Source organism: Argopecten irradians, chromosome 14 (genome assembly GCF_041381155.1).
Source record: "Argopecten irradians isolate NY chromosome 14, Ai_NY, whole genome shotgun sequence".
NCBI classification, from domain to species: Eukaryota; Metazoa; Mollusca; class Bivalvia; order Pectinida; family Pectinidae; genus Argopecten; species Argopecten irradians.
In genome coordinates, this window is record NC_091147.1 from 19894899 (window position 1) to 19966987 (window position 72089).

The window sequence follows — 72089 nt, forward strand, 5'->3', positions numbered from 1 at the left end:
ATATACATGTACAAGCAGATTTTAATTTTGTTCCAGATCAACTTTAGGTAAATCACTACTGTAAAGGCCAGCTGCAGCAGAGTCTATTTATATAAGTACATATGTTTATTGATTTCGACCCTGGCCATGAGTTATTTTCAATTTTCATTAAGCTATCTTTACAAACCCCAGTGGTCAAACCGATAGTTCAAGGTCTGCAACTAACTAAACTAATGTGATCATGTGAACAGATGCAGACGAAAAATAATTATTGTATAAAGAGCTTATAAATACCGTTAACGTCCTACTCTTGAGTTCATTTGCAAAGAGACCGTTTAAATGTCACATTGTCCGTGCACTAAACGATATGAGTGCGAAATACAGCTGAAATATAGATATAGACCGGCCTGTCCACAAGTGTGTGTATTTTTAGAAAAATTATGCAAGCATGTGTATTCATTTGTTTTGTTTAAAACGTCACTAGTTTCGTACCGGAAGTCAAAATTTGATGACGTAAAACACATGTGCACAACCGGAAACGAGACGCTGGAAAGAGAGGTGTTGGCAGAGAAATGTAAAGCGACGACATAAATTACAGGGTTTGATTTTTTCAAACGCTGAATAATTATTTTAATCAAAGGAGAAGTTAGTCCAATAAACGAAAATGGTAAGTTGCCTACTAGAGGAACAATTAGAGCACCACTTACATCAACTATCGGTAACCGGTAAATTGTATGTTGCACAATATCTGAAGACTGACACCTGCCTTTTTATATCGTGGGACAACAGCATGTATCCTCATTACAAAAGTGATGTAATGTAGCCTAGATCAAGATTAGCTGAAATATCACAACGCGCTGTAGTTTACAAATGGTAGCTAGGCCTAAATATGCATGCTGCAGAGCATCAAATCTGATTGAAATAACGGATCGTTTTCTCATTTTGTTTCCTAGAGGATCAGACATAAATGTACAACACTCTGTCACGTTTAGTGATCACCTTTATTGTGCTCCCTGTACTTAGTTCAAACGCAATTTCTCCATCTGTCTACGTATACATACACTAAAAAGGACATTTTGTCACAGCAATTATATCCATGTGTGTATATAACTATATTTGGGCGAAAAGACTAGATACACGAAAACTATTCTGATAAGTCTGCAAACATTTTCGTCCCCATCAAGATATTTGGAAGTAGCAATTTGATTGACCAATTAGAAAGTAAAGGTCAACAGATTTTGCATATGACTGCTAATGGGATGATATGATGATGTCTGATTTAATTTGGTGCTTAGGCCAAGACCAAACATGTTTCAATTGACATGATTAGGCTGGAGGGGGTGCCAAGACCTTGATCATTAAATCTAACATAGGAAAAGGCTTTAAAGGTATAGAATAAAAAACAAATATTCAATTGATGTTGAGCTGATGATTGATCTCTTTTGCAACCATGCAGTTTCATGTAGCATATCATGATCATCTGTCTAGTGTTCATGTTAAAAAATAAACTAGATCTTGCAGGGTTTTTTTCTCCACCCATTTAAGTATACAGTGTAATACTACATAAAGAATTAACACTGTCCCTTTGGAAATATCTGCATACATGTGCTAACAAGCATACAAAGAGGATTTCTTCAACATTATACAGATAATTTCTAATTTTAACAAAAAGATTTCATTAGTTCTTTAATGATAAAGTAGCTCAAAATTGCAATCTCCTCAATCCCGCTTATACCATTTTCACATTTTTGAATTTTTGCTTCATTTTGCTTTACAATATGTAAGCATCTGGACAATAATAGCTACTTAAAGAAACTTTTCATCACAGGCACATTTTTGAAAAAATATATCTACTAAAATATGATACAACAATGGATTTATATTTATATTCAGAATATTCAGAATTTCTGTTAATCTTAATAATTTTGCTAAACCTAATTAAGAGTGCTTGGGATAATTGTGTTTACTAAATGATTTATATATATATTTTTGATTGTTGGTGGCTATATAAAAATTCAAATAAATACAACAAATTCAACAAATTCTTTTGTATGTTTTTTATCCTAATCCTGTCTCCCATGTATATACATAGCCTTCCTTAATCAAGAAAACCTCTCTTAATTGTATTTTTTGTATTTTTCTTTTCTTGTCCAGTATTAAAGACTTTTCAGAAAGAGAGACTACAATCAGATTTGGTGGAATAGTGCTACATCTTAGATTATCGTTGAGACACTTTATGTGCAACAAATGTAGGTTGATTGTTTTAGAATTAGACTTTTTGTTGTTTTGGTAGTAGAAATATGAATATGTTATTAACATTACTAATAAACTAACCGAAGTTGTCTGAATACTTCTATATTTATAAGTTATAATCATTAACTGTTGTATTTTTGTAGAAATTGTTTGTTTTAACCCAGACAGATACATACAATATTAGACTTACAATTCATTTCATTACAAGTATATATATAATCTTAACCTTCTTATCTGCTCAGTGCTTGTCCTTTTTGCTTATTTTCAAGACTCTACAATGAAATCTACAGTTGCTCTTCAGATCTTGTAACGGGCTATAAATTATCCCATATTGAAGTAACAATTCTAGCTTTCACTGGCGCATCAAAAGGACTCATTGACTCCAATTACCCAAATATTTTGTATCCGATCACTAAGGCTGGCATCTGAAATACAAGTTAATTATCATTTATTACAATGTTCAACATGTCCTGAAATTATGTATTATCATAAGATGGTTAGACCCTTACAATCTTTATAACTGAATCATCATTGGATGATTTTAATTAATATTTAAAACCTTAATAAATCATTAATTGATCATCTATTACATTTTCATTGTAGATGCAGTTTATGCTCTTATTTAGTCGGCAAGGGAAGCTGCGCTTGCAGAAATGGTACACAGCCCACACCGACAAAGCTAAGAAGAAGATCACAAGAGAGCTTATCACTTTGGTGTTGGCACGGAAACCTAAAATGTGCAGCTTTCTAGAGTGGAAAGATCTGAAAATTGTCTATAAAAGGTATAAATACAAATTCAAGCTGTGTAACTCTTCAGCAATGCATCATAATGAGGTTTCTATATTCAGGGGATATGTGAAGAGTCAAGCACCTTTTTGTTTGATGAACTTAAACTTTAAAGCAAATTGATAATGTTGACAAATGCATCATTAATTTCTTTATTTTTAATGCTGTAAAAGACCTTAATATGTTTTTAAAATCTACATTTCTCTATTCATTCATTCATTCATTCATTCATTCATTCATTCATTAATAAATTCATTTATTAATTAATTCATTTCTGTTTTTCCAGATATGCTAGTTTATACTTTTGCTGTGCTATTGAGCCTGGAGACAATGAACTCCTCACTCTAGAAGTTATCCACCGATATGTTGAGTTACTTGATAAATACTTTGGAAGTGTAAGTATGTAATTGGATCTAAGTAAAAAGGAGTGATATCATGATCAGAGGTTAGTTTTCTAAAAGGTCATTTAGGCTTATTTGTCAACTTTAACATACATCATGAAAATTTACAAAATTGTACATCTTTGTCTTATGTTCCTTTTTGAATATTATAAGGTTTTGCAGGAAATGAAAAAATTTAAAGTTTTTACTCATCCAATATCAAGTTAATTAATTTGAAGGACTGGTATTGGATCCATATGAATTATCTGTAAGTTGAATAAATTTTGACTTAGTCAATAAGCTTGCAAAGAGTTTTAAAATGGATTTTGATTTCTGTCACTGAGCCATTAAAATTTAATTTTCATTAATAAACTGACTCAATCTTTAAACTGGTTCTTTTACAGGTGTGTGAACTAGATATCATATTTAATTTTGAGAAAGCCTATTTCATGTTGGACGAGTTACTATTAGGAGGAGAAGTTCAGGATACTAGTAAGAAGAACGTTCTGAAGGCGATAGCAGCACAAGATCTACTTCAGGAGGTAAATACTCTTCTTATACTTATATACAGGCATTCTAACAAAGAAAATCAGCACAGACAATCAAAAAATTATACAGTGTATGATCTAATGAGGACAAGATGATTTACTTCAGGTTACTTTTATGATTCTTCTTCTTTATTAGACAACCAGTTGGTCAAATATTGACAATTTGTAGTTGTTTGGGGTGGGGCGCAGTGATTCTGACACTTTATAAAATAGACATTTACAGACACTAGATACTGTAAGTGTACATATTTTAGTGGTAATTATTTTTCAATATGTTTCGAATTCGCTCTTGAAACTTTCAGCCAAAAATATAATTGTGCTAATTGTCTTTGATAGAGAATTTATTTTGAATGCATGATTTCGTCTTTGCACTAACTTGTTCAAAATTAATTTTGCACTAAACAATTTGATTACAACTTCTACTGCTGGAGTTGGATTATGAATATATATGCAAATGTTAGTACATGTATGATAAATTGATGAAAGTGACTTTTCATGTGGAATTAAAAGAGTAACTTGAAAATATGCAAAACCCTCATTAGGCCATATACTGTATGTCAAGACATAATTTATTTCTAAACTTTGAATGCCTACATAACCACAAATATAAGGTACATGCACATACATGTATGAAACCAATTATGTGGCGTAAGATAGTTTCTAGAGAATCAGAATTATTCCAATAAGTGTGTAGCTTTCTCAGAAATGTCCACCATAATCAAATCAACTGCGAGGAAAGAGATGATCTAGGCCTTCTATAATGAAATAAGGAGAATTTTTTTGGAACTTGATACCATCTGTGTTACCCTGGCATGGTTTCACAGTATTACATAATAGTAAACTTGATCTAAAGGTGACCAGAGCGTTTGAGGACATTTAACTTTTCAATGTGTATTGATTTAGAGAGATATTATGTTTCCAGGTGAATGTTACATATCTTCTGTGTAAGGTTTTTCAAACAATATTTTGAAAAAAAAATGAGGGAGAAAATTACCTGTCGTTACATGTAAAAGAAGATAATTTCACAATCACTTAACAACATATTGCTTCAATCTTTACTAATACAGATAATCGTTGTGAAAATGAAAATGAATTATTCTTTTACACGAAATACCATGCGCATTATGGTTTTAACTTAAGATAAACAGTTAAACACTACATTGATGTATTTTCGTACACATGCACACATGTAAACACAATTCTTTATTATAGCTGCACACCATCAGTTTGCATGTAGAGTGTGATAATTGTAATTGTATGCATGTACCAGTTAAGATGTAAGAGTTCTATGTGTGTTCAGTTTTAACATTATTAGTGGTGGGATGTCCTTATTCTCCTCAGCATTGACTGAAATGTACATGTAGGTTGGAGCAAATTTTAATCCAACGTCAATAGTGAATATATATTTTCAGACAATTGAAAAAATGGTCTATGAATCTATTTTAGGACAAATATAGAAAACAGTGTTCATTAACAATATGATTAAACAACGTTTTGAGAAAAACAGGAAATAAGGTTTTTAAAAAAATTGAATAAAAGACAAATGTAATAAAAAAATTAAATGAAAATAAAGAGAAAAGTAATGTTATGTTTTGTCAAATAAAGTTACACAAAATCACAGTGCTTTTAACCATATTCTCTGACAAAGTACATTTCGTATCGTTTCCAATAGAGAACTATTCTCCAGTGATGATTGACATGTCAATTTCTCTCACAGCTCTCACCACTGATAATAGTTTTAATGAGTTTGGTTCTTTATATAACCACTTTTCATTTGTAGTCAGTTTTTACACAATGTATAGCTTTAGTACTTCAGCTTAAATATATTTATATAGTTATAGATATAGGGATGGCAACTACTACTGCTATGAAATCCACAGTGAGAATATCCTAATCTAATATTTATGTTAAGTACTTAGTATTTTAGAAGTGGGACAGCTGTTTCACTTGAAGCATTTCCAATGTAAATGATTGAAAATCCTATTGGAGGGTTCACTCGGCATTATGATTCAGTAAGATAACACTTTAATATTGGTGAGAGGTTACAGCTATAAAACTTAAAACACAAATATACCGTTACCTCATAAAACATGTATACTTTCACCTCATACAGTTGTTCCCAGTATGGAAATCTTTAAGCTGATTGATCTTTGTATGTGGTGCCAATTAGCCAACTATGAACTAGTGCTGCAACGATACGCTTCTCCCCCGATTTAATACATAATGATCACGATATTTATTAACTAATTATTCGGTCAAAAAGTGAAATATTTTATTCTTTCACTATTGATTTTACCCCTTCTTCAATAATTCGGAATACAAAATGCTTCCATATTTGTGATTTTAAAGTTGCTGGATGTTCTTTTAATTCTATAGTGTTTCGGGGCGTAAGCACCGCCATGTTTGTAGGAAAATACTCGTAACCGCTGAAAAATTACAGATTTCGCCCGATCCAGAAATTGGTGGGGCGCACTGTGAAATAAGAAAAAAAATGCTGTGAACCGAACCGTGTAGTTTATACCATAATATATTGTCCTACGGTTTATCGTTGCAGCACTACTATGAATAAAAAAGATTAATGAAGAAACAAAAAGACAGTGGTGTGTCTATTACATCAGTTCAATACATATACCTATATACACTGTTAGTTAGGTTCAGAGACATAGTCAATTATGTTCTGTTGTATTATAGAAGGCAATGCTAGATTAGTTAACCATGAAAACTTCCCTTTGACATTATTACAACACTTTTCTAGATGTTTTGAGTCTTTTGATGGGAATGAAATATTTTTCAGCATGCAATCACATCACTAATTGGTATAAACGATTATATTTCATTGTCATACATCTTAATTCATTTAGAAATCTATGTCACCTTCACAGCGGCAATCATGATTTATAGGTGGTCACACGTTTAAGATGTCTTCCATTCTAGCACATGCCTTTTAGAAATGGGTCATTCAAATATAGGGGACTGTTGACTGGTAATGATTCTAGGTTGATGGGTTTTTTTTCTCTTGGAACTCTACACACTCCATCACAAATCTGGCACAAACTTAAAAGGTCATAGCTGATATATAGCAGACATGAAGTAAAATTAATCTGTTTGATTAATTCTGCTCTGTCAATGAACAAATCACAAAAAAGATTGGCTGACTTTGGGATATTCTAACTATTTTCTTTTGAATCAGGATGAGGCACTTGAAAACGCTCTTCAAGAGTATGGATTATGTTAGCGGATGAGGAAGGGGAGAGCACTCCTGGGTAGCTACAGTACTTCATTGTGATTGGTTGTTAATTTGTTTCTAACTCTCTCTCCAGACATTGTCTGTCCACGGAAACACACTGACCAGGTGACCAATCCTGGGGTTGCCATTAGAAAATATTGTCACGATCTTTCATAACTAATTTCAAGGAATTTTTTAAAGCAGACAGATAGGTCAGTAAAAATCTTTTACCAGATCAAAGTATTGAATTGATGAGAGATTTGTTATAACTACAAAAAACTGTTTGTTTATAAAGGCATATTAAATGTAACCGTCTTTACGATAGAAAAAAATGTAAGAATTGTAGATTTTGATAGAAAAATGTAAGAATTATAGATTTTGAAAGAAATAATGTTGCACATACATGTAGGTACATAATTATAATGTTGTTTTGATGCATGTGTAGTGATTTTGTTGCCTGGTTGTAATAAGTGATGTTACGACAGTGTTGGTCAGTCCCTGGTCAGTCCCTGGTCAGTTTGTAGCCTGGACACTGGATGTTGACCTTGTCTGGTGCATGTTCCTGTGTCCAAGAATAATGTGATGATAACCGCTGTAGTACACGGATACACCTCTTCATTGTATTCAGTTTTGGTGACATGTGGTTCTGTTATCACAATATGCATTGTTCATCATACTTGCCTGATTGTCCATCCGGCCATGGCTGGTACAAATGAATGTTAATGTTATCAAATCTACTGTATTGGTGAATGACAGTCTTAAACAAATTATCTGCTTTATTAGCTCACCTGGCCCAAAGGGCCGGTGAGCTTATGTCATGGCGCGGCGTCCGTCGTCCGTCCGTCCGTCCGTCTGTCCGTCCGTCAACATTTCCTTTAAATCGCTACTAGTCATAGAGTTCTGCATGGAATGTAACCAGATTTGGCCAGAAACATCCTTGGGTGAGGGGGAACAGAACTTGTACAAATTTTGGCTCTGGTCCCGCGGGGGCAGGAGGGGCGGGGCCCAATAGGGGAAATAGAGGTAAATCCTTTAAATCGCTACTAGTCATAGAGTTCTACATGAATTGTAACCAAATTTGGCCCACAAACATCCTTGGGGGAAGGGGAACAGAACTTGTATAAATTTTGGCTCTGACCCCCCGGGGGCAGGAGGGGCGGGCCCAATAGGGGAAATAGAGGTAAATCCTTTAAATTGCTACTAGTCATAGAGATCTACATGGATTGTAACCAAATTTGGCCACAAACATCCTTGGGGGAAGGGGAACAGGACTTGTATAAATTTTGGCTCTGATCCCCCAGGGGCAGGAGGGGCAGGGCCCAATAGGGGAAATGGAGGTAAATCCTTTAAATCGCTACTTGTCCTAGAGTTCTGAATGGAATGTAACCAAATTGGCCACAAACATCCTTGGGGAAAAGGGAACAGAACTTGTACAAATTTTGGCTCTGGTCCCACGGGGGCAGGAGGGGTGGGGCCCAATAGGGGAAATATAGGTAAATCCTTTAAATCGCTACTAGTCATAGTGTTCTGCATGGAATGTAACCAAATTTGACCAGAAATATCCTTGGGAGAATAAGAACTGAGTTTGTATAAATATTGGCTCTGGTCCTGGGGGCAGGAGGGGCAGGGCCCAATAGGGGAAATATAGATAAATCCTTTAAATCGCTACTAGTCATAGAGTTCTGCATGGAATGTAACCAAAGTTGGCCACAACTTCTATAAATGTTGGCTCAGACCCCCCGGGGCAGGAGGGGTGGGGCCCAATAGGGGAAATATAGGTAAATCCTTTAAATCGCTACTAGTCATAGTGCTCTGCATGGAATGTAACCAAATTTGGCCAGAAATATCCTTGGGAGAATAAGAACTGAGTTTGTATACATTTTGGCTCTGGTCCTGGGGGGCAGGAGGGGCGGGGCCCAATAGGGGAAATAGAGGTAAATCCTTTAAATTGCTACTAGTCATAGAGTTCTGCATGGAATGTAACCAAATTTGGCCACAACTTCTATAAATGTTGGCTCAGACCCCCCGGGGGCAGGAGGGGTGGGCCAATAGGGGATTTAGAGGTTAATATTAAAGTCCTTCAGAAAAGAAACAATGAACCTGTATTTCAGAACATAACTTGGCATTACAAACCAGGTGAGCGATACAGGCCCTCTGGGCCTCTTGTTATAACTTGCGATGCTGACTTAATAAATATAAAAGTTTGCCCTCATATATTGATATTTAGTAATCTGTTCAATTTAACTACATTGCCTATTATACAGTACATCAGGTTTCATAACATATATAAAAGGTAGTATAATGGAAATAAGAAATTTAATCGAAAAATGTTGAAACATGATTATTGCAATGTTTGATCCTATTGTCTATCACATGACTTTGTTGATATAATATTGTACACCACATGACTTAATCGAGATAAACCATTGGTTTCTACGTACTGTACTTTGCATGACTCAATCAAGATTATCCATATAATTGGGCAATTGGCTCCCTTTATCATGTCTTACACTTATTTAGCAAAGATCATCAATTTTCTGACATGGACATCACATGAAATAACAAAGGATTAAAAAGAATAAATTGGTCTAATAATGGATGGTCTAAAGATTGATGCATAAACCGTAAACCAAATTGCACTTCACAAAACCAATTTTATGAGTGAGTGCACATTGGGTTTTGGTCTGGTACAGCAATTGAGTAAATTATTATCATCTTCAATCCTTATAATTTAAATTCTCAAAATTTCATCATACAAATCTGTATAAAAAAAATCTCAAAAATAAGATTTACATAGAAAAAGAATAGTTTTGTATGGCGCAATGATTTTGACGTCGACCATATCTGAGACATACAGAATATCTGTTAAAAATTAACCTTCGCATCATTTTCACATTTTCTACTCCTAACACCTTATCATTATATCATTTCATACCATTTTCATGGTTTTGGCTTGTGAAATTGTTCAGTGGATATAATTAGATATTAGTTATGAGAAGCACTTTGTGGGGACCTGGCCATTTTTTTTATGACATAATCAAAACGTGCATTTTTTTTGGTGTATGAAAAAAGATTTAACCAATTAAAAGCATGCTTCAACCAAATTTAATTATTCAAGAATATCTATTGATGTCAATGAGTCAAGTTCCTTCTACCTTGCATCACATGACTCAGTTTAGGTCATCCATTGGCAATATATGGGAATATACAATCTAGGTAGTTTATTGGCTACTGGTTGTCAAATGATCCAATGATATTTACATATACATGTATTTGTATGTTATCCTTTGAAAATTATTGTCCTGTATGTCACATGAAGAAAAATGGTTTAAAATGGTGGACTCTCTAAAGAGAAATGATTTTGAATTCATGAGACACAGCAATTTTCATAATTCTGTATTGACTTGTTATAGTGTATAATTATATCCCTACATAAATTAATGTCGTCATAGCTTATGATGTTAACTCTGTAACCTATTTACCTGTGGAATTGTACCATAGTAATATTCCACAATATTTTATTAGGAAAAGCAAAAAAAAAAAAAAAAAAAAAATTGGATACTTGAAATACTACTTCAAAATAAACATGTGTTACCTGGTATTATAAACCGTTCTCATTTTTCTACTGTTTGGAGTGGAAGCTTAAGGGATCTACACTTGTTTAGATAACAATGAAATCATCTTAAATCTGTTTTCAATATCTCAAGGAAAGCTAATCTGCTTTGTGGTTTTTGAAAATGTCATGTTATGAATGCACAGATAATTAAGAACATATAGATAAATAGTAATTTTCCGATTGGTAGCTAGTACTTATCAATTTATAGCTGACGGTTTTGGGCACATCATATTCAGTTCTGAGAACTGTTATGTTATTTTTGTTTTAACATTTGATTGCCTTGTTTAAACATAAGATTTTTCTTTTCACAGTAACTGGATTCTTATGTTATAGCTGTATTTGACTCAACAAGTGCCCCGGTCTTTTCTGACTCAACAAGTGCCCCGGTCTTTTCTGCACATCTTTAGTCCTGTAACTCCTTTTATTTTAGCCATCACAGGGCCAAGTTCCTGTACTGTTGACTAGACACTTTAGGACATCATTTTCACATGATAATATTTTCATGACTTTGACCAACGTCCAGCCAATCTTTATTTCTGTTTTGTTTATACAGCCCAGGACACTTATTAAGTCAAATGCAATTTTTATTTGTGATAAGAAAAGCACTTTTATTTTGTTGTCAGTTCTATGTTGCATGGTGTACATGGATGTCGATGATGATTTACATTGTCAGTGATTTATTGTAGCTTAAATTTATTGTCATGTGCATGCCTTATTGTAGTTATCCTAGATTAGTTTTAAAATATCTTTATCATATTAGATTGAGCTTTGATGATTTTAGTCTAATTTGCTTTATGAATATTGACATGAAATAATCTGTATTTTACTTTTTATTAGAGATTGCATGCACTGTTTTAAATGTTTTGTTAATTTTACACTTCCTTCTGAATTAATCACACAGTTATGTAATCTTAAGTAGAGAAGTACTGTATAATTTAGAGGGAGTGAGGGATTTCACAATCTCCTCTTTGATAATTATTTATGAGCAGAAAAGTTTGTGCAATTTTCAATTCCTTAGTAATAAGCCATACAGGTTATCTTGCTTATCATTCTTTCCATTTTGTTCATGTTATTTTAAGTTTACAGAAATTAACTTTAAAACTTTAGTTTGCAAAATTGAATCCCCCATGAATAATAGCAACTATATGTACAGTGTTTATCTATTTTGAAGCCTGCACTTATATTCAGAAGCTCATTTTATGCAAATCTGTAACAACAGCACTATTCTTTTTTGGGATTTATTCATTATTTTTTTTATGTTTTTTCTTCACTTACGAACAGATATTATTTTTACATCATTAGGTTGCATGAGATAATTACTTTTCTAACCAATCCATGACCTACTTAAATTTCCCAAACTAATATAGATGCATAAATAGTGGTATAATACTGCAATATGAAAAAAAATATATTGGCTTTGATTCCTTTAGGAAAATACATTTTTGCCAATTATAAGTAGCAGCATACATAGCTGCAACCTTACCTTATTTTAGATAAAATGCCAATCAATGCTTAAGCAATAAAAAAATTTCGTAAAGTTTTCAGAGGACTTCCTCAATTTGCCTATATCAGATATAGGCAAATTAAGAAAATAATGTAACATTTTGACCTTTGAAGGCAATACTTTTACACAGACTTTTCTCGTTCTTCTTATTTTTCCAGTTCTTCTTATTTTTCCAACAGAACTTTGTCATTTGAATTGTTATTTAAGCATAGATGTCACTATTTTTAACTTCATCAGGGTTTGAAAGAAATTTTGTTTGCAAACTGTGAATCCGCATAACTCACAAAAATTTGCAAAAAATTTTTATTTCATAACCCGATGAAGTTAAAAAATAGTGACATCAATGCTTATAATTAATTTTCCAGACTACTTGATAACAAAAAACATGTTTAAACGTACGATACCATTGTTTATCCAAAGGATTTTTTTCTAAATCAATACGCAACGTCGACATCTCTATTGTGACATCATGATAACGTCGGGTTTTTGTGCCATTCTCAGATTTTTTTCTTCATAGTATATGAAGGAAAAGAATCTGACTATCAGAAAATCGGATTTAGTATGAAAACAAATGAAAATTAATTATATATATCATATATTAAATTTTGTTCTAAATCAATACGCAACGTCGACATCTCTATTGTGACGTCATGATAACGTCGGGTTTTCGTGCCATTCTCAGATTTTTTTCTTCATAGTATATGAAGGAAAAGAATCTGACTATCAGAAAGTGGATTTAGTATGAAAACAAATGAAAATTAATTATATATATCATATTTTAAAGTTCCTATGAAAATGTTTATGCTTGGCTGTCAAGGTCAATCTCACTATAAATTTTTCATGCTAGGTTGCCATAGGTCAAGGTCACAATAAGTTTTCATGCTTGACTGCCATAGGTGAAGATCACAGTGATTTTTTATGCTTGACTGCCATAGGTCAATGTCACAATAAGTTTTATTGCTGGACTGCCATAGGTTAAGGTCACAATGATTTTTCATGCTTGACTGCCATAAGTTAAGGTCACAGTATCATCACTATGACAACGTTATAGCCTTTACCACCTACCATCATGCTAATGACGACTGAAGACTAATTCAAGAAAGGTTGTCAAATTCAAGAGCATTGCATGCATGTGTACCTATATATGTTGAAGCACAGTACTGGTAATGATTGTTTATTTTCCATCACAGTATAAGCACCTGTCTATAGACACACATCATTGGACTCTGTCGGTACTGGTTATATTTTGTAAATCTTTATATATTAAAACACATATATTTTTTCTGCTCACACAGTTAATGTCATATACAACCTGCTAAATTCTCTCTCAAAAGCTCAACTTATTCATAATTCAATATAGTTATATCGAGAAGATACTGTTAAGCATGATAAAGATTGGTGTGCTGTTCATTGGTTTCAGAGGCTACTTATATATAACTTATATATTTCTATGAACTTATGAAAATATTGATAACTTAAGCAGTGTATTCAATCCCCATTTCTGAAATCATAAACGTTTCTTCTAATCTGAAGGAAAAATCAATCTTATTAATTCTCTATTAATTAAAAGCTGTATTTTAAACCCATTATACGCAATTTGCTTGTTGATTACGACGGTAAACTAGCCAATGTTGAGTAATATCAAATATGTGATCTTCTTCATGTAAACTCACCAAATGCTAAAACAATTCTGAGACCACCTGCAATGCAATAGAGATACATAACCGCTGATAAAATTCTGGTTGGACAAGCTGTTACATAACTGATATGGCTTAAGGCGATAATTAGCAACAGGTGCAGAATTATGTGACTTATATCCCAACAGGGTAACAGATGTCTGTACATTACATAATGACCGCAATATACCTTCATTTTACAATTGATGGTGTTAACAACAGACCAAGTACTATAAACAGAAAAATATCTCTGATCAGTCGAAATAAAGATTTATTTCAACTGTTCAGCTGTATTACATGTGTACATGAAATGTCTGTTAAAACTCTCATTGTTGTTGAACAGTGAATATAGAAACAACAAATGATTTTTTTAATGTTCCTGAAATCACTATCCCATAGGTTAACCATGGATATCTCTACACACGAAGCACTTTGGAAACTCCAAACAACGAAAGTACTTCGGTCACATTATTACTCCACACACGGAAATTTTCAGTGATAGTTAAATATTAAAATTTTGGTGACACTTTTTTTTTCCGCAGATGTAGGTGTATCTTTAACATGTGATAAACAAGGTCATGACATAAGATTTGAAAAACGTCCTTATGACCTTGATATTGTAGGACACTGATACTTACGGTCTAAGAATTTGTGCTTCCTCAGATATAAGTAACATTTGTACCTATTTTTAACACCACTGAGTCAAAAAGCACACAAATTTGATTATTAATATGAGCAATTAACCATTTTGTCTCATATGAAAGAGAGTTACGATGTAAATCCAAAGGAAAAATCGCTAAAAGTAGATACAAAATTTACTTATCATGTAAAACCATATCAAAATATAAGTCTTAATCTTGATTCTCATACCATCGACAATTTTTTTTGTTTTTGTTTTTTTTTGCGCATTATCAAAAAATCGGGTACCCTTCCAAGCGGGTGGTGGGGCAAGTTGGCATGATTTGCTAGAAGTATGAATTATCAACCTGTAAATAAGCTATAACATAAGAACTGATGTAGCATGTTGCATGAAGACAATATACCATGATATGATAATTAATACAATGTTATGCCTCGTTTTCTTTTTCCATAGGAGGAGACCCCACAAGGATTTTTCGAGGACCATGGCCTTGGATGAATGCGCATGGGCATGTTTCAATAGCCAAAAGAGCTACATCCATAAGAACAAATATGACTTATTATTCAGTAATATTGTTTTTTATGTCTTCGTGGTTGTCAATGGGAATGATTTTTTTCTTTAGGTTTTAGTCAGAATTGATAAATAGCAGCTTTTGTAATAATATTATCATTTTCTTCTTTTTAACTGTAATGAGAGGAAAACAACAATATTTGATTTTGAAAAAAAACATGAGCTTATTAAGCAGAGGAATCACTACATATTCATGCCATACTTAAATTACCATATAAGAAAAATGTATCGGCAGTGATAATATAAATAATGAATTTTTTACCAATAATATGGATTTTTTTCCACTTTTGAAAAAGATATTTTAAAAGTTCCTCTATGAATTTATAAAAAATAAAGTAGACCTTCTTGTTTTTGTAGGTTATACAAAAGAATATTCTTAACATCCAGATTAGTGTTTGGTGTTTTCTTTTGATAATCTTTAACTACATTTGTTTGTGAAACTCAAATGAAAATGAAGAAAATTAATATGCACGTGTTCAAGAACCAAAGAAATGTTAAAGAAGAATATCTTCCAAGAATTTAAATTTTTGTTTATAATTTACTTTGTATGGGTTTTTTCTGACATACACTACGCTACACATTCCTTAAGACATTTTTTTTGACATTCCGGATAGTGTGTAACAATTGATATTTGTTGGTAAAAACTTTATAGATGCCATGATGAATGTAGTTCACAGGATCATCAGACATTCTCACTTCTGATATTATCCAAATTCATCTTAAACAATGAAGATATTCTTGCTTATACAGTGATACGGATTGAGCTAAATTTAGGCCGTTTTGCAAGTACTTTTCCAAAATGTCCTAAATGTTTTGAAAATCCTTAATCATTCAAATATTCCAAAACAATTCAAATTCATAAAAAAAAATTGTAAAAAAACAACAACTCCAAAATGTCGCATAGGTCAGTGTAAAACACTTCATATAAGGCAAGCATTGGAGAGCGAGTTGGTATATTTCGGAAAGATGGGAATAAAACAAAATTAAAATCATAAAATAGTGTTTCTTGAGGAACATCAACCATAACAAAGTTTTATCAAAGATTTCAATTGTGCTTATTGTATGATGCTTAAATGGCTTATTTATTTTATTCATTTTGTCAGACATTCCAGGGCAATTGTTACTGTATTTAACTAGTTATCAAAATTACTGTATGGTAACTGGTGTTTTCTTGCATATTTCTGCTTTGAACAATACAACTTTTCAATCAACATTTTTCCTCGACCGTATGATTATACCGGTTAAAACAAATGAATGATGTTAATATTCTCTGCGTTTATTCCCAAAAAATGTAGGATACATTTCAGTTGTATAATTTTCTATTTTTGAATTAGTATAAAAAATTCATTAGATATACCGTAAACCAACTTTTTTTCTTTTGCGTCTTTATTTTCATACCTAATGGTTTTTCAATGACGATTTTATTTTGCGACAGTTTAAAGTTCTCATGTTCTGACTTGTAGTTGGCACGTTTTCACGATGATTCATTTTCGTGAATTCTTATCGATCGCGAAATACGCAAAATTAATCGCACTCGAAAATAAGTTGGTTTACAGTATTTTCAAATTAAATAATGATTTTTCTCTTTTGGAAATATCCTTATAGATACGCCATACAAACGTATTGTGCTTCATGAACATTTTTGTTTCAAATGTATTAGTTTGACGTAGTAACAAGAGTGTGTGCTTAGTGATGAAAGCTGTTGTATTTAAGTAATAACTCTCTATGAGGAATATGTGATAGGTTTGATGTGTTTCAAAACTAATGAGATTACGATTTAATGGGATTGCATCGGACTTTAATGGTCTGTCGGTATTGGTTATAAATGTGCTATGTGTGGGTTTTTATCGTGAACTATCCATATCCTGATGTATACATGTAATTAGGAATTTTTTTGGTGTTTCGAATTGCGATTTAAATTGCGATTTTCTTGATGTTTTTTTTTTAACAAACTTTCAGATCAACGATTTTGTAAGATTTTCAAAGACAACTACAAAATACTGATTGACACATTTTAAACCTGTTGTAACAGAGATAGTGGCTTCTCAAAATTATGATGAGTTCCAAATTCAAAATTGAATCGCGAAAATCGCAGTAATTACTATACCATAAGTAATGTAATTTATCATTAGTAATTTTACTATATGTTAATGTGTTGTTGTAAAGACTAATGCTTCTGACATTTGTTATCGATGGCGATAAGCCATGTGTAGTCTTTATGTGACATACAGTACAACAATGGATAATATATACATGTAAATATGTAACTGTTTTGGTAGTGTGAAATCAGATAAAACGACTATAGAGATTAAAATGTAAGCACCTCTACCATTAATTACTGTATATATTTGCTTTAATTCGCGTGGTGGTAAATTTCGCTATACATGTATACGTATTATAATTAGCGGTCAAGTTTATTTCCGCAAACTTTAAGACTCGCGAATAAATTATAACGATCGTACAGATATGAGACCTTGTGTCGCATATTTCTGTCAGATATTGACCTATGAAATCAAATAACTATATTGAAACGCCTTCACATTCTAGTGGACTGAAAAGCACGTTACAACAGTGATGTATTTACTTCTAATATTATAATATATGTATATATATATATCAGCTTGACTCGTTATGAATTCCAACACAAACATGCAAAATTACCTTCCTATATCCGTCTGTAAAGATCGTGTTTCTATCGCTGTTGATATCCCTCTAAAAGTGCTAGAAGTAACGTTGTATTTATCAATAGCTTTAATTAACCCTGTAAGAATAAGTTTGCTTATTTATAACTCGTGCTGTTGAATTTTCTTGTGGTAAGAAATCTTATCAATAAATATGTGGAGATGTATTTAACCCTTGGCTTGTTTTTGGATGGTTTCAAGTTTTCAAATGGGAAATATATATCGGTACAAAGCAACCTATCATGGTTTGCTGACTAAGTCAGCATTTCGAAGACATTGTCAAACCGAATGGCTATGTCACTCTCGCACCAATGACTGATTTGAAAATAACATCAAAATATTAATAAACTCTAATGCAAAATTTACCTAGCGCGGTTGACATGTCATCAGATTACTGTAGGGAATATTCTCTTCAGTGTCTCCAACCAAAAGCTGAAATAGAAATGAAGTGAAATATAACTCAAACGTCATTTGACAAACTTTTACCAGTCTTCACATTCAAATAGCACAGTTTCCTCAAGGAAAAAAAAAACAAGATTATATTATATTTGGTTTGTTATTTTCACACTTCGCATCTATAGATTGGAGTTTTTATTTCTGATTTTCTCACTGAGAGAAATAGTCTGTAAAAGTGGTAGTGTATGCTCCTGCTGAGCGCTCAGCAAATAGGGAGTGGGACGACCAGTTTGCTCTTTGACGGTTGTCAGTATAATGTGATCGGGTGAGATGTACTTGTTCTGTACATGGTAGGATGCTTCAGCGGGATAGCACTATAAAAAGACAAATATTCCACTGTTGCAAAGATTCACATCACGAACATACCGTAGTCTCCCTAACATCCGTACGCACTTAACACACTGTATATATGGGAGTCAGTGCATGAACTACACTAACTGTTAATAGGACGTTAATCTAATCAAAAAAAAACTAACCAATTAACATTTCGCACTGTCCACCTTTTTGTCTACCGTAAGTTTGCACTGTTACCAAGAGACAGTCGAATACCACACGCAAAACATTAATTTCATATCTTGTACTTTGTCCTTATATGACATTCTTAATTAATTAAGCCTCAACAACGAGCCAGAGAGATTAGATATTAGATATTGGAAGTAGAGTTAACAATAATATACAAAATTATCCACCGCCGACAGATCATAAACAATACTCATTATTTGAGCAATAATTGCTGTTTACTTGTGTAAATATATGTCTACGTAACACAAAAAAAATAGTGCAGAATAATTTATTTTGCCTTTGGTACAAGCGAAATTGGTACTGAATTATATAAAGGGCATAGTGTCGGGGCTGCTTTTTCGGACCACAATTTATGATATTTTTATCGTGAAGTAGAATAAGCTCAAACTTTTCAATGGTAGTAATTCAAGAACATTACTACAGTAATTCGTTTACTCCTGTTTATTCATAGAGTAAAATAATGTCATTCGTCAGTGGTGAAGAAAGAGTTATCTGATCTTGTTATTATAAAGATACACCCGACAGATCATAAACAATACTCATTATTTTGAGCAATAATTGCTGTTTACTTGTGTAAATATATGTTACGTAACAAAAAAAAAATAGTGCAGAATAATTTATTTTGCCTTTGGTACAAGCGAAATTGGTACTGAATTATATAAAGGGCATAGTGTCGGGGCTGCTTTTTCGGACCACAATTTATGATATTTTTATCGTGAAGTAGAATAAGCTCAAACTTTTCAATGGTAGTAATTCAAGAACATTACTACAGTAATTCGTTTACTCCTGTTTATTCATAGAGTAAAATAATGTCATTCGTCAGTGGTGAAGAAAGAGTTATCTGATCTTGTTATTATAAAGTATATCAGTAAGGAAATTACGTAGTTTTATCACAATTTACAATTTTCACTATTAACTTGGTTAACAACAAGTAATACCTATCCTTACTTTCATAACAAAATAAGAAAAGAAAAATATTGCCCTACAACTATTCGACACATTTTGAAGTAGTTTTCTTACAAACATACCAATACAATGACAAAGAGTAATTTTATTTTATTTATTTTGGCGGAAAGTATATTCGAATTATAGGTTGCATAGAAACCACACTAATTTAAGTCCTGATGAACGTTATATTCGAATAAATGATTTCATAGGAAAAAAAACATTAATTAAAACTATTGGAATTATTTTGAGAAACATTTTATTCGAACTAATGATTTCCTATACACTATAACAGATTTATGCCACACAAACTGATACTACCGGTGAGTATTTCTGTGTTAATCTATATAGCCAGTTGACGTTCTCATATCGACCACTAATGCATGTTACTACAGTAGTGACGCTAGACAAACTGAAGGGACGATATCCAAAATAACCCCAGGTTAACTGTGACTGGAAACACTTCACACATCTGTATAAGAGTTTTAAGTTGTTTCACGAAAATCACTCTTAAAACAGTTGTATTTTTTTACTAAAATGTTTCTTTCTAGAGTTAAGATAGACGACTACTTTGTCTTGGTATAAAATCTTCTACTCTTACATTCTGTCTTCAATTCTTTCTTCAATTTTATAGTATTTTCCCAACTCTCCTGATGGTTTCATATTATCATTACTGGTCGACCGTTCATGGCGTTTGTCGTCGTAGAAATGATATCTAGCATTAATTGAAGATGCAGTGATAATTTCATTAACTACCTGTTCACAAAAATCAAAAACAATTACTCCCATTCTTTTGTCCTCTACGTTTTGTTACACGAACTGTAAAGTGGTTAGGTCGTGTATGATAATTGATAGATAAAGCCTATCCGTGTAACAAAAAATGCATCAGCAATTTAAACTCTTTATAAATATCATAAATGACACTTTTGTCAACTAGGAAATAACTTTTCTATTCTATATTCTATTCTACATTGCAATCCATGAAAGTCTCTCGCTTTTTCAATAACACGGTAACAGACTTCATCGAAAATGTGCATAGGTCAGCTGTTGGAAACGCAATTGCCACACTTCTTTATTCAACCCACACCTGAATGATTTTGTGAAATATCAGGTGCAGTGATGGGTGACACTTGATGGAATAGGAAAATCACATATACAGGCTAATTAGTCTGTTGCAGAGGATTTAAAACCAGAACCATGATTTTTATGCCTAACAACTTACGATTCACGCTGATGACGCTTTTCACTATGCATTTAGCATTGTTCATGATCCGACATTTGCTCCGACAACGAATGCGAACATATTTGTGCGCGCACGAACACGATTGTAAATATCGTAATTGAAGTGGTTAATATGGGGCAAAGACATAACAACACTGGGGACAAAGCTACTGTCAAGTGTTCGAGGTAATATATCCTATTTATCAGAAGTAGGACACAAAGAGAACAAACAAAATAACATGGCATGGACGGTCACACAATTATAGAACAAAAAGACTACGGATAATATCGAAAGGTATTTCTGGATGATCTCCTCAGTCGGTCTCTATCTATATCAAAACTGAATAGTCCGCCCATCCATTACTAATTTTTCCTTATTTAGACCATTTCGACAAAATTTGAACTCATGGTCTTCCAGTGAAAAATTACTGAATGGTTGCTGTGACATTTTTAAACCATAGGGAAACGCCATAGCCATACATAAAGAAACAATTTCTTACTATAAGATATTAAAACACTGTTAATTGGAGTGTGTTGGTTGCACCAAAACTCGTCCGTTAGACGAATGATATTCAGTACTTATAATTCTAACATTAATTTCAGAATTAATATAGAAACTATGTGTGGAAGGTAGACTATCTTCTAATACATAGTAAATGGGCGTTAGAATAAATGTATATGATTTTTGGAACAAGGATGTATTAAAGTAAATATATGTATGAAAAAGAAAATCTCGAAAAGAATATTTTAATTTCGTAAAACTTATATATAATTAAAACGTTTTTGTATTATGCTATTAATTCTATCATATTTTGCTAATACTTCCTTGCTCCATGTTTAAACATGCATACTGTGTACGTATCATACTCTGCTTTGGTGATGCCCAACTCTATTATCGTCAGGCTTTTTGCTCATACATGTACATAATCAACTCACTATCTTATGTTTGACTCACTCTCTCATAATCTCTGTGTCTGTTCGTCTTTCCGTATTGCATCATTGTTAACCTAATGTGAGGTATCCCTTCTCTACGTATATCTATTTATAAGTGCAGCGATCTCTGCCTTACATAAAGATAAAGTTAAAGTTAACTCCGTTGTAAATAACCTGTTTTGGTTCTCCACGTTTATTCTTTGTTCCAGGATATTTTGCCAGGTTCATCATTACAATTAGCGTTAATCTGTTTGACATTCCTTTATTTGATTTTCCTTTGAATCACCAAAAAAGTATTCAATACATTAATCACCATTTCTAACAATAAAAAATTTCATTTTGATGAGCATTGTGGGTAACAAATGATACCATTTGGTAGCACATACTTAAATTACAAATAAAGGAAGAAAATGTGTAGAATTTTATAGATTTTACTTTATAAATGAGTCTTTTTTGTCATATAATGTTCTTTAAAACTATAATAGGCTTTACATTTTAAATAGCGTTACAACATTTGTTATTCCTGGAGGATCAGTTATCTCCTGAAATTCAATTTCGCTGTACTTTCAATATTTTACTATGATTATCTGAACAATTCACATAATGCATATGTGTTTACAAAACAAAATAATCCCATGGACACTTTAAAGATATGGATTTATGTATCGTAATTACATGCACCTTAGAAAATGCCTTCATTCTATTATGAAACATAATCACCAATGCATATTTTAAATCGCTTTTGTTGGCATGACTACATTTGTTTTATTCAATGATGTTTGTCTACCAGTATGCTATCTTACTGTTAATGTTACTACCGCATTCTGTGATTACATGAAATATGTTACTATGGCAATATAAAGGACTAAACATTTGTTTTATTCTGCTGCAGGAATCTGAGGAGCCAAAAGGCATTCTGGAAGAGATGGGATTTACCAGCTCCAGTTAATACGGGACCAACCTGCTGATGTCAGAACATGTGCCTCACCTTGATATGACACCTGATCTTTAAATTTGCACTCAACCCCTGGACATGATAATATAATTATAGTGCCTTACTCTGTATGCATTCGATGAGAGAAGAAATGGTATGCATAAAATCCATGGTGGAATATAATAGACCTGTGAATGTTTATGCATATAGTACAAAATTGGCATGGTCGCCAGCAATCAACAAAATAATTGTTATGATTGTACATGTATGCTGTAATTAACAAATTTTAATATTTTTATACGGAAGTTTATGCTCATTTTCATGGAAAATAATATTTACAATTTTATATGAAAAAATATTCTCGTTTTTAAGTTAAAATTATGCTGAGTGTCTTTAGTATTTCATATACACGGTGTTTCTATCTATCAAACAAAGTTTTCAAATACATATGTATATCACATACTTGAGTCCAATATATTGTTCACATTTCCAAAATATCTCCCGTCCATTTTAATTGCGTTGTGATTTCGTTCCCGTCTCGTTATTTTTCCTGTTCACTTTGAAATACGCACAAAGTCATCTCCGTCGTACCGAGGTTTTTGAAAAATTCCTCAGTTTAAAATTCTCCTTAAAAAAGCATTACAGAAGTTAAGGAAAGTTTCTTTTTTTTTTGACTTATTAACTTCTGTAATGCTTTTCTAAGGATAATTTTAAGTTAATGAATCGCTTGAAGTTAGGAAGGTTGATATAACTTGGCCTTTGTTATGATAAGACTACTTATATGGTTTTGAATGACATTCAAATCTCGGTAACTCGAAGTCTATAAAGTCATCGTGAGGTTTTAAAGTAAAGTCTGCAATATTAAGTTCATTACTTTTAGCACAATATCATGAAGTACATTTTTTGTATGAGCAAACGATATTGATATATTTTCCCTTTTACGATAACATTTCCACTTTATGAAAATTACTATACCAATCCCCGCCACAATCCACCCGGCGCAGAAGGCCATTCAGATCTATCAGTGTTACCTACCTTCATTTTACTCCGTCAGATAGATCAGCAATCGCGACATCTCGGAGTAATTTCCGTGAATCTTCGGAAATATATATTTCCGAAGATTACCGGACATTTCTCCGAGGGGATCCGATTGATAGATCAGATACCGAATACATCAATAAGTATTTTGTCATTGTATTCCTCGTTTCGTACATGGCTCATTGACATTTTGCAGAAAAAGAAAATATTCTTATCTGGAATAAATCGGAATCGTGTCCTCAATCATCTAGTTATTCTTGTTATTTCATGGAGAGAAGATCTAGACAAGTCAGATTTGAAATAATGTCGTTAATAGGTCCTATGACCATCAGCTATAGAGTAATTGCTTACATACTTAACTTTTGTTATTTAGATTATGTTAGCATAGACGCACCAACATCCCAACATCATAGAATGGTTGGCACATTTAACCGAAATTGTCTAGCTTAAACATAGTTTGAGAGGACTATAGTTAATTAATGATTAATTATATGTCAAATAATTAGAGGGCTTCCATATTGTAACATTCACCGAAAGTTTGTAAAATGACATGGTTTCCATGCTTCTCAGGATGCCATTAATGATTATAATATACATGTATGTCTATGTTTAAACATAAAAAATGCATTTATTTGGTATATTTTTTAAGGATCTCCTTTATTATTTGGAAGTAAATACATTATTTTGGTAATCGCCAGTCTTTCTGATAACCAGAGCTACTTTCATTTGGTTAAGGAAAATACTACTAATATAACATGACTGGTTTATGCTAAGTTTCCTGGATTTTAGAACCGAATTTTTCATAGTTAATTCGTATTACGAACATACAACATCACCATGGCTTGTATTTTGTTATTGATAGTCGATATAATTTCTAGTATTTTTTTTTTAATTTGTTTCACAAGAGCAGCATTATACAAATTATATTTAATTATTGTTAATCGCATGATAATACGTGAGTAAAATGATACAATGTATATAGTAAACAATGAATTTCTAATAATTATGATATCTTTAACAATTTGTGATATGATTGAAAGAACATGTAATTTACATTTTTACTCGGTTATGGGTACAGAGTAAATTTGATATTAAAACATGAGCATTGATTCTTTCTTCTGTTTTATATTCAACATGCTTTAGTATAGTGGATGTTCAGTTCAGATTGAGGTGAACTTTATTTTTTGAAAGCTGTGTCGGACATCTCAGAAAGTCCCTTAATATCACATAACAAACTACACTGCATTTGATGTTCTGGACGATATATAGTCAAACCTGTCTATAAAGACCACCCGTTGGACAAAGTAAAATGTTTTTTATTACCAAATGATCTTCATACACAGGGCAAAATGCGATGCAACTAACTACTTGGCGTTTTGAGAAAGTGAGCATATTAGGCAGGCGGCTTTATAGCAATGGATAAAAAAACGAAACGGGGATCTGGATAGCTACATGTACTACAATCACAAAGTATGATTAAAGTAATGTTAATGTTTACTATGCATTAGCCATCGAAAGGATCACATAAGACAACAAAAATATTAATTTCTTGTACGAGCATTTTGAAAACAGGTTACTTAATGAATAATTTATCCAGTCAACTTTCAAGAAAACCAAACAAAGATTTATTGATTTAAAGATAAGTACATCTGCATATTGTATATACATATATATATATTTATCTATTTTTGACAGCTAGATGCGTATATCAGGGTCCTAACCTTTAAAGCTACATACTGAATCATTAAACCGTACACTGTATTGTATACCTTTAATTATATATTATATGCGTTTGGTTAAATCTTAAAAATTATACATGTATTCATCTTAATCTCATTCATTTCAGTGGTGACATTGTTTAAGCAGTTACTGTAGAATCACAAAAGAGTGCGAAAAGTTTAAGATTGTGCAAGTCAAATCATCCTCAAGCCAAGCATATGTAACAACGAACACATTGGAAAGGAGAAAGGTAATTAGCAAGGTGTACGGAAACAACGACTTATTGAACAATCGTGTGAATCAAATTACCATGTCAAATAAACTGCGTCAGCTGAGCGGATGGAAACAAAAATATTGAAAATAACAGGACTTTAGAGGAGTGTTTTATCGCCACATTTGTTATGCTAATATCTCAAGCCGTTGGTATATCACAATCTTATATAAATATCACATTAATGCAACGAAAGTAGCAATATAAAAATGGAGATCAATCAGTTAACATTCTGAAACATATTCATCAGTTTGAAAAGGATAGGTATGTAAATGGTGACAATACAGATAATAAAGATGATTTGTATTTCATACTTTTATGTGATACATTTCTAAAATTAAAAAGAAAGCGATTTTTTAAGACAAACTATTTTGTAAAGTCTTGTATGTTCAAATTGTTAGTTCTTAAGACATAAAGGGAAAAAACACTCTAAAACTTATCAAAATAGCATGCTTTAGTAACTTAAACTGATAAGTCAAAGTACATGTAATATTGAATTGAATTGAAATGGTTAATTAAAAAAATCAATTAGTACTTGTGCCAGGGGTTTCTATGACGACAGCTACATACTCATCAGACCTGTGTTAATGTCGACCAGTCGATGGTATTGCGCAACGATATGTTTTAAACACATGTGTTGACAGATAAGGACTAAAGACCGGGCAACAGTTTGATGTACTCAAAATCTGAAAATTGCTCACAGCTCCAAAGCCATATTATTGACACAAACTTGTTTAACACTCATTAAAACATAGTTGTGATGTCATCTGTTGTTGTTTTTGCACTATACCCCCGGATTATCGGACCATTACTTGTAACTGTCCTGTATGTTACCTTTTACTGTCTTATATGTGACTCTACCATCAGACAGTCACTTATAAAAGAATAAAAGTTAACTTGTGGGAGAATTACACAATACGGGTGAGTATATGTCTCCGGGCATAATCCCATTATTATGTTTACACACAACACACAACCTGCCGGAATATTTTCATATTTTCCGTTATTTTTCAATCCAAACTGCGAATAAATTCCACACAATGAATATGAAGATAAATTAATCCTCTAATGATACATAATCAAACACATCCACAGAATTTCTGTATATATCCCAGATCGAGGATTTTCCTCCTTATTATGAATTCAACCTTCAACACTTTTCTACAGCATTAACTCCAATTTCTGCTTTCTCAAACCATTTTGTTTTTGTAGACCATCTTTGCCTTTTTCCCAAATCATCTGCACTGTAGTTTTATAACTATTTTAATATTGCTTCAACAATATTTTAGAATTTCATCTAAATCCAATTGCCATGTTGAATGAGATTACTCATGGTATGAAGATACATGTGTTCATAATGATTTAGTATTTTCCCAATAAATCAAAGATTGTTCTTAGAGAGGTCAAAATTTTCAAATCCTTCAAAGTCAATGAAAGTTCTGGGGGCACCCACTGTTTTGAACAGGCCTGGAAATCACTGTTATATTTTAGCAAGACGCTTTCAAAAGAATGCCTAAATTGCAAGTCTAATTTCATATACCATTTCTTTACCACATCAGAAAATGGAAAGAAATATCTTTTTAGTAATAAAAGTCACTAAAACCACCTTATTACATAGTTTGAATTGAGAAAGTAATATCACTCCATCACTGTCGGTGGACATGGTGAAGGTGAATTCAAAGATATTTGTCTAACCCAAAAGCATGCTTCATGCATTCCGTTCATGAAGACTTTTTCGAATTTTCAAATTTTCAATGATAGATATTTTTTTAATAATGTAACTGCGTAGGTTTTTATTCCAGATATTACCAAAATACTTTAGAAGTACAACTTATATGAATGTGTCTTATATGATGATGGATCTTTTCCTTCTAGATATTGTTGGTACCAGTCCACAAATCTGTTGCTATGTATGAAACAAATGCCCAGAAATTGATAATGACGCAGAATTCACACGATCTTATCATCACTTTACATAATTGTCTAAAACCCCATTACCTTTGGAAACCAGCTCTACGTCATCCAAATTGCCTTGAAAATGTCAGATATTTTATTAAAATGATTGTCTCTGTACGTTTAGAAAATTCTGTAATATTATGTCACTTTTGTGGACACTTTTACACTGATATTGTTAGTCACATTGTTTTAAACTGTTCATTAACTGAACAAATAAGAGATGATTTCATATGTGCAATTGTGTTAGTCACAAATATAGATTTTATTTCATATTTATTCTCCCTCTCCAATATTGAGCTAATACATGTATTATTAAGAGGTTTCTTGGGTTGTACTTTGGAAAGGTATGATATGTAACAATTAATAACTGCTCTTACGGGCCTCGACACAGTTCTCTCTCTCAAATATTGTACAGTTTTCGGCTTATCTCCATCACTTAAATTAACAAATTCAAAACTGAATATAGTAAACGCAACGAAGTGGTCACCTGCAAAAATATCTATACCTTAATACCAAAAAGGTTGTTCTCGATTCTTCACCGTTTTGCTTGATACCAAACTCCAGAGTAATGAACGAATCTTCAACTTTAATTTCGGTTTAGCCAATGATTACTGCCGTAACCTTTTGTAACGTCATATTTTATTGGTTAAAAAAATGTAAGTCTAAACTTCGAGAAGTTTGGACTCCAGACTGCATGATAAGAGGCCTAGACGAGCGAAAGCGTAGTATAGGTCTGGTAATATCATGGGTGAGAACTCAAATGACAGCGACACCTAGCGATGACGTTTACTGCTTTTTAACACTATTAGTGCGTATACACGTATATTCTAATCCTTAAGGTCACAGACAGTATCATCCACTGAAATGTCATCACAGTCTGAGATTTATAACACAACCAGCTAATGTTTCGTATGTAACTTTTCGATAACTTTTATGATGTATACGGTCATCAGAAAGTACCAAAGAGAGGAAGGTTTATTTTTTCTTCTTTCTTTTACTCTTTTGAGTTAAAAGAACTACTTACTCGAGGTAATAAAACTAATTTGAAAATGTTAAAATTGTATATTTTTCCATTTCACTATTAACTATTCATAAAAATCGAAATTTCGAAGCTATACAAACGGGCAATTGATTAAGTGAGGCTTACATTTAACACACTACTGTAAAAGCGATTTGAGTTGTTCTAAACAAAAGTTTCTTTACCCCAATAGCAAGGGCCAGACTTCGCTATACAAAGTCCACAATGTGCAATGGCGGGCAGCGAGTGAATTTGAACATTTCACACACATTTCACCACAGTGGGTTTTTCTGGCATATCACAGTAAAACCAACTAAGGTAAAGCTATCCAAATTGGTACGCTACCCAAATCGGTACACTTTTAATATATATCATATGGAGCAGAATTTTCATATTCAACCAAAACTGACAATAATTGTCCTGAACAAAAATCAAAGTGTTTAACAGTAACTGTGGCAATTTTAACATGTCATATTATTTTTTTCTGTTGCTTATTATCTCTTTTTAAACATGAAAATATTGAAATTGTGATAAAATCCGGGAAATGACGTCATGTAACAACCCTAAAACACCATATATTTTAAAACACAGAAATCAATTGCTGAATGAGATATTTTTGGCAGGTATATGACTTAAATAAAATAAAAAAATGTTTGAACTTTCCTTAAATGAATTTAAGCATTTTTTATCATGTCTAGACATTTAGTAACCAAATCAAACAAATAACACGTAAACAAATCATAAAATTGAACGTGGAGGCATCTATTTGTGGAATGATGAAAGAAAAATCTGGATTCAACATACGTTCGAAAAATCTCAACGATTTTCTTTAAAAAGTTTACCAATTTGGGTAGAGTCACGTTCATCTCATTTTTATTTTCAGATTTTCAGCAGCTTTTTGTCCGGTAAATGTGCAAATTCTTATGTATTCTTTGTCTAAATTGTCCCTTTAAGTGATAGATAAATAGCTTTTTATGAGAAGTGGGTTTTTTCTGAGATGACTTCAGACTCTTTTATTATCATTATTCATTAAAAATTAAAAATGAGATGCCTACTTCTTTGACAATAATTCCTTACTTAAAGGTGACGATTCATATTAAAAGCATTTATTTCAGAAATATTATGATACGCTTATGCTTTTACATTCACATATTTTTTTGATTTTTTCAAATACAATAACTAACCATTAATTTCCGTTTCTAGTTAAACCTGTCACCATGTTTTCATTGTTATATGATTACACACTGTATAGAGACGTATGTCTAATCTGATATTAATAATGATGTTTAATGTCCTATAAATGACCAAGGTCTTTTAAGGACGTGTCATGCATAGGAGGTCGTCGGAAACGAAAACAAGAGATCCCAGAGGGATCTTGGTACTCACAAAAGAATATATGTTTGAAAATAAAAAGAGGGATCTTTTGTCTGTTTTTCAAACTTCAGTAATCAAAATCCGAGATGGCGGCCTGTCGGCCATCTTTGTTGACAGATCGGTCCCAAAATACAACTTTCAAATCGAAGGCCATAGAGAAACCTATTTATGATGTTTGAAACAGAATTAGTGCAGTCACTACCTAACGGCTGCTCCAGATGGGTTTTGAACTCGCAAAAACTAGTGAAAACATTTTGGACCTAAACCACTGCGCCACCGAATAATTTGACACTCTCCTCTCAATAGTGCCCACATCCGAATTCACATAAACTAATCATCATGTCCATATTCATGTTCATGCATACAGACACGTACGTTAAACATGCTTTTATCAGAACGAGGAAGTACAGGGGTCAGAGGTCAGGGTCAGGGGTCAGACACTTTACACAGGCCTTGATGTACTCATCTTAACAAACAACACTGCCTTTGAAGTTCGCTATGATATACATGTATAGACATTCTGCGATTGAACAAATAAAGAGTTTGTTATTCGCATGCGGATCTAGTCAGCTACTCAGAACATGATTGTGTTTTTATGTTGACAATGAATTCAGACGTCGTTCGTTCTCATTCAGTGTTACTGTATAACGTTACATATTCGCGAGTACTTTCTTTCATGGTTTGAAACTTGAATATGATTTCTTTCGTGGGTAGAAATATTCATGTATATCTGATGATTCAACTCGCTTTCAATTATGTATAAAATAAATCATTTGGTTATACAAATGTAATAGCCATGGTTCATTAATTAGCAACAACGAAAAGAAGTTCTAATCGGTAATTCCAAATACGAAGTCACTCGTCAAAATGTTTTGTTTTTATTGAAATATTTATTAATTCTTAAATCTATTTTTTATTTATCTATTTTTTCTCTTTCGAACAAATTCAGCAAAACGAAACTAAAAGCAAATGTTGCCTAACCGGGATGTTCAAAACAGTTTGATAACTGTAGTTTTTATGTCGTGCAAAGCTTTATACTGTAAACAATCAACAATATAGAACTATGCATGGGGAACGCATGGTCTTTTTGAAATGGGATCCTGCTTGTTTACACTGAAATCTTGTTTAAGTAACATGCAGGTTAATTTTTTAATCACTGAAACTTCATAATGGACTGGTCTAGTCAGTGGATTAGAAGAACCTCAATGTGCATTTTGTGGAGAATGAATGAAGTAAAACTACTCATTGATTATTTTGAATTCATTTATATATTGGAATAACTTGACGCTACACGATAATCGTTGCATAAACGCAAAGCCCATTACTTATACAACTCAACGAAAGTACAAATACAGTTAAATGTGTTTTGCGGAAAATGAAAAATGAGCGCAAAAAACGAGATATTTAAGTTTGGCCCTGTCTTCAAATAAATTGGACTGTAACTTTGAAGTATTTTCGCTATTCGGCATATTAAATGATTTAATGTAACTTTGATAAATATATACATATATATTACAAATATAAATGTAAAGTGACGCTACCCAATTTGGAACGCTACCCAAAATGGAACACTTTTAAAATATATGATACATTTTTTCAATCTAAACTAACAATAACAGTCCAGAACAAAAATTGAGGTTGACTAATAACTGTGAAAATTTTAATATGTCATTTTCTTTCCAGTTGCTAATTAACTGTATTTAAAAATGAAAATAATGAAATTTCGAAGAAAAAAAACCCTCCGAGAAACGACGTCGTGCGACAACCCTAAAACCACCATACATTTTAAAATAAGAAAAACAATTGCTGAATGAAATATATTTAAAGATATGTGATTTGAATAAACTAAAAATGTTTTAACTTTCTTTCAATGTACATGTATTCAAACATTTTTCATCATGCCTGGGCAATTATTAATCAACTTTATTTAGGAGGTGTTCCATTTTGGGTACTCAAACCTGCTGAAACACAGGACTGGACTGAGCATGCATCAAAGCTCTGTATTTATAAATATATGCAATGCTGTTAAGTAAAGAAATCATGAAACTTAAAATAAAGGCATCTATTTGAAAAAAAAATATGGATTCAAGCACAAGTAAGAATTTTTTTATAATTATTTTCAAAATGTGTTCCTATTTGGGAAGCGTCACGTGAGCTAAAATAACAGATTACAAAACATTAGAGTGACTCTCGTCATACACCAATTCGAAAGGCGTTTTTTTCAATGAAAGTATGCTTAAAATGTTCATTATCGATTTTATATATAGCTCTATTACACGAAAATATCTATTAATCCTTATATTCAATTTACTCAACACTATCTCAATAAATGTCTAGATTTATTTCAATTTAATTTTTTTTTCAATACGAAATTAAATTATGGCACTTTTTCACATACCTAACTAAAACAACGTTTGAATACACCAATTCAACGTGTTGATTAAATTGGTATCACGCATTTTAACCTACGTCATGATCATTGACAAATATAATGGTAAAGACGTTTAAGAACATGGCTGTGGCGTCACTTGTTGTTATTGCTTGAGGTGTACAAAGTCTATCATTATCACCTACTACTGTGGGATAGTTACCTTTTCCTGTGTAATATAGTTACTGTCTATCTCACAGCTAATCTAAAAGACTATTCCACAGTTCTACGTAACACTACAGTAACATTGATCAAGTAAAAGAATGGGAGAGAAAGAGATCAACAAAATAGTTTTAACTTTAACACCAGAATGTTCAAATGATAAATGCATTTGGTATTACCAACAGTACTGTTGAATAAGTCTGTATGGCGTATCTAATACTTAAAGATGCCCCGCCGCTGACAAATGATATTTTTTTCTCTATCAAAAACAGGAGCAGACGATTTAGTATTTTTCTTCTTACTTTTCTTCAGTTACAAAACTTACTTCATTCACACCATTACCACAATTGAAAAGTTTGAGCTTTTAATTTATTTCAAGTTAAAAATATTTTTTTAAATTGCATCCCGTACTGATTAAATTATTTTTTTGTGTGTGTTAATTAGACATATATATACACGATTAAACACCAATTATTGTTCAAATGCTGAATATCATTTATGCTTTGTCGCCGGTGGAGCATCTTTAATGCTGCAAATCAAAGTATCATCTTATAGTCTTTGAGATTGTATTTCAAATCTAATAAACCGAAAGGAAAAAGTCTTGTATGTTGGAGGGAATAAAACACATCGGAAAGCCGAAATGGTCAGGCAGATTATTCCGGAGTTAAAATAGAGGACGATTCATAGAGACAATAAAGAACTAAATAATGCTGCCTAAATGATATACATGTAGTTATAGAGATGCGTATTGGTTTGTTGCCTTTATATATACTATAGAATTAACACTTGTAAAATAAATGTTAATTCAATGTATGATGGGATCATTAAGGAAAAACTGTTTTTTGATTTGCATCCAATTACTGTTTGAGGTAGACTAACTATAATCTGAAATCAATAAAACCAATTGAATGAAACATTATCAATTTATCAAAATTGACGATGATTTGTTATTTGACACAACATTGGCCTTTGTCATTTTCAAATGTAGAAAAAGAAATGGAAAGTTTAAAATTATAGATAATTTAAGCAGGTTTTTTTTGTGTACACCAAATGAAGTTAGGTTTGCGCTGACCTAACCTATACGTTTAATTGCAGCCATCCTAACTAATAGTGTTTTAAAGCTAACAATGCGATTAAAAAAGTATTTAATGGAGTTTTAATTAAAAATAAAATTTACGATATATAATTTATTAAGAAATATGATCCTTTATTTGATGTTCCTCAATTGAGTACGGCCATTTTTGTTTTTAGCAGAATGATCAGATTTAAGTAATGAAGCATAGTATTACATAGAAAATAAGTTAATTAATTGTGTATAATGTTTGACGACATACGTAAATGATTGCAAGCAAAAGCTGACCAATCACGCAATCTGAGATTTACATCAGTCCAAAATAACCAATTGTTGTTTAAATAATCATAAATATATAAATACATTCCCATTCAAAAATAAAATAAATGGTTAAGGCGATTGTTTCAAAATTTAAATCCTATTTATATAGCCGTTGTATACACAGCATGTTAGCAATCCTTAATGTGATTTAATTTGCCTTATGCTCACCACTTTTCGGAAGTCTGTGTTTAACATGTTTTTTTACAGAAACGTCAAAAGTCCAACATAGACTTATTCAATACTGGAAAAGAAAATTAGTGTATAGCGATTTCCTTTACTATCAAGTATAATATAGGGGTTATTATCACTGACATTACTATCACCACTAACTATCTCATAGTAAAATTTGAGGCCGCAGACACAGATAGTTTCATCATTTGATGTACATGTACGTACGTCAAAGAATTGTAAAACGTGTTGCTTTGAAGTTGGGCACCACACTTTCTGTTATTTTTAAATAAAGTCTCTGCAGATCTAGACCTGTGATTGGTCAGTGTATTTCTTCTGGACCATTCAGTTTTACAATGAGAAAGTCCAGGGGTAGTTATAACGTCAGTGATAATAACTCCTGGAGTATCGAAGACGACCTAACAAGAGTTTTAACCAAACCAATCTTGTATTATCTGTTTACCGAATGTATCTGAGATGGTGTAGTTCGATGAGAAATGTCCCTTCAGATTTGATTTTGTCCATTACATAACTAAGCTATAGGGTTAGTACGAGTCTCTCCATTTTTGGTCCTTCCGTAAACAAATACCGGGCGGTCTCCACCATGCACTTAAACTCTCCACAACAACGCTAGGTTTATCGGGGTCATTCAGTAAGGCACATAGTCTACACCAAAATTTAGTGTCAATAAAAGATCCCGTTCCTTTCCATTGAAAATATTCGTTGTAAAGGTCATCATTTTTATCTAATTTATGTAAATAGTTTGCTAAATCTTGAGGTGAGTTGAAATCCTCCACGTGTATAAAGGACTGTGGTGGGGCTACGGCCCTATAGTCGTCCGGATGTGCTCCCATGACAACCGGGATGACGTCAGATCTGAAAAATATAAACAAACACTTGTAATTATCAAAAACCACTGCCATCCGGTACTTATGTCAAAAATTCTTTAAATCTCTATTTTCAAAGATTTTTAAATTCGCTGTAAAAACACTTACATGACGTTTAACGAGTACTTGACCTTCACAAAACTCCAATGTGTACGACTATTGTATACTAGTACTTATCATATATAGACCTAGATCCACCCAATGTCAGCAGACAAATACTAGTACTGTAAAACAGTTTCAAAACGTGTGTCCTAATTAAGCCAGTTTCTGACTTTTTTCATGATAAGACCTAGACCCATCCCATAGCAACAGACAAATACTACGTGTAATAGGTTAAGCACCCTCAGTCGGCTGACATCTATTTGTTTCCATACGAATTTCTAGATCCACCACATGTCCACATACATGTACTGTGAAATAATTTTCACAACGTGCCCCTCAGTCGACTGACTTCTATTTGTTTCCATACGAATTTCTAGATCCACCACATGTCCACATACATGTACTGTGAAATAATTTTCACAACGTGCCCCTCAGTCGACTGACTTCTATTTGTTTCCATACCATTGTGCTTATCAGAACAGGTAGCAGAAACAAGGCCCTTCAGTTTTACCTAAGCTAAGGTACATTGACGACATGTTATCTTTAAATGACAAAGTCTTTATTGACAATGTCGATCGGATATACTCTCCGATATAACAAGCAGTAGGACAGACAACTCACAAACGTGCTGATGATAAGCGGCGGGATTTTAATTCCCCATATCAGACAGCTCACAATCGTTACTAGAGGAGTTAAGATTTTACAACAACCTTTTAATCTTTTATCTTTCATCTCAGAAAAAAAACTATATAATACTAATTAATTGTAAGAAAACCAAAAAATACGATAATGCTGCCCTCATTCCATTCAGTTAAAAATACATCATTTCCTAATTTGTAAATGAAGGACCCATCAAGAATATTTGTTTATTTAAGTTAACACATATCGATAGTCAGATTCATTTTGGACCAAACATTAAAATGTCAAAACAAAACTATTATAACTAAACAAAACAAAAAAACAAATTGTGGTTTTTTATTCTAGGTCAAATAATTGACATATAATATACACTGACGTGTTAAACGATGTTTAAATCGTGACAGATGGCATGGTAAGTGCTATCTATATTTACAGCCTCATATATCATGTTCACTACGGATGGGAAAAGCCATCAGGTGAGGATTTCAGTGGGTTCGTTTTGTGTCATACGTATAAAAATGGTGATTGTAATGATAAGATTTAATTATATTGATCGGTCACGTTGAATAATATTGAGTGAGTATATTTCAATATTGGTCAAGGGCCTAAATATTGTAAACCTAATGGGATAAATTATATTTTGAATAAGTTTCATAGCTAAAAGTAGCGGAGCCTCATATCATTTTCTCTGCCGATGGTCAAAACCATATGGTGATAATTGTAGTGGGTCCGTTTTGTAACATATGTATAAAATAGTGATTGAAATGATACCAATGTGATATTGATCGTTCATGGTTAATGATACTGAGTAAGTATATTTCAGTATCTGTCTATTCATTCATAAAACTGATGGGGAAATGATATTGTAAATATGTTTTATAGTTAAAAGCAGCGAAGCATTATATCAGATTCTTCACTTAAAAGCCATAAGGTGACGAGGGTTTCAGCGGGTTCGTTTTGCATATACGTATTTAATGATATTGATCGTTCATGGAGAATGATATTGAGCGAGTCTATTTTGATATTGATTGTTTACGGTGAATGATAGTGAGAGAGTCTATTTTGATATTGATCGTTTACGGTGAATGATAGTGAGAGAGTCTATTTTGATATTGATCGTTTACGGTGAATCATAGTGAGCGAGTCTATTTTGATATTGATCGTTGACGATGAATGATATTGAGCGAGTTTATTTTGATATTGATCGTTGACGGTGAATGATAGTGAGCGAGTCTATTTTGATATTCAACATTAATGGTGAATGATATTGAGCGAGTCTATTTTGATATTGATCGTTTACGGTGAATGATAGTGAGCGAGTCTATTTTGATATTGATCGTTTACGGTGAATGATAGTGAGCGAGTCTATTTTGATATTGATCGTTTACGGTGAATGATAGTGAGCGAGTCTATTTTGATATTGATCGTTTACGGTGAATGATAGTGAGCGAGTCTATTTTGATATTCAACATTAATGGTGAATGATATTGAGCGAGTCTATTTTGATATTGATCGTTTACGGTGAATGATAGTGAGCGAGTCTATTTTGATATTCAACATTAATGGTGAATGATATTGAGCGAGTCTATTTTGATATTGATCGTTTACGGTGAATGATAGTGAGCGAGTCTATTTTGATATTGATCGTTTACGGTGAATGATAGTGAGCGAGTCTATTTTGATATTGATCGTTTACGGTGAATGATAGTGAGCGAGTCTATTTTGATATTGATCGTTTACGGTGAATGATAGTGAGCGAGTCTATTTTGATATTGATCGTTTACGGTGAATGATAGTGAGCGAGTCTATTTTGATATTGATCGTTTACGGTGAATGATAGTGAGCGAGTCTATTTTGATATTGATCGTTTACGGTGAATGATAGTGAGCGAGTCTATTTTGATATTCAACATTAATGGTGAATGATATTGAGCGAGTCTATTTTGATATTGATCGTTGACGGTGAATGATAGTGAGCGAGCCTATTTAGATATTTATCATTTACGGTGAATGATAGTGAGCGAATCTATTTTGATATTTATCTATGTTTATGAAGCTGATGCGATGAAATGATTAATTAAATATAAAATATGTTTTATTATTAGAAGTTGCATTCCCATGTTCACAATGTGGACAAACATAATATGATAAATAGAATTATGCTCTTTTCGAATCCCATTCAAAGTATTAATAATAGTTACACGTGTAGTACTGTAAATCATGAATCACTAAGGTCTTATGATGAAAACAACAGAAACAACATCAGCATAAGAAAAAAAACAATAGCAAAAACATAAAAAGACACGTTAATCTGAACATAATACTCTTTGTCATCAATTATCCCATCCTCGATACTCCAGGGGTTCCGATCACTTACGATCTCTACACCCCTGGACTATCTCATAGTAAAACTGGAGGCAACTGGAAAGAACAGGTAATTTAGTCCTTTGATGTACATCAAAAGAACCGTATAACGGTACACTGTGGTTGACTGTGTGACTCTGATGTTAGGCGTCGCTCTCTCTGTAGTCTTCAAAGGAAATCTTTGCTGGCCTGTGATTGGTCAAATGTTTTCAGCTGAGCTGCCTTCAATTTCACTATGAGATAGTCCAGGGGTGTAGAGATCGTAAGTGATCGGAACCCCTGGAATATCGAGGATGCAATTATCCAGGATGTTCAGTTAAACAACATATCAGGATTGACGATTTTGTATACTGTACTATATCAAACAAGTCACAGTTACTTGTTCCTATTTAGATCTGACCTAATTCCAATATGAAAAAGTATAAGATACTGTGAATCACGTCTGTAGATGTCCTTATTTATGTTATGGATTGTAATACGCAAGATAAATATATAAAACAACAATGTGTTTCTTACACATGGAACCTGATCAACAGAAGTATTACGTCAGCTGCTTCCTAGTATAGTGTACTATCTCTTCAGGAGCTTAGTAACTGTGTACGTACGCGTTCAAAGGTCACGCATGTCTATCTGTATATGTAATCAAGTTTATGCCAGATCACAATGTTCTTTATCAGACAAAGCTCCAACGAGGATAAAAATTGCTAGTGACATGCCCACATTGTCTCTGTAATCGGTCTTCATATAATCCGACACGATGATCGCGAATATCAAGCATTTTTGAGTCGGGACAACAATTCGTAATCCGAGATAATTTGATTACAGTGGTAAACGCGCTAACACGAAAATATATATATATAGTCACGTGTCATTCTATAATGGTAATGTTGGCGCATTAAACAAATTGTAATCCGACGTGGATTACGTTACGCATGTCAAGGAAAGTTGTGACCAGAATTGACTGGGTGGATTAATTGCCTCACCAGATTTGCATTCATTTGAAATTCTTCGACATTAAAAACCATTTGGTTTGCCTTGCGCAAGATGCTTAAACTAACTGATTGGTTTATGTGTATTTGGAGTATTTCGGTTCTATAAAGGGACAGTATTGTGAAGCAGACTATAGCTATCAATTTGTTTTGAAGAAGTTACAATTTGTCAAAATATTCATTATGTCTATACTGTTTTAATGATAAAAATAAACCATCAAAACAATTGCCAATGTAATTTCTAAAGAATACTTACGATAATGCATTAACAAAAAACTTTTCCGTTATGTAATGTCGACAATTGCAGTTTTCGAAGGCTAAATAAAACTTATAGTGTCTTTTCAATGTTTCAATGCAAGCTGTTTGGTTTTCAAACCTGTCACAATTATGACTTCCGTCTCCACATGCCCCGTATACATGAACGTCTATATATTTCTGTAATTCATGTACATAGTTCATCCGACCATTTGTCGTATCACAGTTAGACACAAATATTGCTACTTTTCTACTTTTGCCCGCTGCATAATTGCGTTTTTTCTTAGAAATTTTCGCGGCCTCTTTTGGACGCCACCGTTCATATGGTGTCACAATTGTTGAATCTCTCCTATATGATGCCGTCCAGTTGAATAAGTTATCTAATAAATAATAATCAGGTGTTGCTAAGGGACTCTCGAGGTTATATATAATCCACACTTGTTCCGCGGGTTTTGTCTTCGCTGGATTGAACCTTTGTACATCCAAGTATGAGAACTGCTGGTTCCACATTTTGGCATCAATTCGCGGAGCGTCTTCGTCCTCCACAATAGTGCAGTGTTTTACAGGACATTTACTAAATATAGATTCTCCTGCTGGGACATTGAACTCTGATGTTCTTGCCCACAGAACTTTTTTGTCTCCTTGAATATCTGGAGTAAATTCCATTTGTGACACGATTCTGTCTTCACCACTATCGTTGTCCCATATATTCGGAAGTTTCGATGAAGTTTTCCGGCTTCGTTTCCTAATAAAACTCCAAGAAGGCCACTTCCTGACACTGTCATCGTTACTTTTAGCTTGCTCTCCTAGCTCCGATGGCACCAATGGACATCGTACCTTTGCGCCAGTCCCTTGTCCAAACCTAACCACCTTGGGCATGAAATGTAGCGCGGAAGTCATGAACAGAAATATTATAACTATTGCAATGAAATATCTATACAGCTGCTTCATGCTCGAAATTTATCGCACAAACTAGCATGGCAGGTGTCACCAATACTGAAATACTGAAATAATAGATAACGGGCCGGCCGAGGACGGAAGGACATACCTGAAGAATAGGTCGCAAATGGGTCAAATACAAACAGCGTGTTCCCTTTGAGTTGACAAGATATAAACTTCTCAAACGGGAAGCGATAATGGCATACCGACAACACACTTGGAGCTAGGCCACAGCAATCCAGCTGTTACAAATCCGGCCGAACACAATCATCGACACATGTATAAAACTACTTTTAAAAGGACATCAGTATCAAATGGCATTCCTATATACACACGAACATTTATAGTTCGTTTTCCACCGTAATATACACGTGTGTGGCTTGTATCTATACAAGCCCCTATCATACTAGATTAAATAAGGTTGTCAAGGACAAATATGTATTGTATGGACCCTATATATCTAGATGACGTGAAACCCTACATAGTATGTCGTCTATATATCCCACACACAACTATCATTCAAACAGCTACTTTTGCGACATATATATTTGCTCAGACCCCGATTTCTCGAAACAAAAGTGTAGACTTGAGTCAAAACTTCGGTTCTCTTCTTCTGTAACTTATACGAAAATTTAAGTCGACTAAAAGTTGACTAAAAATTATTTCGAGAAATTAGGGCCAGTTCTCTATTTTTGAATGGATGTAATACAAATGAAGACACATCTTTGTGTTTCGTCTCAATGTATTTTTCGCTTGTATTTTGGTGTCTATATTATGCATTCGCCATAAACAGTAGAACGTTTGGATTGCCCGTTGTCATTTTGATATAATCTTATGAAGCAGATTTCAGCGTGATGACACTATAAATAAAGCGAACGTCGTCCATCACAATGAAACACAACAGAAATGAATTATTGTCTTTCAAAAGACGGTGCTCCCATTGGCCAGAACTATGTACGTATTTCCATTATGGCGGCACCCATATAAAAGATACGCTCCGAATATAAAAGCCAAGTTCTCCCAGTGCTAACAATTAAATGGATATAAAAGTGATAACTTGTTTCGGCATATTATTTTGTTTTCAACAAAAACAACATGTTGATGACAGATGAAAAGTATCGAATCCGCCATCTTGGATCCAAATGGTACGCTTCTGAAAACGAACCACTTGCACTGGTACAGTTCTGCTGGTACAGCGCGTTCCATTTGAGATACACCAGGGCCCAGTTTCATGAACGTTCCTTAAGGAATTAACTTAACAATTCCCCAATACTTGAATTAAAGAAAATCACTAAGTTAAGGAGCCATCTTAATATATGTAATGCTTTCCTATGATTTTTTTTAGTTAAGGGATTCCTTAAATTGTATCATCTATGGTTGGCTAAAATCTTGGGGCCAGGTGAGCAATATCTGATAAAATGTACACCGACCTATCGGGGTCATTATTACCTGAGAAGGGCGTATCTTACAATATGTATAACTTACCTGTTGGTATCCAATACATAGGTCTCGTCAATGCAATTAATCATCTTTTAAGTAGTGTGAATTCAAACGTCAAACATTGAATTAAGGAAATTTGACAAATGACCAAAACGATGGAGTGACTGGGTAGTATAATGTTTACAGTTTTATTCTCGCGGGGGGAGGGGGTTTGTCTCTGTAGTAAGGTTACCTAATCAGCCATATAGATTTTAACGGGGACACCATCAGAGGTATGTTCCCCTTTTAATAAGACAACCGTCCCGCTTTGAAGTAAGTGACTGGCTATCTCCATATGGTGTTTAGTTTGAAACTGGTGAATACATCAATTCAGAAAATGAATGATTGTTTTATTTAATAACCCTCTGTTACACAATTATGATAGAATGTTTGTAGAAGTATGTGTTCTTTCCAATAAAGTTAAGTTGTGCTTTATTAAAACTTTTTTGTGCTTATATATACTCACAGCTAACTTTCTTTTGTTAACGATTGACCTTCGCCGGTTTCGCAATGAAAGTGATTTCACGAAAGTTTTTTCTCCGAGAATTAATATCAACCTATCTGATATTGAAATATATTTTTCGTTAATTAAAAAATCCACGAAAAATAAATCGAATTTTGCTATCCGCGAAAGAAAGTTTGTTTACTGAAAATAGATGTATTGATGGATATTGAACCACTATCAATTACTATTAACGCAACATACCTTTAGCGGGTTAGAAAATCTGGGACCAATGAAATCACTTCGTTATAAACATAATTCATTACACACCTACTATATTTACATTTACCTGTCACTTCTACTATATAAACTAACCAAGGCAAAATGAAGTATATGAGGGTATAACTGACACCCAAAACGTGACCATTATGACGTCACTAATGTTGACGTGGTAACGTCAACTGATCACCGTCAAAATGGCTGTTCCATCTCGTGGATTACAAATGTAAATCGCCGTCGATAAAGGGGTTTCCTGGTCTAGCTTAAGCAATGTTAATGCAGAGACCCCAAAATGAGTTGATATTAAATGTAAATATAAGCATTAAACTATCTTCCTATGGTATCTACGGTCTATATAGATGGCTGAGCTTTGCAAACAATCATCTCATAGTTAGCGCGCATTATAAGGATTGCCTGCAAAGCTCTGGCATCTATAAAGACCATAGATGCCATAGGAAGACAGTTTAACGCTTAAATATAATCTTATAGGAACCTTGACGGGGAATAAAAATTACTATGTTATGCCCATAAATCCGTTGTTAGTGTGTTCGTTATAAACTTGTTTTACTGTATAAGGTAATCCTGTGTTAAATCGTAAAATATTACGTATCCAGATTTTAGGCGGTATTCACACCAGTACTGTTGTCATGAGTTGACGATATTAAATTTAAAGTCCCATTATGATTTGGGGGAGTAAAATTATCGTCATAAAGTACCAAACTTTGCTGAATGATAGAGCATATATCCTTATGAAATATCCGCTAATGAAAATGCCCAACAATTCCATGTTTTTCAAAAACAACAGAAAAACCCTCGTATAAGAGGGTGTTTCCCGACTCCTTGCCCCAGAGCATTAACAGAGCTACAAAAACATATCGAGTTCGCATGCGCAGACAGAAAACAAAGGTGGAATATTTCCCCTAACAAATTTGGATGACGTACACATGTACATGATAGATTCCGAAATTAGCCTCAAACTCACTGAATTCCAGTAAAATAACACAATTGGGACAGATCGTCTCGAAAATGCCACAATTTTTTTGTCCACACGTTTGGAATTTTTTCTTTGTCCCATATTTACCATTTGAAGTAATTCGTATCCAACAGACTTACGCTTGATCTTACGTTGCGTGTCATCTGGAAAATCCTGTGGATATTACATCTTTGACCCTTCTGTATTTCATTATATTAGTTGTTAAGTATAGGTGATTTTCTAGCAGAATAAGTTGAAATGAACAATATATTAAAACAAGCACACCATCATTATTATATGGTTAATTCAGAATTAGATCATTCACAATTTTGCATTACCAGATTTATTTAATCAATCACATGCTATCATTGTTCACTTAAATAAGTAATTAAATAATCAAATAATTTGTATTTTTCCAAATTTAATATTTTTCTGCGTTAAACTTTCTTTATACATATCTTGTAAAAGGTGTTTCCAGTGCCGAACTTTTCTCTGGCTTGATACTTCAGGGAAAGGAATTCATATAAGCTTTAAGCTTGTTTTCCGATCCCGAAATGTGTTTATTTTCTGCATTATATGTATCAACTAAATAAGTCTATGATGGTACATGTATGATTGATGAAATCACAGGCGTTGTAACTGGTGTTGCAATGTAAGAAACCGATTAATATAAAGAAAACTAGAAATTATTTTGGATCTGTCCAAGCAGCGTCTGACTAACATTTTTATTCATACAATTAATAAGTTATTGAGGGTTTACGTATATTTCCGATGTATTTTCATATTTTTTTGTACGTATTAATAAGGTTTATTCAGTAATACTACAAGAGAACATTTTGTACACATTGTAATCAAAGTTGCATAGAAGATGAATTCCATTTCATGTTAATTTGTCCGCACTATAATGATAAAAGGTATTGGAATGCTTTGAATAGGTGATAATCTTTAACTAGATAAATCACTAAATGTTCAGAATAGTAATGAGCTGTGTAATTTTACATTACGTTCGGGAATTCGGAATTAACATACTTTTAATTCATATTTATTCAGTTACTTCCTGTGTGTTAAAGCCGTACTTCTAAACATTGAACATGGGATATTTTTATATAAAGATATTGACGTGTTCTATTTTAATACATTTTTATACATTTGCACATTATGCAAAAATGAGAAAATAAACTAAGTAAAGATCAAGAGACTAGAAAAAAAGTTAAGTTTATGGTGCATTACTGCTGTTAAAAAGACATAATGAGAATTTGAAATTAAGTGTGTACCTTTATAGACAAACCAATCAAAATTGTATGACAGTGATAGGGTTATCAAAAGAACAAAATAAAAAAAAATCATGTCCTAATTTTTCTCGTATATTTCCTGTCTGTTTCAAAGTTACTGTATTACAAAATGTTGGAAAAAAACATCAATGATATTTCCTGTTTAATGCAATATATGATGTAATTCTATTTTGAAGTTAATTGCTGGTTTGTTTTGCCATATTGTATTTTCACTTGAGAACACAATTACACACTTGTTTATTTACGTAAATAGAGTCTCATTTGGTAAAGTGAACTTACATTATATTAATTCATTATTTCGAATTTTGTCAAGCCTAACACAACATAATTATGTGGTTAGTTTGTATGTATTTGGATAGTTGACACTTCTTAGAAAAAAAAATGTAGTTAACATATGTAGATACTCGATAAATTTGATATCAATACAAAGGTAATGATCTATACGAACCAGCAACAATAATTCATAATTTGTGTTGACAACAAAAATTAAAATAAACAATTAGGACTATGTACGGTTGGTGTCCTTTTTGTTCCCTCACCCTTGAACCAAACCTGTTATCTAGTGATTAATTGTTGAATTTCAAATATCAAGTACATCCATGTCACAAGAAGTATTATGTTTATGTAACATATGTAACATTTCAGCTCCAGCTGCTATGGTAACCATTCTAAACATGCATAAATTATAAAAATTTAAAAATAAAATGTCCATTTTTGTTGAGCTTTCCATCTAGAAAGCATAAGTACATCCTTGCATAATCTATATATCTATCAAAGATTATCTGGAATGACTAAATCTTATCGATGAGTAATTTGAGCGAGACAACGCTCTACTATTTCTTAGACAAAAAATGTCAACAAATAGGCACACAATGACAAAGTTATCATATTTGCCTAATATATGCATGTGTCGGAGGATTATCATAGCAACTCAGACTACAAATTTAAAAAAAAGTCCTAATTAAAATCTAGTTAGGGATGTACTAAATATTTGAAATACATTAACTTAATGTTTTAGCTTTAAAACTTTATTTATTATCTTTTCTAATGTTGGTGCAAAAAAATAATTCTACTATTGTTAAGTGAATTGTAGGCAATTTTATTTTAAAAAAATCATAATCCATATCAATAAAATCAATATAAAAAACAAACCGGAGAGAGATTCCGTGTTACTCATAGCGTTATATTTTCTAAAACCCAATGTAATCGTCGCGGTGAAATAATGTTCCTGGATCAGGTACTAATATGAGGTCGTTGATATTTCACCAAGTATTCCTTCTTTTTCAGCTGCAAACCTTTTGGGGACTTCGTAGATTTTGACAGCGTACAGAAAGCATTCACGGAACGACTAATGTTATGCTTTGATATCTCAACAATCCATATCAACACGCAAGGTCAGAAATGAGAACTTTTTCTGGAAGCGTGTGCCAGTCAATAAAAAATCTATAACATGAAAGAGGTTTTGACTAAATGGTCATATTTGGTTATAAAAGATACAATGAGTCCAGTTTTGACATTCACAATCGACGAATCAAGTTGGTAACGTAGTTAGCCATACTTCAATGGCCTCATAGGCGCCAAACAACTGTGTTGTGATCTTATTTCTTTACAACACGTAGTCAAGTCGTTATTCAGATGTGGAAATCAATGACATAATCCTAATATCTAGTTCTAGAATGTACTTCATCTGTGTGTGCAAACCTCGATGCATTGTCACATTTGAAGCTCCGAGAATGAATTTCATTGACATATTGGACACGAGTCTTCATATGCTCCAATCCAATGTCATGTGATCAAAGAGGCACCGCTTAGACCAGTTACACACACATGAGACTCTCTGTTAGCCATAGAACATGGCGGTAAGAACGGGTGTGTTCCAGAACCTCAGTGAAAACTGAAACAATCCACTGCGAAGTTGTAGTCTTCAATTATGTCCTTGTTCGATTCTGGCACTGGTCTTGTTTGTAAACATTGCCATACCATGCTTCGATCTTTCATCGTATTTAGAAGCAATCTCAATCGAAGATCGTTTTTCTTCGCTGCGATTCTATATTTTTTCTTCGACATATCATATATCTCCTTTTTAGAAAATTCATTCGAAACGGCCATGTCAGAAATGTATGGTTGATACTAAGGCTAACAAAGTATCTGTGATTCTTATATACATATCACTTTGTATCTAAATGTCAGAATTGACGTCATTTCTTGCGTATTTTACTGGCTATTTTGCATATCTGTATATTCTTTAATGTGGAGTCGTTAATGCAGGGCTGACCTGTGAGAACAATAAATCAACTGTAAATAACAATACACAGCTTGAGTAATTTTAAATTAAAGATGCTCCACCGCTGACAAATGGTAATTTTTCACTAATAAAAACAGGATCAGACGATTTAGAATTTTTCTTCTGTTACCAAAGTTACTTACTTTACACCATTACCACCATTGAGAAGTTTGAGCTTCTAATTTTACTTCAAGTTAAAAATATGAAAAATAATTAATTGCATCCCGTAAAAAATCAGTGGAACTATATTCTATATAGAATGAAGTACTGATTGCTTATGCACCAAAGGCAAAATATATTTATTTTATATTATTTTTTATGTTAATTAGACATATATATACACGATTAAACACCAATTATTGTAAAAGTGATGAATATCATTTATGCTCTGTCGGCGGTGGAGCATCTTTAACGTTTACGCATTGTGGCGTTAAATGTGCAAATTTTATCTGATTTTACATTAACGTGTAATTCCAGCTATTTCAATAAGGCAATCAATGTAATAAATAAGATAATTATTTATTTTTATAAATAATATGAAATAAATTTAATAACTGATATAACAGTAATTTGTATAATAAATAATGTAATGATTATTAAGGATGTACACTTATAAGTCAAAATTGTCCTGTATTAATTTTTGGAAAAGAGGAGTTCATACCATATTAGAAAATGGAAGAAAAAAATCATACATTTGTTATTTTTAAATGTTCTAAAGTAGAAAATAAAAGTCCTTAAATTATCATTGAATGTAAAAAATAAAGTGGCAAAAGTGTATCATCTCACACAATAATGCTTAATGTTTTAATTACCACGAACATATTAAAGATTTACAACAAAAATTAGTTCGATACAGCTAAAAATACTGGTTCAGTGATGATTTAAGTAAAAATATTTGAAGTAAAATTGGTACATTTTGGCTCCGCTCAAAGTGAAAAAAGACACATTTTCAAAATAGACGCCAAAGAGGTCATTTCATGAAATGACTGTTAATAAATAGTCATTGACGTCTTTTGGATTAAATTAATTACTTTGATAGTATAAGCAACATATCCAACTTTGTAATTGAATTAACCGATAATACCATTGGATCATATTAGTGTACGGTTGTACAATACTGCTCGTTATCCGCGATACATCGCTACTCTTAATTATTGAAATTGCATAATAAATTTCTCATAACGATTATATTAATGTAAGCTTTGACAAGCAGATGTTTCGATAAATGTACATGTAATATATAAGATTGCGGTGCTTTAAATAGCTGTTGTGTTTTCCTAAAAAACTAACAAAAAATCGTTTTGTTTGTCAAATATATTTTAGTGGTGTCCCCTTGTCGTGCCTAGTAGAAATTTGACAAAACTAGTGAAAGAGAAATAAATAAAAAAGAAAAAAGGCACATATACATACATAGTTGTAAGTTTTTTTCGAAATAAACGAGTTTTATGTTTCTTTTATGCCTTCTTATTTCATTGAAAACTCACCAAACAAGTTACACAATGTCGATGTTGATTGGTTAGACAATGCATTAATCAAGCTAACGAAAACTCAAATACAAATCAATTATTAGTTGAATAACCTTTTCATGAAATTAATTATTTGCTTTCAAACATAAGTACTTGCCAATTCAATAGCCACAACATTTTCGTTTAGATTTTGTGCCTACAGAGAAGAGCAGGAAAGTAGTTTCTTTTTTATCATGCAAACTACCACACACGATTTGCTGTATTTCGAACTGACATCATGTAACAACAGATGCAATTTATACATGTAATTCAATGCGTCACCTCATTGCCATGTACGTCGATTCGAATGACCCTTATAAGATTATATATTACAGTGATCTTAGTAACTATGCGACGAAATCTTCATATATGATTTCTTTTAAACATAGGCAAAACATACAAACAAAAATTATTATCGTGCAAGGTTGTGTTGCTAATATTCATAAACCATTATACTTCACACTTTTGCCAGTTCCTTTAATTGGTTTGAATGGTTTTCACAAAACTGGAGGTTTTCAGTAGATTTCTGAAGAAAAATGTTAATATTTTCGCCTTGTTATGACACACATAACTTTAATATTCTGGCTTGGATCCAGATCAAAAGAGGTCAGCAAAGACTTTTATTGATCTTTGACGTTAATCTTTCATTTTAATTGACTATTTGTAAAAAAAATGTTTATAGGGTCTTTAAAGATGCTCCATAAATGTCATTCATCATTTGAATATTAATTGGTGTTTAATCGCGTCTTTTTATGCCTAATTAACGCAAAAAGTAATATAAAATAATTTATTTCGCCTTTGGTGCATGCGCAATCAGTACTTCATTCCATATATAATATAGTCCACTGAATTTTTTCCGGATGCAATTAACTATTTTTCATATTTTTAACTTGAAGTGAAATAAGAAGCTCAAACTTTCCAATGGTGTTAAGTAAATAACTTTTTAACTGAAGAAAAATACTAAATCTTCTGCTTCTGTTTTTTGATAGTGAAAAAAATATCATTTGGCAGCGGTGGAGCATCTTTAATCTTTCGTTTTAATTGACTATTTGTAAACAATGCGTTTTATTTTATTGGGTCTTTAAAGATGCCCCACCACCGACATAGCATAAACGATACCCATCATTAGAACAATAAGTTATTTTAATGGTGTTTATATGTGTCTTATTAACACAAAAATACATATGAAATACCTAGGTAATTTATTTTGCTTTTGGTCCATACATAGTCAGTATTTTATTCCATGTAAGACATAGTGCCATGGATTTTTTTCGGGACGCAATTAATTATTTCAAATATCTTGAATAAAATAAGAAGCTGAACCTATTCCATAGTGGTTATGGTGCAAAGTACCTTTTGTAACTGAAGAAAAATACTTATACTCAAAAGATACCATTCGTGGCGATGGAGCATCTTTAAGCACCATGTTTGCTACAAAACAGGCTTCTTATATGAGGAAGAATCTATAAAGGAATGATGACTGGTTTCATTATCTATTAAGTTTTAGATATTTCTTTTGAAATCACGGACCATATAAAATCAGTGGGAAAAAAAGAATTTTCCAAACAGATGGGTACACAAGTTGTCCTGCTACAGAAATCTCTGCAACCAAAATATTTTTATTGTCTTAGCAAACCTCTCTGCATACACACAAATTAACTAAATAAAGTTAAAGCAGCTTAAGATTCATTTAGTCTTAACGAAGTTTATGTTTAACAAAAAAATCATATTCAAATGTAAATTACTGGAATTTTATGTTGCATTTGTCGGCAATACGCGGACTGCTATAGGCTGCTTATGTCACACCGCAACCTACTGTAGGCTGATTACGTGTGTAGCCGATGATGACGTATCCTCTTCAGAGACCAAAGCAGGTTGAATAAATTGATTTCCATTTATGTTATGAAACCCATTTTAAAACAAGTTATATGTCATTGTTAACGTTACACGATTCCATTTAACATAAAATCACTTTATCATCATAATATAATCACATGTACACACTGCACTTGTACACTTTCAAAGTTTAGATATCGACGAATAACGTCTGATTTTCTGTAGGTTTTTTTTTGTGGTGGTGGTGGTGGTAGTGAAGCATCTTTAACATATCGAAAAATTTGTGATTATATGACAATAATTTATATGCTTTATTTTCAACTGATGAGACTCACCTAAATTGTTTTTTCAGGTTCGTCAACTTCTTTTTTCTATTTATGGATTTTATGTATTATACTGTTATTCATGTAATTACCGGAGAGGGTCTGTTGTAATCATAAAATAAAATATTCTGAAATGATATGATATTGACCCTTTTACAAAATATAGGGTTTTTCATTGCCGATTGAATAATGTTTATAATGTTTCAGCTACTGAGTTATAAGAAAGTGCAATGCATAAATAAGATTTATTAATTAAAACACACACTTAACCACAAAACTACATTGGCGTAGGAAGATGAAACGTAAGGAGGGGGGGGGGGGATTTAAAGGTCCTCAATCTTTTGCAATCCTCTCCCCCCGCGCTCCGCAGCCACAGGAGGAGTTTAATAGATTTTTTAATATTCATGTCTCATCAGATCTAATTGACTTTTTATAGGAGTTTATAGAATAACAATAATCAATCATTCAAATTAAAATTACATAAAATCCACATCTCAGACTCTGACAACTGACATTATGTTTTTTGTTGTTATTGATATTGTTTTCTTTTGTAACTGTCTTTTTGTCTAATTGTGTGTTTCTTTTATATGTCTTAATATATTTTGAAAATGAATGAAAAAAACATTATATTTAAGATAAAATGTAAATCATTGAACTCAAAACACAGATGGTGTCCCGATAACTTTAAATCGTTATAAGTGGTTAAACATATTCTTCGGTTAACAACAAATGTGAATGTTTAAAAGATGATAAATGACTTTTTATGTTAACAATAATCATTTATTGGCGTAGGTTAAAATGTTATTTTTTTAATCGTCAAATGAAAATTTTGGGTAAATTGAGACATAATGAGATATGAGATATCAAATAAAAAGCATGGATGACGTCGAGAAAATTATTACATGATATATATAGGGATTGGATTTCGTTTTTATGTTAACCATGCTTGTATGGAGCAATTCCTCTAAGAAATATATTCTATGGGGCGCGTTAGCGCCCCATATTGAATATATTCTTAGAGGAATTGCTCCATACAAGCATGGTTAACATAAAAACGAAATCCAATCCCTATATTTACACTCACACACGACTTTTTATTTATATTTTATGCAATAAAATCGTCATTTGAAAGTGACGTAATTATTCAATAAAAGTCGGTCAAAAAGTTGGGAGTGAGCTTACTCCATTGAACAGCGAATGTGATGACAGCTTCACCGTACGGTAGAATTATTCATCCGCGGACGACAAAAAAGTTCAATATTTTAGTGTAAAAATAGAACATGACAAACAAAGTTAAATTTCAGAGATACATTTGTATTTAATCAGATCAGAACTTTAAATATAATATTCACTTTTATATCTAAAATTTAATATATAGCTGAGAAATAACAAAAAGAATATTGTACACGGCCACATGTGGTGAACTCGTGGGGACCGTTTATTGTGCAGCGAGTGTCGAAGCTTGACGCACTCTTACACACTTTAGATTTGCGGAAGTTACGTGAAAACACCGATTGTCAAGTAGCTCAATGTGTATGTTTGAATGTTCGTCTTGACTTGACGATATTACTATCCTTTGGGAGCCATGTGATTTATGTAAAAATGTCAACGTTTATATCCATATCCGCCATCGTAAGAAGAAACAAATTAACTTGTTTTCGAATGAATACAAAGTATTAGTGGTGACGCGAAACCTGGTCAACACGTGGATTAATAAAGCTGTGGCATGTTTTATAATACCCATGATTAAATAAATCAACAGAGCAAAGACAAAGAGGATATTTTATATAACTTACCTCTATCAGAGGGTCTCACACCCGTCCATCACCCCAAGGCCCTCGATCGTAAGGACGAACATAGGCTCAGAGGTATTGTTTTACAAATTGACACCCATCATATTTTAACAAAATAGTGAAAGCACTTCCGCCCCGGTTCAGGGATAATTTTTCCGATTCATTAAACAATTGTTAATTTTAAAAATTGTTATAATCATATATAAATATAAAACAAGAATACTATTTGTTTACTATTTTTTCCAAAATTCTAATGAAAAACAACAAAATACACGTAATGTTTCGTCAAAATGTAAACAAAGCCATGTGTTTCTTTTTAAAAAAAGTAGTCCTTTTACGTTGCACAGAACATTTCCTTACGCAAGTTCAAAGTTTCAATGTTTACCATGCAGTTATGGTAAACAAATCGGCTAGTATTAGCGTATAGTGACCAAGCCTAGCAAGTGTAAATATAGTAAGATGTTCTTACTGTCGTAGTCACCTTCAGAGTGCTGACGTCAATGAGAATAGCTAATCAGCCATACCACGTGTACAACCACGGATCATCACACCAATAACCAATAGGTGATTAGACAGCATCAGCATGGCTCTCCGAAGGACGTCCTCTCAGAAGGAGATAGAAATCTCACTCCACAGAAAGTATCGTACTGCAGTTAAGAAGAATGACCTTCCTCTGATATTATTATTGAAAATAATGATGAATCAAGCCAAGGTATTGCATTTTTTACAAACACACGCAGCCACGGACTCGAACGCAGATGACTACAATTTCGCACTGGACTGCTTCGGTTTCCATTGACATTTTGTATTTTTGACTGAACATATCTTAGAACTGATGGCTCCTAGGACCTGTCGACCTGTCATATCATGTATGCACAATGTTTATGTGAGAATAGGAGCACGAGTCAATGGACTGAACCACGTCTCTCGGACTCCTATCTGTCAAGGATCTCGGCATTTCCAACTGAACTTCTAAACGAAGAATTGTTTCCCTGATCCTAGCACCAAGAATGGGATCATTTATTGCAGTGAGGTTTCATCTATTATATGTGCTTGTACAACAACAATGTTGACACACTGCAAAGATGAATGAATCAGTTCTACTTTCCAGTCAAAATGGCGTTTTTCTGCTGGTTGAAGATATCTCTGAAGAACAAAATCGCAGTTTATATTATAGTCCAAACTCAACAGTTGTGTGCATGTCATGTTGAATGTGTGTGTATGAATTGTTTATGGCTGTGAAACTTAAAAAGAACTAGGCGTACAATGAAATGAGAAAGGGATATCTGAAGAAATACACCGGTGAAGTAAAACCAGTTATACTGATGGACTGACCTACACACACAACCAATCAAGGATAATCTAATCGATGATGATAAATACAATACATATTGTATAGCTGTAGAATATGAATTGTGTACATGTTTTTTTTTAATTTTAAAATGATTCAAACCTGGTGAAAGCATAACATATTTTCAACCTTTATAAAATAAGTAAAGTATCACTGTTTTGTTTAATTCGGAAAGGGACGTGATAACAAGTGTGTATTTGAATTTATTGGCGCGTAACCATATGTTTTCAATTCATAGGGCGTTTGGACTCTAGTTAGACAATTTTATCTCATTCTCGCATATACAAAGAAAAAATATCTATATAGGCCACAACGCCCGATTATACGAGATTGTCGACCGAAGATACTTAGAAACAAAGTTTGTTGAATTTGAAAAAATTGCCTCAGATTCGATCATAAATGAAAGTTGAACTTATAATTTTCTAGATTATAGATACGCAATGAGTGAATAATGGCAACCAGCATTAAGCATATGTGATTTATCATCATTTAGCAGTGTTATCTTATAGCAGTTGGTTATTTCCTAGAATTAATAGAGCGCAATCTTGAAAAAAGCTAATATCTAATTAGATAAGTTTGTTCAATGATGTGCTCTGTGATTTCTAGATGAAGATGAAAATGTTTGCAAAAACATTGGCCAACGTTGACAAAAATTATCACATTTGTAATAATTTATGCGAGTTCAGGAAGATTACCATAGCAACTAAAGATGCAATGACGCATAAATGTCATACTAGGTATACCAAGAATGCATCTGACATGTTAAATTCAACAATTAAATCACAAAATAAAAACATATGAACATTTGACGGATTTTGGAGCCAAAACGTATAAAAACCATACATAGTCCCTTCCAGTAAGTTAATATAAAAATCTTCATCATATTGATGTACATACATTAATTACTATCACTATGTTTGGTCATGTGTTATCAGAAATCAGGAATCATCATGATTTAAAAATATTGTTTTATTCGGGGGGGATAACAGCTTGATTTATGATATTGTTTTCAAGAACTGATGTCATTTGATTTTTTAATTTTCATCGGGGTATGAAAGAAAATCCTTTTGTTTGCAAAATGTGTGAAGCCGCGTAGCGGGATATCCAACAAAGTTTACAAACAAAATTTTATAAACCCGATGAAATTAAAAAGAGTCACATAAATGCTTTTCCAGACTACTTGATAAAATAAAATACGTTTACGCGTACGATTTCCAATGATTTTCCAAGGATTATTTTTCCAATTCGACACGCAACGTCAATGTTTCTATTGTGATGTCGCGATAACGTTCAGTTTCCGCGCCATCATCGGATTTTTTTTCATAGTGGTATGAAAAAAATAAATAAATAGATAAATAATTTTAGGATAAAATCAAAAACTTTGACTAATGCCATACAGATAACATCTACTCGTGTAATGAGTTATAAATGTAAGTCACCAACAATATTAATTGTCTCATATAATTTCCTACCTATCCCTTCTATTACAAATGTAATGTAATTTAATAACCAATATGATAAAAAGACGGTAACATACAATTTAAAAATGCATCCCCAAAAATTTCGGTCTATTTCATTTTTTTTATATTGATTGTATTTTCTCATTTACACATGTTATGAGCTTTATGTAAATTCACAACCTCTAATGTGATAAGTGATTAACAATTCATGAACTTTTTGTGCGTTCTAAGAAAGAAGTATACTTTGAGGTACATAATATTAACGCAATGACATAACTTATACTACCAAGGAAACAATTGTACAAAATATAGAATACATGTATGTTAGCAGAAATGGCTTGGCGGAAATACGTTGAAACCCATCTATGAAATAAATATAACATACACATGTATATATAGGCACCCTATTCACTATATAACGGAAACATCTATCGATGGTAATTATAAGATGAAAGGAAATGTAGTCCAAAGAACAGGTTAATGGCCTCATCCTCGGTATTCCAGGTTGATATCACTGTTGAAAGGAGAAATAAACTGACATTTTAGACTTCCTTTGTAAACTACAGAAAATGACGCCAAATATTAACGTCATACAGTATACAATATTCGATTTGTTGTACATCCAAGGACAAAACTATATCTGTCTCATCTGTTGCCACACACAGGGCATTCAACTTCACGATGACATGTCCAAGTGTAAATATACCGGGAGTGATATCAACAACTGGAATAGCGAGGATGTATAGGCATTGTGAGACGCTGTTATAAGTACATCATGTGGCGATAGGTTCGGGGGGCTACGAACTTTTTGGCGGACGGCGGTGCGCGAGGGTGGCGGACTTAACCGGTGAATTAAAGAGTGCAGAAATCCGTTCTAAAGAACAAGGTTGCGGTATTATTGATTGGCGATAGGCCGCGGGATAATTACTCTACATATAAACCACGTCAAATAATTAATATCACAGATTACATTATACGTATGTACGTGCGTCCTCGATACTCCAGGGGTGTCGAGAATGATGTCCATGGAATTAAAATAAGTAGAGAGAGTAAAGTCAAACTGTGAGAGAGACCAAAAAAGTCCAAAACATTTATTTAGTTCAGAGTACTACAGGAATGTGATAATTTTGAAAAATCTAGTCCAGATGTTGAAATGACTAATGGCTAATCACAGTTTATCGACAGTTTTCAAATCAAGATAAAGCAATTTCTGGTAATACAAATTTTACAAAATGTTTAGGATTCTTAAAAACTCCATTCTTTACTTACTTGCTGAGTTTAGTGAAAATATCATCACAAATTCTGCAGCAAATGAAAGTAAAAATAACATTAATCAAGTGATTAAGTTAATCATCCTTTGAACAAGCTCTCTAATTAATAGCATGTTCTAATTTGCCATAATACATATGAGTATTTGATGGCCTAAATTCTGTTCAATTGTACCAGAGGAGTGATTTTTAGACCTATGAAATATTTTTATATTTAGGGCGGTATAAACAGTGTTATAAACACCCTTTCTCGTTCATTGATGATATTGACTTTGGGCGAAACTTTTCACTGACGATGATGGAATCAACGCACGTCATCGTGTTTCTGTGAGAATTTTGAGAGGCGTTACAGCAGTTTCGCTTCATCATGCCGCTGAATGAACTTAGTTCTGTCAAGGACGGTGACAACATTTACTTATAAGCTTACATGTTATATAGATACATCGATAGGGAAAATTGCGAAAAATGAGGATTCTAATTATATGAATAACATACCAGCGAGGAGGAGAAATCAGTTGTGAATTATCTTTTAAAACAGGACTGGATAACACTCAGCCAAAAATAGTGATATAATAAACATCTTTCCGATTCGCTGCAACAAAATCTGACAGTCAGAAGAATGACCAAGACCTTGGACCGACCTGTCTCTGGCAATCACTCCACAAAGTCATGCTGAAGATCATACGAAACTGTAGTAATACAGAGGCGGAAAAAAGGAATCATTAAAGTACTACAGAGCTTATTTTCCATTTCAGAATACTGGGAGAGAGGTACATCAACAAGACTTGTACCATATGTCTCCACATTGACTTCAAGAAAGCATTTGACAGGGCCTGGCATGTAGCACTCTGGGCCCCAACGAAACTTGACAATATCAATGATCTCAATAGCGTAATGAAACATCTTCACGTCAAGGGCAACGGGACGGCATCAAAGGTCCAGAAATACAGTTCGAATAAGACAGGACTGTTTGCTTTCTCTCTACCTTTTCAACATCTTTCTTAACAGAACTGACGCATTAGACGACGATGAAGGGACAGATAGCTTGAGCGGCAGGACAATCACAGTCTTGCATTTTGCCGATGACTTAGAAGCAGATCAAGCCAAGCTAGTGGAGTGACCATTCGACACATCCACAGTTTACGACATATTGATGCAGATAATCTAAATTGATGACCTGCAACACCATTGAAATCAACAGTAACACTTTAGTTAGTCGCAATAATCTTAGAACTGTTCAAAGATACAACCACCAAGGATCCTTTGTCACTGATGAAACCTTGCTGGAAAGACATTGTTTGATCGCTCAAACAACGCCAGCACTGAAAAACCGAGGACTGTCTGGAATGACAAGAATATGGCAACAAACTCAAAGATCTTACTATTATGCTTACTTGTCATTTCCTTATTCGGAAATGCCTGGGAGTCATGGACACCAATAGCAGAGGCAGAGAACAATATACAAACCATTGCAATAAGATGCACGAGAAGACTCTTCAACTTTTTATAGAGTAATATCACCAGTGAGGAGATTAGAACAAAGTGCAGCGAACGATTAGTCCAAACAAAGATCTCTTGCTCACTTTAAAACGACACCAAATGAAGTAGTGTGGACATATCAAAAGATCTTCAGAACTGGCTTAGATAGTGATACAGGACATCGTGCAATGTGGGTGAGGGGTAGGCACACAGCAAAGATGTTGGGAATATAATAGCCGGTATACCGATAACTTGAATCTACGTAACACCGTGAACAAAGTAGAATAACGACAGTGAAGGCATCCTGTCATGTCTGTTGTGGTGTTCCAACGGTATAAAATACAACGAGACCAAGTACTCCCGGACGCAACATCGGTATTCTCAAAGCGTTACTATCAGTATCACAATATCCACCCCTGGACTATGTCATGGCAAAAACCGGAAGATATTTCAGGAGAAATAAACTGAACAATCGCGTGCCTCGAAAGGCTTCCTTTGAAGATAACAGAGGGCGGCATCCAACTTCAAAGCCACACAGTAAACTGTTATTCGATCATTTGATGTACTCCAAAGAATCAAATGACTTGTCCCGTCTGTTGTCGCACACAGAGTCTCCCGTTTTCCTATGACTTAGTCCAGGAGTGGATATAACAACAGTGATATTAGCACCTGGGATATCGGGGGATGTCGTGGAAGGGACGCTACGTTCAATTAAAAGAATCTAGCAGCCTCCAGCCCAAATTGTGGCCATGTAAGAGGCTTTGACACATCATATTCCAGACCACTTCAGAAGTCTGGCTCAAAGCTAATGTAAGCTAATATATCTTCGTTTTACAACTAAGACATCTAAATTTTCGCAGGAGCTGCATAAGCTATCGTGAAAGGGTGTGTCACCTCAGTTATCCTCTTAGTAATTGGCCTAAATATGGCAACATTAGGCAACCACAAATAGAGGCTTCATGAATGATCTATATATTTCTACAGACACTCGTGCAGATATCCAGACAGGACTGATACTGGCAGTCATGGAGAAAGTAAACCCAACATATGTCATAAATCATCGATAATAATCCGATCAGATGTTTAGGAATGAAGAAGAATTGAGAAATATGGACAAAACAAAAACTCCTGCAGATTTATGAAATTACAACTTAAATTGTGGAGGAAAATGGGGCATGTCATGAACAACACCCTAAAAGGGGGCTGTAAGTCTCCCGAGCTTCACTGCAGGATACTTATATAGCAGAGCCCAGTTTCATGAAAAGAATTGCAATATCTGTAATTTCAAACATGCATACATCAGGTTTGTGAAATGTACAGTGAATCCCACAACAGAACGACAGACGAGATGGGATACAGGGGAGGATGTGGCAGACGTAGAGTTAGTCCGCTGAACCTGCCAATATAAAATGTTCTTATGTTTTCTTATATTTTTTAGCCTAATATTTATAAGGCAATTAAAAACAAACAAACACACACACACAAAAACAAAACAAAAACAAAACAAAAAAACATGAGGCCCATGAGCCTTAACGGTCACCTGATATTTGATACAAATGTGTTACCGTATTCGACTCAATAAGCGCCCAGGGTGTTTAAAAAATTCAAAGATGCTAATAAGACGAAAATATTGCAAATTTATACAGTTTTGTGTAGTTTTGGTCTTTATTTATACCTGGCCAATTGAAATCGAGGCCTCAAAAAGGGGGAGGGGTATACGGTATTGCATTTACTAACAGATGTTATTTGTTCACGAATTAGGAACATAGATCTAATAGGGCTACATACAAAGTTTCATTTATTTCGGTTTATATTTACTCAAGTTATCGCGTTCACAAGGTCAAATAATAATTATTAGTGCAAAGGGCAATAACTTTTAAGGATTTTTAAATAAATAACATTTCCTCCCTGTAACTTCTATTTGAGAATATACCCATATCATGCTCATACATTCAGTAAGAGATAAAGACTTCATAACTATATCAAATAAGTTGAGGTTTTCGCAATAAAACGAAATGTGAATTTACAGGGAGCAAATCAATCAGGCGGGCTCTGTAGTCTGGTATAAGATGTTGTCGATACAATCAATAACTGTTAGTCAGATAGAACTGATATAATCGTGACGCTACAACTATGATGACCACGTCAAAGAAATTAACACATTTAGCACCAGTACAGTTCTAGTCGCTAATTAAACAAATTATCTGCTGTCGGTATATTTGATAAGGGTTTTCACTGATGACGTCATGGTTAAAATTCTGAATGTTAAATATCTGCCTCTTAAATTAATTTTTCAATATAAATGCATGTGATCGACGTTGACATTATCAGTGCAATCAGTCCTTCCACGACGCCATAGTTAATTTCTGCTCTTACCGAGTTCATTCCAGAGCTCTCCGTGACAGTTTTCTACAGGGAATCATGACTGAACTCGGGCCTTGTGTCTTCAAACACTATCATAAGCAAAAATGACATTTCATTTGCTGGAACCCTTTTTATTATATGGAAACTAAAACTTCAAGACAAATCTCAGAACAATATTAAAGATGCTCCACCACTGACAAATGATATTGTTTCACTATAAAAAATAGGAGCAGACGATTTGGTATTTTTCTTCGGTTACAAAAGTTTCTTACTTTACATCATAACCACCATTGAAAAGTTTGAGCTTCTAATTTTACTCCAAGATTAAAAATATTAAAAATAATCATTTGCATCCCGAAAAAAAATCCGTTGCACTATGCCCTATATGGAATGAAGTACTGATTGCGCATGCACCAAAAGCAAAGTAAATTATTTTATGTTATTGTTTGTGTTAATTAAACATATATATGCACGATAAAACATCAATTATTGTTCAAATGATTAATATCATTTATGCTTTGTCGGGGGTGGAGCATCTTTAACTGATCTTCATTTTTTCACTTTTTGATCTGTATTGCTGCATCCTATCTAGGGTCTGGAAACCAATACTAGACAAACAATTCCATTGTCAATTAAAAAAATATAAGTAGATTGACCATTGGCTTCCGTAATTAATATTGACCCAATATTACCTTAAATACATATATATGCATTACCTCATTACAAGTCTCAACCAAATAGATAAATAAAATATTCCACCCTCTTTATGGTGAGACAGGAGAATCTCAACCCGAAGCTGTCGAACACGAGGCTTTAAGATCTCATATGTCTCGCCTCACAGTTGAATAATTCTTTTTCTCTTACCCCGTGCACCACTTTGTGTCGTTAATAAACGTGTCACTCATGCAAACGAGAATGACGTACTCACGATGAGTAGCCGTCATTCTGACGTCATTTCATTGTTGTCGTGACGTTATAATACTATTACCGCGACGTCATGATACTGTTGTCGTGACGTCATAGAATTGTTGAGCACGTGCAAATTCTAGGATGAGATTAATAGAATCGTTCACCCTTTTCGGGCGAGAGAGGAGAATCTCAACCCAAGGGGTTAGATTCTTGAATTTTCAAACGCGAGGCTTTGCGAGTGTTTGGTAGCTTAAGAATCCTATCCCGAGGGTTAAGATCTTCTGTCTCACCCCAGAGAGGGTGAATGATTCTTTTTTTCTTACCCCGTGCACCACTTTGCGTCTCTAATAAACGTGTCACTTATGCAAACGAGGGTGACGTGACCTCAATGAATCGTTGTCTTCGCCGTCTTTTTGACGTCATTTTATTGTTGCCGTGACGTTATTATACTATTACCGCGATGTCATGATACTGTTTTCGTGACGTCATACTATTGTTGAGTATGTGCAAAGATCTCATGTAGCTTGTCTTTACCAAAGGGTAAGATAGGATAATCTCAAACCGAGGGGTAAGATTTTAAAGTTGTCAAACCCGAGGTTGTGCCGAGTGTTTGACAGCTTATAAGAATCTTATCCCGAGGGTTAAGATCTTCTGTCTCACCCCAAAGAGGGTGAATTATTCTTTTTCTCTTACCCCGTGCACAACTTTGTGTCTTTGATATACGTGTCATTTATGCAAGCGAGGATGAAGTAACCTCAATGAGTCGTCGTCTTCGTCGTCTTTGTGACGTCATTTAATTGTTGTCGTTATAATACTATTATCGCGACGTCATTATACTGTTGTCGTGACGTCATACAATTGTTGAGCACGTGAAAAGATCTCGTGTAGCTTGTCTTTACCCTAGGGTGAGATAGAAAATCTCACATCGGTAAAACTGTGGATATCCTTGTCTGGGGTAAGAGATTCCTGTCCACTTGAAAGACCCATGTAAGATTCTGTTTCTCCCATACTTTTTCGCAAAATGATGAAATTTCAGTTAGTTTCCAGCTTTTTTATCGCGCCATTATCGTAGGAACGTCGTTATGCGTCAAAAATGATGACGTCATCTACAATGCGCGCCGCAGTTACGCCGCGTGTATTGATAACGTCACGTTATTGTTTAGCGCGTATGAGCTATCTTATCCAACCCAACCCCCTCCCTCTGTGTAAGATAGAGATCTATCTTTTAAATAGCAACCACTTGATATCCCTGTGAAGTATGGGAGAAATAAAAATCTCACATCGGCCAAACTGTGGCCATCCCTGTCTCGCGTCCTTTCTTTAAAAAAAAATTGTCACACGGAAACTGACATCCTGACAGACAGAAACTCATGAAAATATGAATGAAATTCAAGGACGTAGTCTACACACTTGAAAATTCTTGATGAATTCGACTCAAGCTAGTGAATGCATGCTATATCAAATGCTATTTAACCTACATAGGGGAAACACAGGAATCGGTGCACGTGTTTGATTAGGCTACACGCATTACATTCTACATGTTTTCATTTTCTGTAACATTCGATAGGTCTTACATTTTTTTTTCACTTATATTTCCAATACGTTCCTGCACGGTTGGTTCCTGGAAGTGAATGGTAAAGGGCCTGAATACTATCAGAGATGTAATACGTCGCTGCAAATATTGACTTTTAGTTTAATTTAGATTTTTGGGGAAAATGCAATGTGCTAACATTTACGTAAATTTTATATTTCAATCACTTGCAAATCGGAACAAAATAAAAATATAACGAAAAAATGACGCTAGGTCGATTGAAGGGAGATAACTCTCAAAAATGTCTATCCATTCCGGATGCTGGATGATCCGGCTTACCAGAGCGGCAATTAGTCAACAATAACAAAAAACAACGTGCACGTGTTAATGTTGCTACCAATATTACTGCAGTATGCAGTTGTATTTAGGGTGTATACGTGTGTAAGTAGTCTATTTATGCATATATAGTAAAACTAATGGGAATTTAAACTTGATTTATTTGTGACATATTTTATGAGAGATCTGAAATGTTTCTCGACTTTTGTTTTTCAGAGAAACCTGGAGTAGACGCGGGAAAATTTCCCGAGATGCCCTCGATTCCTACCACCTTTCTCCGCAGTGCATGCATTTCTGCATTCTGCTTATGTTAGACCGTAAGACCACGGAGGAGTCGGTAGGTCTAAGAACTTTTGGATATTGCATGCAACGCTGCTTATTCATTACCTTATAACTTTTGTTGCAGTGCATTTTACACCTATATTTGCACGCATGATGAGGCTGTCATTTGCATGCAGTTTGTCAGATGCCTCCTTTGTCAGGCTTTGGCAGAAGTCGATGAAGAGAGTGGTCTGTGATAATGCATACATATAACAGGATAGGGGAACAATCCTGTATATACAGGATATTCCTGCATTTGAGTAAGTCATTTATGAGGAATGAGGATTATGAGGAATAATTTTGTTACGCAAAGTAGGCTTCTGTGAATTTAATGAAAACTGAGAAGATTTAATAATTTTGATTTCTTTCTTTTTCCAAAAGACGAATACCATATTTTCTATAGTTGGGAGGTGCAGTTTTATATATCAAGGACACAAGATAGAGCCATTTTAGTAGTATCATTATTACTGTAGCGGGCTTGGACTGGGTCGATCATCTGTGACCAGTAAGCTCAGTCGGTAGAGCACTCGGCTAGTGTTTGGAGAGTCCCAGGTTCAAATCCCGGTCTGGCTGCTACATTTTCTCCTCTCCTGTTATAGAATTGGCGCCCAACTAAATAACACACAGTGGCTGTGTTTGGAAGGGTCTTGTATACATGCCTTCAGGGGCGAAGACTTCGAGAAAGGAGGGAGGAGTGTAGCGGGATCGGACTGGGTCGATCATTGGTGACCAGGTAGCTCAGTCGGTAGAGCACTCGGCTAGTGCTCGGAGGGTCCCGGGTTAGAATCCTGGTCTTACCGCTACATTTTCTCCTCTCATTAATGAAACATAGTTGTAGTAAAGAAGGAGGGGCAAAGTATCTATTGGTTCAAATATGGTAATTTTAATCTTTTATCTCCGCTAAAAGCGTTGCATTTGAAATTAAAAAAAAATATATAGATATTGAAATTTTTTTTTTCGAAAATTGTTTCCGAGACATCCCCGAGGGCCAGTTATCAGTGGTTATGACAAGTTTTGTTTCCATGGAAGTGGCAGTCATTTTTCATTTTGCTCTGCTTAGTTACCTTCACTAACCAACCCCCTTAATAAAGCACGGGACTTGACACACATGTGTCATTTTAAACATATCTTGTCTCAGGTAACACATGCCCTGATATTGCAAATAAACAATGTCAAACTGAAAATAAACACTGTACTCACCTGACAAGGTTTCAATGAAGCAATACATGAACATGTAGTCAGCTAGATTTCAAATTATGTCCAATACAAGCTGATGTAACACTTCAATATACACTAGGTTTTATGCTTACATTGACATGGGTGTGTACATGTCCGTGGTAGTTGTCGCTCGTTCGGGACAGGTAGTTGCGTGCATATGGCCAGTTGAGTGCATCAAGTATGATGATATACATGGAGATTTGTGGACAGATTATTAGTTGGATTTCTATTACTTATTTAGAATTTTATTTTGACAAATATTTAAATGCATGACAGCTTAGAGGAGTTGACATGATTTCTTGCTAAAAGAAGCCCAATTCAGCATTACAGGTAATGACTTTGTTTATGTATTAGTAGGTGATACACAGCGGACAACTGGTAGGTGTACATGTATAGAATGAACGCACGGGTGTCGATTCACACGCTTTATATAGGGGTGGTGATGAGCGCATTGGAATGTAAAACAAAAATGGCAGTCTCCAACAGGGGGAATGTACATGTCTCATAAACAATTCTTAAGATACAAGCATACTTATTAGGTCATCTGACCCGAAGTGTGTCAGGATGAACTATAGTCGTCATGTTTCGTCCGTCGTCGTCCGCCGTGCCCTGTGCTGTTATAACTTTTCACATTTTGAAACTTCTTCAGTTCAAGTTCTAAGTTCTACCAGTGTAATTTAGCTGAAATCTTGTCTGAAATGATTCTGGCATGGTCCTGACAAAGTGTTCTTATTTTTCGGGTCGATCCGAAATCCAAGATGGCCTCCACAGCCGCCATTTTGAAAACACATTTTGAACTTCTTCTCAAATTCTACTGGTGCGATTTGGCTGAAACTTGCATGAAATGATCCAAACATGGATCGACAAATTGTTGTTATTTTTCGGGTCGATCCGAAATCCAAGATTGGCCCCGACAGCCGCCATTTTGAAAACACATTTTGAACTTCTTCTCAAGTTCTGCTGGTTCGATATAGCTGAAACTTGCATTGAAATGATCCTGACATGGTCCCGACAATGTGTTGTTATTTTTCGAGTCGATCCGAAATCCAAGATGGCCGCCACAGCTGCCATCTTGAAAACACATTTTGAACTTCTTCTCAAGTTCTACTGGTGTGATTTTGCTGAAACTTGCATGAGATTGATCCTGACATGGTCCCGACAAAGTGTTGTTACATCTCTGGTTGATCCCAAATCAAAGATAGCTACCATGACACTATATTTTTTTAATAATTTTAATATATTTTTAACTTGCATTGTAAGCATTCAGGACATAAAACAGTCATTGTCCAAAACTGTCTTAAGTTTAGAATTAAAGCTTAAAGCTGGTCCACCGCCAACAGAGCATATAAACAATATCCATCATTTGAACAACAACTGATCATGATGTTTAATCATGTATATATGTGTCTAATTAACACAAAAACGCATATAAAATAATTTATTTTTTTCCTTTTGTACATGCACAATCAGGATTTCATTCAATATATGGCATAATGCAATTCAATTATTTTAAATTTTTTTTCATCTTTGAAGTAAAATAAGAAGCTCCAACTTTTCAAGGGTGGCAATGGTGTTAAGTAAGTAACTTTTGTAACTGAAGAAAAATACTAATTTGTCCGCATAAATGTATAGCATTTACTGTTTAGACATTACAAGTAGGCTTCATGAATTCTTTACAGGTAATATGGTACACGGGTGCTTTCATGTACATCCGATGGCGTATGGAATACAGCCCAAGAGCTCCCATTGAAATTCCTGTTTTGATCCAATTTAATTCATCAGATATCTGGATCTAATTAAGGTCTGTACTACAAAATGAAGCTGAATCGTCACTGCTGGCTTGTAGCACGTTTCCAAGAAAGGAAGCTACAGTGCGTGAGTCTTTATAGCGTAAATTAGTATATTAACTGTAGAAATTCAATGCTGTGATTTTGTTAGAATGGTTTGATGGATATTGATTTTGTTCTGTGTGTATAACTTACAAGTTTGCTAGCTGGATGTCCTTGTTTTGTGGAATTCAAGTCATAAACTTTAATACCACGTACATTGTCAAGTAGACTAATTAGACTAAACAAAATGTAAATGTTTATTGAAAAAGCTTTGCATCAGATACTATATATAGTGTAAGAGGCAGATGTTATGAAACTTTGTTTCACAGTAATAATGATGTGAGTGCTTATTACCAAAAAACACTGAACAACAAATTCAATCGGTTTAACATAGCAGTTTTTATTCCTCTCTAGGTTCCTAAAAGATGACTGCTATACAGTGAAACTACATTAAACATCAGATGGATGGGAATTCAAATCGCTTTTTGTCCGTGGTCCGTCGTCACATAGCTTCCGTCGGACCGTCCCGTCCGTCCGTCCTTTAACAATTCTTGTTTACCGCTATTTCTCAGAAAGTAACAGAAGGGATCTGTCTCACATTTTCATATGAAGGTTTCCCTAGGGCCCCTAGTTGTGCATAATGCATTTTGGGATCCAAACGGTCAACATAGATGGCACACCTAGACAGCCATCTTGATTTTTGATACTTAAAGTTTTGTTATCGCATATTTCTCCAATAAAGTACTGAAGGGATCTTTCTCAAATTTCATATGTAGGTTCCCCTAGGGCCCTAGTTGTGCATATTGCGTTTTGCGACTGATCGGTCGACAAGATGGCCGCCAGGCAGCCATCTTGGATTTTGATAGTTAAAGTTTGTTATCGCTATATCTCACAAAGTACTGAAGGGATCTGTCTCACATTTCATATGTAGGTTCCCCTAGGGCCCTAGTTGTGCATATTGCATTTTGGGACCAATCGGTCAACAAGATGGCCGCCAGGCAGCCATCTTGGATTTTGATAGTTAAAGTTTGTTATCGCTATTTCTCAGAAAGTACTGAAGGGATCTGTCTCAAATTTCATATGTAGGTTCCCCTAGGGCCCTAGTTGTGCATATTGAGCATTTTGGAACCCAATCAGGTCAACAAGATTGCCGCACAGGCAGCCCCAAACCTTGTAATTTTGATAGTTAAAGTTTTGTAATCGCTATTTCACACAAAGTACAGAAGGGATCTGCATCTCAAATTTCCCAAATTAATGTAGGTTCCCGCTAGGGCTCTTAATTGGTGCCATATTGCGTTTTGCAACCGATTAGTTCGACAAACAATGGCCCGCCAGGCCATCCATCTTCCTTGGATTTTGATAGTTAAAAGTTTGTTATCGCTATATCTCACAAAGTACTGAAGGGATCTTTCTCAAATTTCATATGTAGGTTTTCCTAGGCTCTAGTTGTGCATATTGCAATTTGGAAGCCAATCGATCAACATCTGATTGGTCTCCGCACAGGCCAGCCAGATCTTGGATTTTGATTTTTAAAGTTTGTATTCGCTATTTCATCACAAATAATGAAGGGATATTTCTCAAATTTCATATGTAGGTTCCCCTAGGACACTATTTGTGCATTCATTGCGTTTTGCGACCGATTAGTTGACCAAGATGGTCCGCCAGGCAGCCATCTTGGATTTCGATAGTTAATAAGTTTGTTATCGCTATATCTCACAAAGTATCTGAAGGGATCCTTTCCTCAAATTTTCAGTCTTAGTAGTTTTCCTAGGGCTCTAGGCTATTGTGCATAATAATGCTTTTTTGGATCGAGTCAGGTCAACGAAATGGCGGTCAGGCATCAGCCATCTTGGAGTTTGCATAGTTAACAACGATTGTTACACACTATTTCACACAAAGTAACCAGAAGGGATCTTTCTCAAAATTTCATATGTAGGTTTCCCATAGGCTCTAGTTGTACATAATGGTGTTTTTTGGCATCGATCGGTATCAACAAAAATGGCCGCCAGGCTCCCATCTTAGATTTATGATAGTTAAAGATTGTGTTATCGCTATTTCTCAGAAAGTGTATTGAATGAATCTGTCTCAAATTTCAATATATAGTGTCCCTTATGGTCCTTGTTTTGCATATTTCGATTTGGGACCGATCAATCAACAAGATGGCCGCCAAGGAGCCATCTTGGATTTTTTGATAATTGAAGTTTGTTTACTGCTGTTTTCCTCAGAAAGTACTGAAGCGATCTGTCTCAAATTTTATATGTAGTATGTTTTGCACAAAAGTTTGAAAAAGCAGAGAAAAGATCCCTCTTTTCTTCTTTGTCAGACATATGATCATTCTTTGGTGGGCGCCAAGAACCATCCCTCTGGGATCCTCTTGTTTCCCAATTACAAGCCATTTTAAATTTCCCAACATTAATAGTTTCTACTAAAAACTATCAAAAAATATTTGTATGAACTTAATAGGTTGAGGCTTTAAATATCTGTGAATAGGCTTCAGAAAAGTATATAAACTACAACTGGAAATAATACAATCTTTTTTTGTCATTCACTTTATTTCATATTTTACAATTTTTTCCAAATCTTGGTTTTGTCTCTTGTTTTCCCAAATTTCAAAGCCATGGGCCCATTCCCAAAGAAGAGAGAAAAAGCTCTGAACATAGTGAGACGAGGACAAAATAAAAGTTTATTAATATTTTACTTGTCCAATTGACTAGTGAACCATATGTGTAATTCACATCATCCGACAGCCAAATCCCCAGACAAATGGACGAGTGCATTTCCACAGCCATGCAGGCTTATATCTTAAAAAGGAGAACAAGGTCCCAGTTTTTCTCTTCAACTTTCTGGACATATAATGAATTCCTAAACTTAAAATTCCCCATAGGAATGCATTTCAGAAGTTAAGGTTAAAATCTAAGTTTTAAAACACCTTCCTTGATTTTAATGAATGCTGATGAAACTAGTCCCAGAGTTATAGTTTCTTTGTATATAACAGAGTTACTTCCTTGCGAGTATTTATGTATTCTTTGTGAAATGCTTTGTGAGCAAAACCTAAGATTTCTCTGAAAAGTATGATATTACACTTGTAAACACATGAAATCTCAATAATATGTATACCTTTTACCTGATAAGGCAAATAACTCTAGATTTATGATAGGCAAAATAAAGAATAAAAATGAATGTGTATTTTTAACAATCTGATAAGGTGATGATCTTTTTTTCTCTTTGTTCACAGCAGTTTATGGAGATAAGTCTAAATCCGAAGGGAAGGATACGAAACAAAGGACTCATTCTCTCCTGGTAGCCAGCCTTACTTTGACCTCTAGGATAAAGACAAGAAGCCATATTACTTACAGAGGTAGATCAGTGTGGCAAAGCATTATTTAGATCATTGTCTGTTAGATTTGATTCGTGTCTGTGTAATAGAACTCTCTTGTACATTCATCAATGTGTCTCCTTCCATCCATCAATTTTGTTGAAAATACTTTCTAAACTTATAGATATATGTATTTTCCATATTGGTCTATAGATGATATTCCATTTTGGAAAAAATTAGAAAACAACATGGCTAATGAATGGTTGATTTTAATACATCAACTTTTAATTTATTTCTGCTATTTCTCAGAAATTATTGAAGAGATGTTATTTCTGCTAGTACAGGACTTTTTCCAACGAGCTAAAATTCCGCCTAAAATTCAAAACATCATGAAGGTCATAAACCAATCATAACATTCAAATAAAGCTAATTTATGATAAAAACACCTTTCAATTGCAGAGTTGGCAAATACTGATGTTTTAGGACTCCTGAAGTTTGAAGTCATGTCATTAGTGTCAAGACTGTCGGAATGAATACTTACTTGCAGACTTTTGAAAGTGAAATTTAAAAATGTAAAGGCGACCAAGAAGATGGTGAAAGGTAAAGAAAGGACAGAATTTAAAGTTCAAAGTGTAAAGGTTAAAGATAAAAAGGCAAAGGTGAATCTAAGAAGAATGAAGGTAAGCCTTCTGTGTTTAGTGTTAGGTCAATGAGCTGTCAGTTGAATGGCGCAATTGGAAAGAAACGTTTATACATTCTTATCTGAAGCTGGCTGATGAGCTGATGTTTGTATTTTGGTGGAGAGATCTGGTTTGGATCATCTTATCAGACCAGGAGGATTTCGCCAATATTACCATGGCGATTTTCACACACAGCCTGACAATAAGTTTAAACATTTCTGTGAACTGCATTGTGCAGTAATTTACAACATTTCTCCATTAATTCCCTAGGAAATCAACTAGCATCAAACCATCTCTGACAGTATGTCATTTTTGAAATTACGTAAACTCTCATAATTGTGTGTATAATTATATGATGTAATTGCATATCTGTCTGATCTGTTCTGTTTGTATACAAGAGATAAATATTGAAGATGATGGCTGAAATATTGTGTTTTTTTTGGAAAGAAATATAAATGTTAAATTTCTAAGGAAAGAAATATAAATTTATAATCCGTAAAGTCCATTTTATGATTCTACTGTTAATTCTGTACAATGTCAGAAAATCCTGTCGTTCTATTTATTGCTGTACTGAAAAATCATATTCATAAAAAAATTGTGTGTACACATTTTCAGGTCAGACAGATAATGTTAAACCTTGAAGTGTTTTAATTTTGTTTGCATATTTTCATTCCAATCCGGGTACTTTATATTTTCTATATAGCTAGCTGTATGTTTTAAGGTTTAAATTTGGAAGACAAAAAAGAATAAATAAATATAAAGTTATAATGCACAATAATAATTAGCAAATAAAAATGAATTCTTTGACACAGACAGTTTATTTTACTCCATTATAGAATGGAAATTTTGCTTTAGAAAATTCAAACACATGCATGTTTATAATTTTTTAGTTGTAATTTATTAGCATTGATGTTTCATTTCACATTTTTCACCTCAGGTGAAAATTGCATTGACTGGAATTAAGGACCCAAAAAAATTATGAATTTGCTTGTACATTTTAAGTTTTATGAATTTTGTTGATAAATGCATCAGAAAATGTGAAAGATGTTCTGGTATCAACCAGTTGCACCGTGCTTAAAGATAACCAGCAAGAATTTAACTCCTGTCTGTCCATGAAAGACTTATTAGAGCTCCACATCCCCACCCATGACCACTGTCCCAAATTAAGGAGATTAAAGCAATTTTGAATATTATAATATTTTGGTATAGAAATATATGAACATGATCACAACATAGAGAATGAGCTTTTT

General features: G+C 33.7%; 2 protein-coding genes across 7 annotated transcripts; one reads left to right on the forward strand and one right to left on the reverse strand.

The window, feature by feature from the left end:
* The first annotated feature begins 486 nt into the window (after positions 1 to 486).
* On the forward strand, positions 487 to 25017 carry LOC138306878 (AP-1 complex subunit sigma-2). Of its 6 annotated transcripts, none has more exons than XM_069247391.1 (6): positions 487 to 646; positions 2134 to 2228; positions 2836 to 3014; positions 3305 to 3413; positions 3803 to 3940; positions 22829 to 25017. In XM_069247391.1, the coding sequence occupies exons 3-6, from the start codon at positions 2836 to 2838 to the stop codon at positions 22883 to 22885; spliced, it is 483 nt and encodes a 160-aa protein (XP_069103492.1). In that variant the 5' UTR covers positions 487 to 646; positions 2134 to 2228; the 3' UTR covers positions 22886 to 25017. The 6 variants fall into 6 exon arrangements, with proteins under 6 accessions (XP_069103492.1, XP_069103496.1, XP_069103497.1 ...); XM_069247395.1 differs by lacking the exon at positions 2134 to 2228 and adding an exon at positions 7137 to 7209 and having other exon boundaries at positions 488 to 646; XM_069247396.1 differs by lacking the exon at positions 2134 to 2228 and adding an exon at positions 20078 to 20105 and having other exon boundaries at positions 488 to 646.
* An 8705-nt stretch (positions 25018 to 33722) lies between these two features.
* On the reverse strand, positions 33723 to 40670 carry LOC138306879 (glycoprotein 3-alpha-L-fucosyltransferase A-like). Its single transcript, XM_069247397.1, has 2 exons — positions 39634 to 40670; positions 33723 to 35273 (listed from the first exon to the last, which is right to left on the reverse strand). The coding sequence occupies exons 1-2, from the start codon at positions 40581 to 40583 to the stop codon at positions 34943 to 34945; spliced, it is 1281 nt and encodes a 426-aa protein (XP_069103498.1). The 5' UTR covers positions 40584 to 40670; the 3' UTR covers positions 33723 to 34942.
* Between the last annotated feature and the right edge of the window lie 31419 nt (positions 40671 to 72089).

Bases quoted from the DNA above. Each gene is read 5' to 3' on its own strand.
- LOC138306878 (XM_069247390.1), top strand. The intron at 3,015-3,304 runs GTATAAATACAA...CTGTTTTTCCAG, and splicing joins CTGAAAATTGTCTATAAAAG to ATATGCTAGTTTATACTTTT. The intron at 3,414-3,802 runs GTAAGTATGTAA...GTTCTTTTACAG, and splicing joins TTGATAAATACTTTGGAAGT to GTGTGTGAACTAGATATCAT.
- LOC138306879 (XM_069247397.1), bottom strand. From the start codon at position 40,583: ATGAAGCAGCTGTATAGATATTTCATTGCAATAGTTATAATATTTCTG. The intron at 35,274-39,633 runs GTAAGTATTCTT...TATATTTTTCAG, and splicing joins TTTTTTGTTAATGCATTATC to ATCTGACGTCATCCCGGTTG.